Below are 72,089 nucleotides of genomic sequence, written 5' to 3' on the forward strand. Positions count from 1 at the left end.
TTTGGCGATTTTGAATATTTCTTGATTTTATTTATTTCTTTGACTTTCTTTGACCGATTTTCCACCAAAAATCAATATTTGACAGTGGACCTTGACCTCGACCAAAAAGTCAACTTTCCTGATTTTTCAATTCTAGATGAATTTCTCGATTAATTAGTTTCCAATCCAATTCTCAATCAGTTTTCAGCCCAGGAACTTCAATGAATACTTCCTCAAGACAACCACGTTTTCACACTAAAAAATCATCTTCTGATTAAATGTTGACCAAAAAGTCAACTGTGTTGACTTTGGTCAAAACCTTGATTTGGGAAGACCAGATGAATTTCAAGCCTATATTCTCCAATCAATGCCTTGAGGTGAAGATTGCGAAACCCTAATTTCAGGAGGACTTCAAATGGGGATGATGCCATACAATCAGACTTCAAATCTTCTCTTTTTTGATCAAGAATTTCTTCAACAAAAGTTTTTTCCTTTATCAATTTATGCGTAGTAACCATGATATGAATGAATGTAATGGATGAAGGACCTAGATGAGGTATGCACATGAATGTGAGGTGAGGGCTAATTGGGGAATAAATAAGTGGGCAAATTTTTGGGTGCAACAGTGGGGTACCATAGTACAGGAGCATACAAGCTCTATTGTCCAGAGACTAACAAAGTTGAAGTCAGCAGAGACGTCATTGTGAAAGAATCGGAAGTTTGGGATTGGAGAGAGTCTCAACCAACTTCTGATGTAGAGATAACTTTTGAAGAAGAGTTAGAGTCGGAAGATGAAGAATCTTCTGAAGATGAGTCAGATGGTGAATCTGATTCTGATCTAGATTCTGATGATGATCAAGAATTTGGTGGTAGTCATGATTCTGGAAGGGAAAACTCTGAAGACGTAGAGTTTTAAGGACAAGCTTCTGGAGATGATCATGAAGGTGGTGACTCTGGAGGTGGTGACTCTAGAGTAGCTGACTCTGAAGTAGCTCAGCGACCACAAAGAGTCAAAACTATACCTAGAAGGTTTGTAGATTTTGACATGTTGCAAGACACAGAAGTCGACTCAGAAGGAGGTGTCATTCAGTGTGCCATGTTAGTAGATTCTGAACCAGTGGGTATTGAAGAAGCGCTCAAGAAGAAAGTTTGGCTGAATGCCATGAAAGAAGAGCTTGCGGCTATAGAAAGAAACAAGACTTGGAAGCTGACAGAACTTCCAAAGAAGAAGAAAGCCATCAGCGTCAGATGGGTTTTCAAGGTAAAGCTGAAGCTAGATGGATCAGTTGGTAAACACAAAGAGAGGCTAGTGGCAGGAGGTTTTCTTCAGAAACCTGGACTAGATTACTTTGAGGTGTTTGCTCATGTAGCTAGACATGAAACAATCAGACTAGTGATTACGTTAGCTGCAAATAGAGGTTGGTCCTTGATGCATCTGGGTGTAAAGTCTGCATTTCAGGAAGGGATGGTGTACAAATTACACAAAGCTCTGTATGGATTGAAGCAAGCGCCCAGAGCTTGGAATTTGAAAATTGATTCATTTTTCAAGAAGCAAGGGTTTCAAAAGTGTGAGATGGAATATGGAGTTTATGTGCAACATTCTGGAAGCAACATGATTCTGTTATGTCTTTATGTTGATGACATATTGCTTACAGGGAGTTGTACAGAAGATCTGATGAAGTTTAAGAAGGTGTTGATGAATGAGTTTGAGATTACAGACCTTGGGAAAATGTCATATTTTCTAGGGATGGAGATTCAGTACTCAGAAGATGGTATCATTCTGCATCAACTGAAGTATGAGTTAGAACTTCTGAAGAAGTTCAAGCTGGAGAATTGCAAAGCTGCTGTTACACCGTCAGAAACCAATCAGAAGTTGGATTCTGACTCTGAAGGTGAAGATGTTAATGCTATATTTTCAAACAGCTAGTGGGTTCTCTGAGGTATTTGTGTAATACCAGGCCTGATATATGCTATGCAGTTGGATTGGTTAGTAGGTTCATGAGTAAACCTAAGTGGTCCCATTATCAAGCTGCTGTCAGAATCTTGAGATATATCAAGGGAACTCTGAAGTTTGGCATATTGTTTCCTTCTGGGAGAAAGGAAGAATCAGAGTTATTGAGTTACTCTGACTCTAATTGGTGTGGAGACAGAGTTGATAGAAGGAGTACCTCTAGATATTTGTTTATGTTTCTAGGAGGTCCTATTTCTTGGAGTTCCAAGAAGCAAGCTGTTGTTGCTCTATCAACTTGTGAAGCTGAGTACATTGCAGGCGCTGTAGCTGCATGTCAAGCTGTGTGGCTTCTGAACTTATTAGAAGATCTGAAGATTAAAGTGAAGAAGCCTCTAAAGCTGATGATTGATAACAAGTCTGCAATCAATCTTGCCAAGAATCCAGTGTTACACGGAAGAAGCAAGCATATTGAGACTAAGTATCATTTCTTGAGAAGCCAAGTCCAGAATGGAACATTAGAAGTTGTGCACTGTAGCACCCAGAAGCAGATGGCAGATGTTCTAACGAAGGCGATCAAGACGGATCAATTTCTGCTTTTAAGGAATGGAATTGGCGTTGTCAGCTTTGATTGAAGAATATGAATTAAGGGATGGTATTGAAGAGTAATTCAATATTCAGAAGATGAGCATCAAAAGTTCTGATGTGGGCTGATCTTCTGATGGTTATTCAGAAGATAGTGTTGACCAGAAGTTCTACCTTATGAGTCCAGATAGCGTAGCTGTTTAGTTTAAAGGGTACTTTAGTATTTTGTAGTATTGTATTGTTTGTACTTTAAACTTGTTTACTAAGTTTAGTCTGTTAGGGCTTAGGTGACAATTTTCTTTTGTATAAATAGCCTTGTAGTAGCTATCCTTTATTAACATAACGCAAGTAGAATATACAACTTTATTCTCTCATTAATCTTTGCGCCGTTATTCTCTTTGTCATCATCTTTATTAATTGTACACCAACAAAGATAGAGTGTTATTTTAATATCATAATCAATACTTCATAACCTCCTAAATAGATATATATTTTTGTAATCCTAAATGATCATAATCATTATATATATATATATATATATATATATATATATATATATATATATATACACGGTGATAGGAATATAGATGATATTGAGATAAAACTACACATTCTTAGTATGAAAGAAATCGATAGGATATAGATAGCGATAGATTTTTGATACAATAATATAGAGTCTTTTGTTTTCTTTTAAATTTTAACTGTGAATATAATATATAGCATATTTTTTATTTTAATATTACTATCTAGTTTGTAACTAATACCATCGGTCACTAATTTTTAATTTTATTGTCAACTAGTGTCTTACCCGTGCGTTCGCACGGGTACCCGTCTGTCTCGCGCATTGGGTTTTAGGGCACGTTAATAAAATAGGGAAAATGAATATATATGTGTAAGTTCATATAATAAGTTAAAATATTTTAAATAGGTTAAAAATACATGTTGGACCCTATAGTTGACATTAAAGTTTATTGGGTCTTAGAATTATAGCCTTGGTGCAGAAAACCTATTTTGTTGTTAGACCCAATATGTTAATAGGCCCACAAAAGAATCCTATTATTGGTATTGTTACATATAGATGGCATTTAAATTGAAAGTAACGTTGGATTCATAACTCTTCAAACTGTTGGGAATCAAAGAGGCTGTCTTTTGGTATTGTTGGTGTAAGAAACGCAGGGTTGGGTAATAAGTGTGAAGAACAAAATGTCGCAGGCAAGAAGGTATGTGCATGTGTTACTGTTTATGTTGTTTGCAGAGTTTATCATAAGATATTCATCCATTTAGAGGTCGCAATGTTGTTTTGATTCCAGTTCACCCGATCGGTTGGAGTTGCAAACTCCATGGAAGCAGCTCACAGTTGAGAGGATACTGAGTGGGTCACATGAGAATGATTATGTTATGGAGAAATGGAAGAAACAACATGAAAGATTGAATCGTGTCGATGATGGCGGTGTAGTTTCTGTAGAGGCTGCCAGGATTGTTGAAAATAAAGGGTAATCTTATAGTCTATTTTTTTTTTGTATTGAATTCCATTTAACCTCCACAAAATTGAATTGGTTTCTGGAATAATGAGTTACAACTTAGTTTAATAAGTAGTTTGTATGTTATTGTGTTGAAGGGATGATGGAGATGGGAATGAATACATAATGATATCTTCTGATAGTGAGAGGTAAAGTTTATTTATAAGTGATAGGGAATAATATTATAGTTATAAGTATATTCATGCTGTTGTGTTGGCATTGTGCTGTAAATGTGGTCTTAATTTCAGGGAAATGAGTCCTATACAGGAAGAGTACGAAGAAGCGTACTGGACTCGTGAAGTTCATGATGTAAAGAAGTTTTGCTCAAATGTTATGGTAAGCATTGTTCAAAGTATATAGTTGTTGGAACACTGGTGTTATAGAGAGAAGTAATGTAACTGATATTGTATGTCAATGAGTGCAGCATATTCCTGCAGAAATAGTAGAGAAATGTGGGCTAGCTGGAATGTCAGAGATTACCCTCAATGATGTGGACAACGGGTACCCATATGAGTGCAATGTGAAGAAGAGGCCCAAAAAAAATGAAACATATTTGTATGGAGAATGGTTTGACTATGTAAGGGCAGCGGAATTGAAAGAAGGTGATAAAGTGCACTTTGTGATTTATTACCCGCCAGTGTTAGATATTATGGTAACAGTGGAGCGCAGTGGTGATCATTCGTAGAGCTGTTGGTTAGGCAATTGGTGGATGTATAGGGCCTTTTTTTAGCAGTTTGGTTTGTATTGGATTTCTGGTTTTGTTGTTTTTTGTAATGGTGGATGTGAACCAAGTTTAACAATTATGCCATTATGTATGGTTTAAAATTGAATATTAACAATGTTGGTTGTGAGTTTCATGGAATGAGCCTAATCTGCCCTGGTTTTTATTCAAAATTGATTACCATTCTGTTTTTAAATTAAGTATTGTTTATTATAAGTATTGAACAGGATATGTATCAAACTTGATCAGAATAGGGTACCTAATTTCATTATTGTTAGTATAAGTTCGTGTATGGCTCCTTTAAATGGTATGCTATTAAATCTAATTGGTAAACACACAACAATGGACATATGAATAGTTGAAAATTCAATTTAATAGTATATCTTAAAGAGTAGTACGATAATATTAAATGGTTATAAAATAGTTGTAATGTGTTATATTATATTGGAATGTGAAAGATCAATTGGGTTATGGGTAGTTAATGTTTTTCGTGAGGAATATAAATAAAACGAAAACTGTTTTGAAGTGATGTAAATGCAAAGAAGAGTAATTGAACAATTGCATTGAATTCTATTGGACGGTGGAAAAGTAGCAGGTATGTGAAGAGTCCATTTAGAGTGTTATATAAGTAATGTGCAGATAGTTTGATAGCACTAAACACTGAAGCATTCATCATTACTCTGCAATCAACAGTGTAAGCTGCTATTTTCTGAAAAGATGGAAGGAATAGTTGATCAAGCAATGAGAGGTAAAGGCAAACACATCATTTGAAAGTTTGCTCTGTTACATATTGTATTTAAAAGTTATATATGGTTGCATGCAGGTGAAGAAAACTCGGTCAACCAAATGGCTGTGGGGAAAGCTGGCACCTCTGATAACTCTGTGTATGTTTGAATTAGCTTATGTTGAGTATACGTTTTATGTTTTAATTTAGAATGTTTGATAACACATTTATTTATTGACCATGTTGTCTGTTTGTATAATGTTCCAGATGCCATGAACCTGTTGTTGATGATTTTAGTTGCCATGTAGAACAGCCTGCAAAGTTACAATATTGTATCTGGAAGCAAGATGTGTCCAACGGGAAGATGGCTCAGTCATGTCTTCTTGTAAGTTATTATTCGTTTTAAGCTTATTGTCTTTCCCTAACAGTTAATGGGATTATCTAATGTTGTTTTATACCAATATTGCAGGAAATTCCTGAGCATGTTGTGGCAAGTCGCTGGCTCCATGGAGCAAGGTTCGTAGATTTGATTGACTGGGAAAGGGAAGTCAGGTATGAATGTGAAGTTCATCATACCGAAAAGGGTCAGATGTTCTTAGGGCGTGGTTGGTACAAATTTGCCAAAGAAAGGTGCCTGCTTGATGGAGACTCTATGGGCTTCAGCGTTAAGGATCCCATCAGCAAGGAGATACTTGTAACAATGCTGAAATATTGAAAATGATGTCATAGTTTGTTATAAGTATCTAAGTATTTAACTTTTTGTAATTTTCTGGTGGACTTAGGTCCACCTTTATATTAATATATAAGATTTTGGTATTTAGATGTTATGCTATTTATATATTATTTCTGTTAGTTGCATTGGTAATATGCTGTTAGTAATATATATTACAACAGTTACTTGCAATACTCATATGTTGTTATTAATATAGATTACCACTGTTACAGATTTACTCTGATGAATTCTAAAAACTTAGACATTGTTAAAAACTTCTTTATACACAACATTTGTAGTTTTCTCCCTGAATTTCTTTTCTTCATCATGTATCAGTATTTTGATTCCCTTTTTGGTTGTTACTCTTGACAATGCGACATAAATCTGGCCATGTGTGAATACATCTTTTGGTAAGTACAAACCAACGTTATCCAATGACTGTCCCTGTGATTTGTTAATTGTCATAGAATAGGAAACTATAATAGGGAACTGTCTCCTATTCAGTTTGAATGGCCATGGTGATTGGGATGGTGACATGTCCATTCGAGGTATGTAAACCAAATTTCCCAAACCTTTACCACCCATTATTGAAGCCTCCAGTACATGGGCTGCCATCTTTGTTATACACAGCCTTGTGCCGTTACATAAACCTTCAGCCTGATCTATATTTCTCATGAGCATTATAGGTGTCCCAACCTTTAGTTTTAAGTGATGGTTTGGCAATCCTGATGTTCGGAGGGAACTTAGAAATTCTGGCGTGAGGATATCAACTACTGCTGGGTCATGAATCTCAGACTTGTCAACTGAATTTGCGCTGTAGTAGTCACGAATCTCTCCTGCATTGTTGACCGAACAGAATTAGTAAAAGCAAAAATTAGATTAGTATAATCCATTAAATTATATATTTTTGTTGCTTAACCTGGCATCAATTTAAGTATATGGTCATTAATCTGATCAACAATCTCCAGTGTAGAGGCAAGTATCGCTCGACTTTTAAGGTAATCAACACATTGGAAATTATTTATGAAATCAGGGTATGTGCTATTGACAATGGCCACAATTGGATCATCAAATTCTGTTATCAGAATATCAGGTGGTATGTTGATTTCGGCGGTGCCGTCATTAGGCTCAGATATCCGGCCCTCTCCTATTCTTAAAAGCCAATCTGAAAACTGTGCTATCTCATTTTTGTCAGTCTGGGTTGATCCTGTTCGTAGCCGCATGTTTTTTGTCAATGTTAATACCTCAACTGAATGCCATATGTAAGATGCATTTATGGCACAGTGTACAATATCGGAACGACTGCCTCTGGGGACGACAGGTAAAATCTGTCTGAAATCACCCCCGAAAACAACAACCTTTCCACCGAATACATCAGTTGAATTTTTGTCTGCACTCATAACATCTTTCAAAGTTCTGTCAAGCGATTCTATTGCATACTTATGCGCCATTGGTGCCTCATCCCATATTATAAGCTTTGTCTGTCGTAACATGTCTGCGACATCATCGTTGAATTCAACCTTGCAAGTAGAATTGTCCATAGTTGGCACCGGTATCCTGAACTTTGAATGTGCGGTTCTACCTCCTGGAAGTAACAATGATGCTATACCGCTAGTTGCAACAGTTAAACATATATCGTGTTTTGATCTTAATGCAGCTGCGAGTGTTCTCCACATATATGTTTTTCCGGTACCACCATAACCATGAAGGAAGAAAACCGCAGGTTTTTGAGACTCCACAGCGTGGATTATTTTTTCATAAATACTTCTTTGCTCATCTTAGGAACATAATATTGATTGTAGAACGGTGTTAGAATAATTGATTCATAGAATTTCAAAGCGTAAAATAAAATGAATTTAATTGACGCAATAGTTACCTGTAAGAGCAGCAAACAGATTTTCAAATTCTGAGTTCATTGATGCTGTATCATAATTACGCTCATCATATATGAGCCTGTTTCCCAACTGTTCAAGAACATAAGCATCCGGATATGGAATAGGACTAAAATCCTTTAGTGTCCTTCTATTTGCCTGAAGCAGTTTCTCAATTTCTATTAAAGTCAAATTTTGTAACTCTTCTTGTGTTAGGTCCAATTCTGCATTGATATGAGAAATTGAGTTATAATACGGTTGGTAGGTCATCTGTAGGTTGTTATTAACAAATTGTTTTGTTTGGTATTTTATTAGGTCTAACAAACCTGGATTAGCAGCCAATGCTCTTTGTGTATGTAAGACACCATCAGATAATAGGAGCCAAGTTTGTTCCCAAACATGTGCAGGGCGATTAACAGCACCAGACAAAAGCATGATAACAAACAATTTTCGAAGAAAATGACCAGTCCCCCAATGACTTGCCTCCTTTATAGCAGCTATGTATTCTTTGTCGTCTTCAAGAAATCCCATTGCAAAGCATGCATCTCTGAATGTATCATACTGAATGTTATCCACGGTCCTGATTTCCTCATATGTTGTTGGTCCTTTTGCCACTGTCAACATCATGTGCAGGTAAAACAGTTCACCAGTTGTTGGCGGAACCCATATGAGACGTCCAATGGTGAAACCTTTTTTCCGCGGTTTCCATTCTCTCTGTTTTTTGTGATAAACAAACTTTGAGACAAATTGACCATAAGTTAATGTTTGTGCCTCTTCATATTTAGCATTTGCTACCAGCCATGCAGTAAACATTGATTCAGTCACACTTGCAGTTTCCAGCACATTTTCCATGCGTGCATAATCTGTATAGTATATAGGTTTTTCCCCAACCAAATGATAGAACATACGTTCCACAGCCGGTTTTCTGCCATGAATATTGTAAGAGTAAATGCGCCAGCATGCTTCACTGGGAGAGACATACCTGCAGTCCAGATATTGTTGGATCTCATCAACAGGTTGATTGCTATTTGTTGAAACTGCTGCTGTTATTTTGTCATAGCCTTTATTGATATATTTGAAAAGATATTTTATGGAAGTACTCTGATTACACCATTCCATGTTTATATGTGCCTGGTATTTCATAAGAAATCTGGTATTATATGGAACAACATGTCTGTTGTCCAAGGTGATACCATTTTTTTCAATAGTGAAGGTTTTTGATCTTCTCCTATACAGCGGATATCCCTCTGCATCAACAATAGTGTGTTCAATAAACTTTTTGGGATAGTATTTAGAACATCGTCCATTCTTCATACATTGTGAGGTCACGCGAGCAAGCCCACAGGGTCCATGCATCATATGTGCCCTAACCAATTTGTATAAATTGGGATGAACAGTCGGGTCGGGAATTTCAGCAGAAATGATCTTGTCTATGTCAGATGGTGTTGGGTATTTGCTCTTAGGGTGTAGGAATATCAAGATGTGAGCATGTGGTAATCCGCGCTTTTGGAATTCAATGGTGTACATATCTATTAAAATGAAAGTTAGTTCGATGTAATATTTTGGTACTACACAGACACATGATTGAAAAGTAGTATAATTAAATGAAACAACTTACATGCAATCACTTTTCCAACGACATGGTGTTTTGTAATATCATCCATGAGGGTATCGAACTTGATTTTGAAAACTTTTGAAATGATATCTGGCCTATCATGGGGTTGTAGACCTGTGCCTGACAATGCTCTTTTAATTTCAGGCCAATTTGGGTTGCAGGTAAAAGTAACAAATAAATCAGGGAATCCCAATTGACTTGAAATGGCCATACCGTCAAAATATAGTTGATCCATATATCTCTTGCTACCAACAAATGTTGATGGAAGAACAACTCGTTTTCCTCGCTTTTGGTGTTCATTTCTTGTATCGCCATCAGTTTGAGCAGCCAAATTATTATATTTGCCCACTCTTAATTTCGATTGATTATCTCTCAACCAATTCAGTCGTTCGGATTCCATCATAGCATAGCCGTCGACTAAGAATTGTTGAAATAGGCGTCTTGAGTAAAGTAGTGTTTTTGCCTCTTTGCGACGTTGTTGTAACCGGTAAGAAAACCAATCCTTAATGCTTTGACGGTTTCTCTTAGTGACCTCAGTTTCATGGCGATATCTGTGCATTATATTTTTCCTGTAACCATCTTCCCCATAAGGAAATATAAGAGGATACTGATAAGCCAAATATGCTGGGTGAAACTCATCTATTCGCTGCAAACCACCATTGCGGCGCTGAATTAAGATGTCCCTTTTATCAGCAGAATCAATGTCTCCCACAATGAGAGCAGCCACTTCTGAGACCGTAGGTTTGTTGTAAACACGGCCATCTTCGGATCTATCAGAAATAAGCCTGAGTTTTAAATATGTGAAAGAATTTGTCCTTAAAACATCCCTTGCCATTCTAAAAGCTTTGGCATGAACATTGTTCTCATCTAACATCATCTTGAGCTTTTTGACAACCGGTCGCTCGATGCCTTTATTGTCCCTGTTTATTTTTCGCAGCCATGAATAAATAGTTTAACAAAATATTTTTATAAAACAATTGTGTAATTATGTCTGAGCATGCTTACTTGAAACATTTTATTCTGTGTTCAACTTCATTGTCCGTGTCATAGATGTATAATTGAGCATATTGCGGAGGTTGCCCTCTTTCTGGCAGCAGTGTACCAATTCGATGACAGGTCTGACCCTGCAGTCTCAAAGTAGGGGGTCCTCCTCTTTTAGAGTATGTTGTGTCGAACTTCATTCCAGGGGAAGTGAATGAGAACATTGCGTTGTATGTTCGTATGTTAGCCTGGTAGTTTTTACTATCTGGATATGTTTTATTAAATAGAAGATGTTGCAACACCTGTGGAGGTTGTTCAAGGAACGGAAGAACAATTTTTCCTCCACGGCAACAACGATAAAAGCGAGGAGTTGCTGTAATTTTGTGTCTATTGACTTTTTCCTTGTACCACATACATGCTTGGCAGTGTGCGCATTCATAACTTTGGTCGCCAATATCGTAATATTCTGAAAGAAGAAACCACAATACTGAATATGTCTATTAACAGAAGAAGTGTACATCATTTGGTTATCAGTGTATGATATGGAAATACCTTGAAGATGGGCCTCCTGTAATTGTGCCGGGTCTGAATCTTCGTCAGAGTCGGTACTATTAGAAGATTCTAAATTATTCTCAGAGTTGGAGTCATTATTGTCCTCATAATGAGATTCAACAGACATATTATGATTCGAGGTAGATGGATGATCCATGGACTGACTTGACATATTATAATTTGAAGTAGATGCATGATCCATGTTCTGACTTTGACTAACAATGTTGTTTGTATTTTGAACCCTACTAACTTCAGTATTGAACAAATTTCTCAATCTTTTTCTGTTATCCAAGATTATTTTCCTTCTCTTTCTAGCCATAGCTGTTTCAATAGTGGTTTCATATGTTACAGAAGATGTAAAATTATGATTTAGATGGGAAGTGAGGTTGCTTGATCTGACACGGTTTCGATAATCCCTCTTTGCTTTAAGAATAAGCTTTCTCCTCTTTCTTGCAATGGATGTTTGAGGAGCAGTGTTTTTAACAACATCTGTTTCCATCACAAACACAAAAGTAGGATGAATATTAATACTACAAATAAGATTGATTTGTATAGATTTATGCACACAATATGAGAGGTATAGCATTCTACTTCATGCTTTTGAATACTAAAAGTTTACAGTTTCTAATTGAAGGGGTATTGGTGGGTTCAAATGTCATGAATGTAGTATTGATTTTAATTTTTCTTTCATACTTGAATATATATGAAGTTGGAACTGAATATGAATAGAATGATGGTTATAGATTTAAATTACTACTTATCCCTCCCTTATAACTGTTGTGTGTGTTAAATGTATTTAATTTAATCTATACAGGTTATTTATTATATTTTATTTGATGGATGTGTTACTCTTTTAAAAAGACTTTAAGTCAAAACTAATATTATAAGTAAATAGAAACTGAACAGTTAACCCACTTTCTGCATGTACCAAGTACTTGTTTCCTATTGCACTGAATAGAAGTTTAGCATTGCAACTGCCTGCGCTTAGGGTTCCGACAATGGCATCTTCACATGGTGGTCCTTCTGTGCGTATTCCCTCTGATGATGAAAATGATTTCAGGTATGAGTAGATAATTTTATTTCACCTTTGCTTTGCCGTACAAAATAGGGTATACCGGTATACAAAACATGGTAGTGTGGTAATAACACTTAACAACATTTAGTGATGGGTGTAGTATCAGTATAGCGCAATGTTGTATTATGTGTGGTATTTGTCAAGAAATCAAATGTGACTGAATGACTATTGTTGGTTTTTATTGTTGGATTTCATATCCCGTCGTTGATCGCCATATGACTATTGCTTAGTAAAGAATGCTTTATATGCGGTTTGTTTTTAATCCATATTTGTTGTTGGAACAGCAATGATCAGGCAATGGAAATTATAGAAGATTTGGTAAAGGAAACAGGGTACGATCCTAAGGTGGAACGAAAACGCAGGAATAAACAGCGCAATGTCACCGCTGATCGTGTTGTGACGAATGTTGATGTTGTCGCACAAAATATCGCAAGGGTTATAAGCAATCCCAATGCAGGACCTGTAAAGATAAAAGAGGAATCAACAGACATTGACACAAATGAAATCAAAGTTTCTGAAGTTGGTGAACCAAGTGGATCAAAAGAGGGTAAGAAACAAAAGGGTAAAGTGGTGAAAAAACCAAAGGTGGGTACAGACATTACTGTAGACAGTTCTACAGGGGCTCAAAAATTTTTCTGGAACACCCATGTTACAAATGCTAAATCTACACAGCAGAATGTAATGGTAAGGAGATATTTGAATATGAGCAGCATGTTATTGAAAATGTAAATAGTATATATTGTTAATAGTTACCTTATTTCTTGTATGCAGCATTTCCCTAAGGAAATCGCCAAAAGATGCCTCCGTCGCTTTCAAGATGAAATCAACCTGCTGGATGTGAGGACGAAGAACATTGTTACCTGTCAGGTTCACAAAGCTAACAGAAAAGGAATACCCCAGCCATATGAAAAGTACATGGCCCTGGGATGGTACGACTTCGCCAAATCTCTTAACCTGCGTAATGGGGATACAATAGCGTGGAGTATGCTGCGATTCTCTCCATATATCTATGTGAAGGTTGAAAGACAATGAAGAAACTACTGCTATTTGCAAACCGTGTACTATACCCGAATTTTAATGGTTACATTATATGTTGGGAATGTTATTTTGGTACTTTGTGTTATATATATTCTGCTACATGTTATTTTGTAAGCACTTTATCCAAAATGGGAACACAGTAATATTGTGACCACTGGAAGATCTAATCTATAATCGTTTTCGGGACAAATTTTTTAAGTTCTCCTATTATATTCTATTAGGTAATTCTTTACTGTTATATTTCTCATGAGTTTATATCGTTAGAATCCATGGTTTGCAAGGATGATATGCATTTCTATTTCTATTATTATTTGTTGTTTATATAATCCGATTTTATTAAGTTATGCACGTTCGGTTTAGTAAGTAGGTCGATTCGTTTTTTTTGAATTCATGCATAGCTGCTGCATTTATTCTTGATTCTGGACTACTGTCTAATTGTTCCTCAATGAATGACACCGATCTTGATTGGTATGAGTCAGGAGTTTAGTCAATCTGTTGAGCATTTGCTTAATTTTTGTTGTTCTTTCAGGAAGAAGTAAAGCTGCAGAATTCTTAAGAACTAATGTTAAAATGAAATCTGTGCCATAATATTGTATCAACATTATAGTAAGATCAGTCATAAAATTATTTATTGATAGTTAACATAGTCAAATGTTAAAAGTCCTGGTGTTTGTTAGGGAGACACAATCCATGTTTTAGTTTTCAATGTAATGACAGAAAACTTAAATTCTGCTAATCCAAACAAACGGTTCTTTGCGACATCATTATTGTAAGTAACATTAAAAATAATAAAAAAGGAGCACCCCGTTATAAGAGGTATAGTTAAAATGGAATGTTTGCTATATGATCAAAAAGAATCAAAATAATTAATAATAGTATATATAATATGTAGTTCATTTTGAATCATTTGAATATAATAAGCGAAAGAAACCATTGATAATTCTTAAATCAAAGTGAACATAACAGAAGCACATAGCCAGTATTCATGCACTAATTATTACAGAAAATGAAATCACACACATGATTAAAAGCAAAGGAAACTAACATTCAGTTTTTATAACAAACACCTAAGCAAAACACACAGAAAATAAAAATATTCCTAATCAATCTTCTCCATTTTAATTATCTTCTTCAGCTTGTTTGATGACAGTTCCCCATCATGTAATCCGTCCAAATCAATAGATTCACTTGATGCAGCAGAAAAATGTCTCTTACCACCAGGTGTGACAGCAGCAGGCTTGTGTTCAGATGTAATTTCCAGGTCCTGCAATGCCACGATGAAGACTATTAGTTAGGAATATTGATATAAATGTAAGTCGGTAAGTGTTAGTAATATTGATATAAATGTAAGTAGGTAAGTGTGTTGCAGTGAGACTTACTGTAACCAATTCACAGTCTTCATTGGCATCTGTTTTAGCTTCATCAACACTCTCTTTAATCTATATATTGTTAAACACAGTTTTCAATATAACATAATCAAAGGAAAAGCAAAAAAATGCATACAGAGTTTAAAATTTCTACCTCCAGAGTATCAGGTAAGACAGTTTGGATTGGATTAGGTTCCTTGAGAATTTACCAAAGAAAAGCAAAATCAGGCCAAAAATTGTTATAATATGAAGTCCTCTTTTATAAAACAAATGTCAGTTTATTAGAGCTGACCTCATCTGTTCCCCATTTTTCCTTAAGTTGCTGGATAATAGGATCATTTTTTATAATCATAACGACGGAACAGTTCTTCCAGCGTGGATGCCACTTAACCTTCATAGCCATTTCCAACTTCAACAACTGATCAAGTGCTAACGGAAAGTCCAATGGATCAGTAATTCCAGCCTATTAAAACAACTGGCCATATTAGTGTACACAGAGCATTGAAAAGTACATTCTAATTCGTCTGCATAATATAAATATAACCTGAATCATAGTGTTACGAAGTTGCGATGCAGATAAACCCAACAGCATTTCACATTCTCTGTTCCAGAAGACAAAATTGCAGCTTTGGCCCCCGTGAGTAACCTCAATTTCAATCTTATACCTGAACATCATAAGAAGTCGTTCGTTAAAAAAGCCAACAACATAGAAACATCAAAAACATGACAGAAACAACATCTATTAGGTGAGAACAACGAAAACCTAAGGACTTCAGCCATGGTTTCATGACCAGCTTCACACTCAAAGGGGGGGCTGTCCCCGCGCGCTATAGATTGACACATATGGCAGGCACGATAGAACCATCCAAACGGAGATGCTACTAATAATTTTGTTGTAGCGACAGTAGCGCAAAATGTAACCTGGACAAATAGCCGCCAAAATTAGAAACATGTGACACACTAAACAATGAGGTTATAATTACGATACTATAGGAAAATAGAAAGACATACATCCGTAAGTTGAATAATCTCAGCAATAGGCAAAACAACAGCCTTTGAGAACAATTTCTGAACAGGAGTGAGCTGTTGATTTTCAGAACTTTGGGAGGAATATTGGGAATTCCCTCCAAGTTGGTCAGACAGGGTTACCTTGCTCTCCTCAGGCATTCTGCAGAGCATGGATCATTATCAAATTCATACATGAAAAAAATAATTGCATAAAATGGATGACACTATCAACATACCTATCAATAAAGTCTTTCATGATCGGAAAATCAGCATCAACACATAAAAGGGTCACATTGTAGGTGTTTGTCACAGACAGAGGATACTTTCCTGCAAATTCAAATTACACCTTGTCAATATATTTATCACAGATTTTGTTGTTTTAGTATTAATTTAAAAAATAAGTCATGGAATAACCTTCTTCCTTCACTTTGGCATATTGAAGCAACACAACTGTAGGTAGTGATGCAGCAACCCTAACTTTGTTAAACTTGATGAACTGATCCGCGTATGATTCCCACAGAGTACAGTTCAACATGTTGTTGCTAAAACATGATCACAACACATTAAGCTATATAACATGATTCATATATGAGGCAGTCTAATGTATAAAAAAACAAACCTGTGATCACGCAACATCATGCTAATTTGCTGCTTCTTTGCACCTGACTCAGTCTGTGCATAACCAATACTATCCACCATTCCAACGACATCTGAAATAAATTTATTAATTTCACACGGCTATAATGCATCAAAACATGAGACAATAAAAAAACCAAACACCATACTCACGAATCAGAACATGTTTGTCAAACCTCCCTGTTATGATGTCTGAAAAACTTGTAAATAAAATCGATTTCGGGGGTATCTCATGTTTGTCTTCATCAAGAACAGACGTTCCAGCAGTAAACTTTATCATATATCTGTGCCCCGATGCCCTGAAGGCCAGAACATAAGGCACCACCTTAAAATTAGATACAGTATAAGTATGGCCTAATAAGCATTTTTCGGTGAAAACCAACACATGCGGTGCTGGAACAACAGCATGAATATCATCTCCCTGCAGCAGAAACCAAAAAATGATTCAAACTATACAAACATAGGTAAATGATAAACACACTGAAACATAAACAGGGTAATCACCAATTTGTCAACAAAGATCATTTCAAAATGTTCCTTGCTGTTGGACACAACTTTCCATCGGTGGTGAATCCTAACAACAATCTTTCAAAGCTCTTTTCCATCATTGATCTCTGCTATTCTCTCAACAGGCCTTGACATGATAATGCAAATTCACACTGCACTGAATGATTAGCACAGAAGTTAGCAAGCATGGAAAGAGAAGAATGAAATCACTGATAAATAGGCAAGCCATTTAAACACATAATAACTACAATGGTGCAGTTTGGAACGTGGAGAGGCAGAGAGTAATGGTCCTTACATAACTGCAGCAACATGAGAAGCTGGGAGGGTGAAACTTCCACAGCCATTAACTGCCGCAGCCCACCATGAAGTTGAAGCAACAAAAATTCTGTAGTAACCACCAAAGCTGATGTGGATCATTGAGAGAAGAGTTGCTGATGTGGATAGCCTAAGAAAGTCTCAAATGGTAGACTTTTCTTATATGATAGATAATCGATATTATTAATATTAAAATAAAAAATATGCTATATATTATATTCACAGTTAAAATTTAAAAGAAAACAAAAGACTCTATATTATTGTATCAAAAATCTATCGCTATCTATATCCTATCGATTTCTTTCATACTAAGAATGTGTAGTTTTATCTCAATATCATCTATATTCCTATCACCATACTATCCTATCCTATCTGATAAGTATATTATTGATTGACTTAAAATTGAAATGGTGATGTTGAAACAACGTGTGGAAAAATGGGAGACACGGAAAGTTCTTAGATATTCTCGAAACGCGCAAACAATATAACGTGGCAGATCCAAGTTGTGTCCAACATACAAAATATAATTGTAAGTGAGTGCCAATGTAAATACTCAACAATAAAGTTAAACCAAAAACGTTGTAACTTAAATATTACTAGCACTTCACTTATGAATGTTTAGTAACCGCTTTCACTATTAGAATGTTATAAGATTTATTAGAAGGTTATAAAAATACACTAATTCAAAGTGTTCTAATGGTTAATACGACATGTAATTGGTTACCGTTAGAAGAAATCACTTATAAACAGCATAAAAAAGAAATCATCACATGTGTAATCGTTTAATGTAATCGGTTACATAATCAATTAACACTGTATTGAATTAATTAATGTAACAGTTATAACTAGTTAACGCGTTGTCACAATCGATTATATGTCTGAGTTCTTTATTTTTCTGTTATTTAGATGATGTGTTTTGTTTCTTAATCATTTTGTAACACTTGTATAAATGTCTTTGCGGCATCTTATAGTAATGAAAATTATCATTCACTCTCTCTCTCTCTCTCATTCTCTTCTCTCTAACCACCTCTTCCTCCACACACTGTATGGATGTTCAAAACCAAATTAACTCAATAGAAAACCGCAAACCAAACTAAACCAAACCGAAACCGCAAAAAACCACATTTGGTTCGGATTTGTTTGAGTAATCTTTTAACAAAACCGCACAGCTCGGTTCGGTTTGCGGTTTATATTTTGTAAATCGAACCAAACAGAATCAAACCGCATTATGTTACAACCTAACTTTTACTTAACTCACATCCAACCCAACTTAAATCTATTATACCGTAGCCTTATGATTACGAACAATTTTCTCATCCTTACACATGATTTCAATCCTGATCTTCTCAAATCTCTAATAGCATTATCGCACCTTCTTTGCCACATACATCTTCCATCTTCTTCTATAATCTCTACTCTCTTATATTCTTTCTTTTTCACCTTCTCATTTTTATGCAAATGTTCCCTATTTCAGTTTCGTATTTATCGCACATCTTTTTCTCTAATCTCTTGACTCTTTTATTTTTTTCTTTTTCACCTTCACTAATCTCTCGTCTCTTTTATTTTTTTTGTTTCATTATAATAATTTTTATATTGTTTTATGCCATTATTTTATGTTTATTATTCCACTTTTGTCTAATTTAATTTTTTACATATTAAATGGAAAGTTGTTGTCAAAATATGACGAATTTTGTTGTTATTTGATAGTGTATGAATATCAAAATTCAAAGTTATGTTGTCATCTATATGTGTATGTATGACTCAATAAAATATTTGTAAAAAACCGAACCGAACCAAACCGCATTGATTTGGTTCGGTTTTTTTTAAAAGCCAACCGAACCAAACCAAACCGCACGATTTTTTCTCTTGTGGTTCAGATGATTTTTTCGTCAAAACCGCCCAAACCGCACCGCGAACACCCCTAACACACTCCATTGTTTATCAATTGTGTGATTGTATATTTCAATATTTGGCATCAATAGCCTAATTCTGATCCATAACACCTAGTGTGCAACATAAATTTTGTCTCCAATGATAGAGTCTCTACAAACCTACCAACCCTTGATGCGAAGAATTACGACTAATGGTGCAAGCAAATGATGGTGTCGTTTGGCTACCAAGATGGTCTTTAAGTGATCATGAATGGGTGAATCCCCTTGTCGAAGATGCAACAGATGCACAACAAGCAGGGCACAAGGAAGAGAAGAAGAAAGACTTCAAAGCACTGTTCTTGATCCATCAATGTGTGGATAGTGACAACTTAAAAAAGGTCAGTGATTGCGAATCGTCGAAGCAAACATGTGAAATCTTGGAAAAGGCATATACTGGAGCAGGTAAAGAAAATGTGGTGAGGTTACAAACTCACAAACGTCAACTTGAATTGATTCAAATGGAGGAAAAGAAGACAATCAAAGATTACCTGACGTGAATTACTCGATTAGTGAACCAAATCAAGGCGTGTGGAGAGACAGTTTCTGAGCAGAATGTTGTGTCGAGGATCTTGCTTTCTTTGACAACAAGATTTGATAATATTGTGGTGGTGATAGAGGAATCGAAGGATCTTGCGACATTGAGAAAAAAAGAGTTTCAAAGCTCTCTTAAGGATCACGAGCAAAGGACGTGGGAGAGAAATAATGACAAAGCAAAGGCGGAGATCACTTTGCAAGCATGGTTCAATGAGAAAAATAAGAAGTCGAAAGGAAAATGGCCCATGAAGAGTAAATGGATTTTTCAGAATTTTGGTAAAAAAAAGTCTCAAAGTTCAAAGAATTCGACTAGTCAAAAGAGTGAGAGCATCTGCAACAAAAAATGGTGGTCAAGACAACTTTAGAGGCGAAAGAGGAAAGTATGACAAGAGAAAGGCACATTGTTACAATTGCCAAAAGTTCGGTCATTTTGAAAGAGATTGCAACGCGAACAAGATGGGAATCTCAAGGAGATGGTGCCAAGGTTGCAAGATAAGAGGTTGATGAAGATAATACACTCTTGGTCTTGATCACGAATGGTGAATGCAGCAACTACAACAGTTCCGAGAATGCTGCAGAAACGTATGCAGAAGAAAACATTATGGTGACTGTGAGAGAAGGAGTTCAGTGTAGCAAAAAATGGCACATGGATTCTGGTTGTTCTACGCATATGACGGGGATGAGGGATTAGTTTGTCAAAATCAATCAAGCCACGAAGAATAAAGTGAAATTCGCGGATGACACCACTTTAGCGGTCGATAGGATCAATGATGTTTTGATCATGAAGAGGGATATGGACAATCCTTGATCAAAGATGTAGCGTACATTCTAGGAATCAAATGTAACTTTCTAAGTATTGATCAATTACTTGATAAAGGTTCCAAGATTCGCATGGAACACAAGACGTTGCATGTTATGGATGCAAATGGGGTTTTGGTCCTTAAAGCTCCTATGACTGTTAATATAACTTTTAAGAATGAGTTGAAGGTTATGGAGCATAAGTGTCTTAGTACAGCGACAAGTCTAAAAGAGTGGTTGTGGAACTTTCGTCTTGGGCATTTCAGTTTTCGAGATCTCAATGCATTGCAAAAGAACATAATAGTAACCGAGTTGCCAACCATCAACATACAGGCTAAAATTTGTGAAGAGAGTGTGAAAGCAAAGCAACACAAGGGTAAATTCAGCAAGGATGTAGGTTGTAGAACCAAGCATCCCCTTGAGGTGGTGTATTTTGATGTGTGTGGGCCGATGCAAGTATATTTGGTTGGTGGCAATAGATACTTTCCCACTTTCATCAAAAGCTATGGATATATCTAATCAAAAGAAAAAAATGAGGTATTTGAAGTGTTTAAGAAGTTCAAGTTCATGGTTGAGCGGCAAAGTAATCACAAGCTCAAAGTTCTCAAAATGGATGGTGGAGGCGAGTATGTCTCATATGACTTTGAGGAGTTTTGTGATTAAGAGAGGATAGTGCATAAGGCGGTACCACCATATACACCACAACAAAATGATGTTGCCGAAAGAAAGAATCGATCAATTATGAACATGGTGAGAAGCATGTTAAAGGGGAAAAACTTGGCAAAAGATTTGTGGGGAGAACCGATATCCATAATTTCCTATTTTTTGAATAGGTGTCATACAAATAAGCTTGATAAGATTACACCGAAAGAGGCATGGTATATATTCAAACCAAATCTGAAGCATTTGAGAGTTTTTGGTTTTGTGGCGTATCGACATGTTTTGGGCCAACTTAGAAAGAAGTTGGATGACAAAGGGGAAATAATGATACTTGTAGGGTATCACTCCACTGGAGGTTACAAACTGTTTGATGTTGAAAACATGAGGATTCTGATCAACCGGGACGGTGTAGTCGATGAGTTGAAGCAAGTGGGATATCTTGTAATCGGTTATAGACAATCGTTAACTAGTTACATGTTGTTAACGGGTTACTAAAAAGGTGTAAGTGTAACACCCCATTTTACCTAGCGAATATTATTAAAATCAGAGTTACAAAATTTCAACACATAAATAGGATGCTACATTTTCCTCTCAAAACAACGACATTTAATCGCATGTAAAACATATACATAACACATAAATTCAGATGAACCGATAACATTATAATTTAGTCTTTTAAAAATAAAACAAATTTTAAATTAAGCAGCGGAATTACAAATTCAACTCTAATGTCATAACATCTTTGTCCAACTGAAAACTACTTCAAAGCAATAAAGTACCTAATAAAATCTACTTAAGATTCAACAACTGAAGTAATAACAACAATAAAGTAACAAACGTTCATCTCCCCAGAGTGTTACATATTAGAGCGACGACACCGACTCGAACTCTTGAACTTAAACAACCTTCATTATGGATTACCTGCACGTTACCAACATATGGGTAACATATAATCGGATGTATGATAAATACTATATTAGAATAAGTTCATACAAAATCACCACTTCACAGCTTTCTAATAACATTTATCGCAATAATATCATCAACACAATATAACAATTATTTCATAATCACAACAACTCCACATAAAGGTGAAACATGAAATGCGACTTGTTACAATGCACATGCATGTGGTACCAATAGGGCATAAGCCCCCAACTTATTATTGACAATTAATAAAGGCATCAACAAGGCATAAGCCTTCAACTTTAAACTTTTGCCAATTCAGGCCAACTTACAGAGTATAAGCTCCTAACCTTTATGCTATGTATGCGACAACATTATGAAATGCAACAACAACAACAACAATTCAAGACTAGTATAAGCCTACAACAAACAACAACAACAACAACAACAGTTCAACACTTACATAAGCCTACAACAAACAACAACAACAACAATAGTTCAACATTGGCATAAGCCTACAACAAACAACAACAACAACAACAACAACAACAACAACAGTTCAAAACTAGTATAAACCTACAACAAACCCAAATACAGGCCATCACTTCATCACCATAAAAACATAAATTCATCATATTCATCATAATAACAACAAGCATCATAGTACACAGGTCAAGTAACAACATAAAACAGTAAATTCAACTTATGAATAAAAGCATATTTATTTGTTAATTCATCACAAGGCATCATTATCTGATCATAAGGAAAATACACATCATCATATCGATAACATCGTATTGTCATAAGGATAAGACAATTCAAATTGCACTATGACATGGTTACGTCAAATCGTAACACAGGGCATACTTCCTATGTTAATACTACATAGTTAATCACTTAATCCTAATACAAGAACTAGGAAATTACATCCTATGAATCATTTTATTCTATCATGGGATAATCCATTACATTAGCTTTCCAACACTTCGAACGACAATTAAATCGAAGTGACGTTCACGGAGATATGCCCAAAACAATTTAAAAATATTTTTTAGTTTTGTAATAGTATGTGTCGAAGTGAAACCTCATGTGTCGACTCATAATTCAAAATTTTGATTTTTCAACACAGCATATATCCACACATGTGTGTGTATCAACACATACCCTATTCCATAATCTATTTTCATGAAATTACACATTATGTATTGACGCATGCGTGTATGTATCAACACATACACTATTCCAGATTCTGTTTTCATGAAATTACACAGTATGTATTGACACAAAACCTCAAGTAACAACACATGATTCACAAATTTGATTTTTCTAAACAGCATGTGTTCATAAAATCACACAACATGTGTTGACACAAGACTGCATGTAACAATACATACACTTCTTAAACCTCTGTTTTTATAAAACTACATAATATGTATCGATACATACCAACACGTATCAATCCATGTTACGTAAAGATGCCTAAAATCAGTCCAAAAATCAGTTCAGTCTATATCATCTCCATCAATCATCAACATCAACCCATACAACTCCATACACGTTATTTAGCATATAATTTCACATCATATAGTGCAACAACATAAAAAATTCATCAATTACAACAAACATCATTCGATCTATTACAACACCATAACACATTCATGAACAACATTTGACAAAGAAAACTATGGCAATTTAAACCCCATTCCTACATAATATTCATCATAAACCCCATTATAGAGTCAGAACCCTATCCTTACCTTAGAGTTCTTGCAAAAGTGATCGGAAAATTAGCAAGTGTACTAATTCAATCGATGTAGTAATAATGAGCAATACCCAAAAATCGATCTCGAGGAGTGCATTGCAACATAGAGTTTAATGATAAATTCAATTGAACAAAAATAATAGGTTTGTTTGTTTTAAGAGAATAATTGCAAGAAATAACAACACAAAGTAAATTGACTTTTCTTTTGAATAATTAAAACATGCTAGGGGAAATGGTCATCTTGGCTTGCAATGAGTAGATTTCCATGATCATCAAAAGATTATCTCTATGTTCTCAATTATCAACTTATGCTAGTTTTTCCTAAGTCCTTAGCAAAAACCCTTTAAACCTTCATGTTATACCCCATTACCCATGAAGATACAACAAGAATTTAAGCAATAGTTATAATCAAGTTATTCATGATGTTTATTGGTGCCTTAGTCCTAGGTACATCCACTATAAACCAATTGTGCACAAACCCTAACTATTATATTCCTATAATTGTTAGTCGTAGATCATTCTCAATTTGACCGAAAGAGAAAGCATATAAACATTGCACAATTGAATTGAAAACATATAATTCAAACTTAGATAATCATGGATATCCCAAATTCATTACAAAAGCCAAATCAGGACCACCCCTAGCATTGGTTTAGCCTCTCATACTAATATTCAAGAATAACAAATCAAAGAGTTTAGACATTACAAAGATGAATGGAAAGTGAGATTGATTGTTCATTGTTCATTGTGATTCACTCATGAGCTTTTAAGAAAGAGTGTAATATCTTTATTTAGAATTGTGTTCTTTTGTTTTTGGTCTTTTGTTATTATCGCTGAGGTGATTGTGGAAAGTGAGAGAGGGTTCTCATATCTAGGAGAGTCCTAGGATGAAATTGCATAAGGTAGTGATTTGGTGATAAGTTGTAAACTATGGCTGTTTAGCTTTGAGCTAATACTATTATAGTGAATTTCCTTCCTGCCTGGGATGCCCTAGAGTAGGTGAAGTTGCACAAAACTAGGTTAACAATTGGTTGTGTCTTTTACCTTCTGCAATTTACTTCTGCATCATTTATTGTTTAGTAAAATTATTTTGTCAGTCAGATGATTTCTTGACATTTGTCCTGACATTGTGTTTTGGTGTTGTAACATCAATCTCAACATCTATTTTAAAGTGCCAGAATTTCGATTGGTTGGTGTCTGAGAGATGGTTGGATATGTTTCGTGGGTAGCCACGTTTGAGAAAGTTTGGTTTGACTTTGTATGCTGCATGATCTGAGGTAACGGGAGGAGTGACATCATCACGTGTGAAGTGAGTTTCATAATCTTGAAGGAGATCATGAAGTTCTTCAAACCCGATAGAATTTTCACGAGTATGAAGAGTAGCCGATATTTCTTTGTACTCCGGACCAAGGCCGTTGAGTGTGCGAATAACTAGATCAATATCATCTAGTAGTGAATTGAAGACAACAAGTTCATCCGAAAGTGCCTTGATACAGTGTAGGTATTCTGTAACATATTGAGTTTGACGAAAAAAAATCCACTTAACTAAATCTAGATTCGAGTTTGGTTTTTTTTTTCTTCTAATTCAAAAATTTGGTTTATGTTGTTAATTGAAATACTATATTTTCATATGACCATGTATATTACTTTGTTGAAAAAAATAAAAGGTAATACTATATTACTTTGTTAAGAGGTAAATGTAAAAAAAAATTATTAGAAATTATACATTATTTTTATAAAAAATTTATAATTAATATATTTATTACATTTTCCAATACAAATTTATTTTATTTAGATTTCTTAACATGCGTCAATCATATGTTAGTTTTATCAAAAATAAAAACAATAGAAAATAGTTAGTTGAAGCATGTGCTTTGGAGTGGATGCGTTGAATTTTATAAGCAATGGAGTTCACGGGCGAGCAGTGCGTCGGTCTTGAACAATGAAAATTTGAAAACAGACACTTATAATAAAACTGGTTTAATTTAATTTATTTATAAAATTTCATAATTGTGCATTTTTTTAAATAAAAAAAAAACTATAGCTTTGGCCTTTGCCGACACTAACTTAATTAAGATAGAACATGTTTTCAACGCTACCTTAAAGGTTTTGTCAAAAAAACCCTATCTTATAAGCTAAGCCAGCCTTTACATTATTTTTCAATATTTGATTGGTGTAGTTGTTAGGGTTTGTTCTGTCTTTTACTCACCCACGCGATATTCATGACTTTTTCTGTTTTAATTTCTTATGCGTGTGATGTTCATGAACACGGAAGCTTCCCCTTTAAGAAACATACCTACATCTTCTTCAAACAATTGCCATAGGTTTACAATGTCATTTCACCCACTTTTATTCCTTAGTGCTTTTCAATCCTATTTTTCATCATTTAAGTTTGGTATGAGTATGACATATGTAGAGTAAAATGAGTTTTAATAGTTGTGTTAACAAAAATTTATAGTGTAAGTAAAATTATCGAATTTATAAATTTTTTTCGTTAATTCAATAAAATTTGAGGTGATTGTACTTGTTATTATAAACATGAGAATTAAAATTTTAATGGAGTGGGCAAAGTGAGATTGATTAAGCTGTAAACTAATTATAAAATTAAAAAAAAACATGCTAATAATGAAGTAATATAGTGATATCAACGGGTAAGTCTCTCTTTCAAAATTTTTATCTTTTTTATGTGATTAATGCGAGTTTGAATATATAATAAAACTATCTGAATTATAACTAAGGTTCTTTGTATGTTGGGCCGATTTTGGGTCATTACAACTAAATTCACGGCATAGGATCTCACAAAATTAGAAACCTTAAATTGAGTTCATTTTAACTCATTAATTAATTTTAAATTTCAAAAAAATGATAAATCGCTTTTAATTGATTGACCATAAGTTTTACCAAATTTTATTTGTTTTTAGTTGGTTTTTTTGGTCAATATAGCGGTTTTATACACGATAGTTTATTTGTTCAACCGACCCATTGAAGTGTTCGGCTTGCAGTTCAGCCGGCTCTTGATTGCAGTGCTACCTTGGTGGTAATAGGCGTGTATTGGAACATTATGGTTGTGGGTTTGAGTCAAAACCTAAGCAATTTTTACAATTTTCACTTCTCTCCTCTAAACTTTTCTCTCTTTTCATTCTTCTATCGTAGGGATGGTTTTTGGCCATTTTTTTGCTAGAAATCACCCCTCAACACCGTTTTTCTTCCTTTATTATTTAAATAAGTGGTTATCCATATAGATTTGTATTTTCTTTTGTGTGTTTTTAAGTTTTCATCGTCTTGTGCGGTGTTTGTTGGTTTTCCCATCTTAGTATGGTATTTGTTGGTTTTTCCGTCTTAGTACGTTGTTTGTTGGTTCAGATTGACACATTTACTTCAAAACATTGCAGATCTGAGGAAGACTTGAGCGTCAATGTTGCAGATCCAGAAGTATGAATATTCTGGTGACTTTTATTTTGTCATATTTGTAGGCACTTTCATGTTGCCGTTGTATGCTATTAACCTAGGTGTTGCAAGACTGTTTGCAGATTCATCTTTTTCAGTTTTTAGCGATCTTGAATTTGTAATGATCGATGTATTTTTCAATTTGAATGAATGAATATCTTTTTAGTAAAAAAAACAACTTGTATTAATATAAATAAAAAAGTATATATATGCATCATATAACAAATAAATTTTCACACACACATGCACACGCACGCGCGCGCGCACACACACACACACACACATATATATATATATATATATATATATATATATATATATATATATATATATATATATATATATATATATATATATATATATATATATATATATATATATATATATATATAAAGGTAACTTTTCGGTTTATATTATAACAAATAATTAATATAAGTAAAAAGGCAACCTTTCAAGTTTTTAAAAATAAATTTTGAATAATATATATAAATTATATTTACTTGCTCTTTATGTTTATATATCAATTCTAATAAAATTTTGAGATTCTTATATCTTAAAATTTTGAGGCACTAATGAAATACTAAAAATTTTATTTTAGTTTTTAATATTGTTTATAGTTTAAATATAAGAAAATATTTTTAAATTTGTTTCTTTTATATTTGAAGACAATTTTTTAAAATTCGAAAAGAGTCTCTAATTTGTTTGAGACGATCTTGAAAAAGAATGAAAGGGTATCATTCTAACCATGTGTGTTTCATATATATATTGTTTGGATAAATTAACAGAGAGATAAAGACTAGATAAATTTGACAAAAACATCAAAACCAAGAGAAAAACTTAATTGACAAAGCCATTTGTGTGATTGCTAATTTTATTTCGTATACTTTTAGCTTTTTCTTCATTTTATATCTTCAATTACAAATAATTTTTTTAAATAATTTTTTGAAATTCATAATGAGCTCTCAAGATTCATGATGGACTCTTAAGTCAAGTTTTGTTCTTGACGGTTTATATTATCATTTTATAATTTTATAAAATTTAATGTATTTATATTGATGCCAATATAAAATTCACATCTTCTTCTTCAATACGTTTTCACATTTTTACATATTTATCTCCCTTTTAACTCTTCACCGTCGAACCTTTGTCTCTCATGCGTCAGCCACTGCCCCGCCGCCACCTTTGGTGACAACCATAGTCATTTATCTTCCCTTTGAGTCAGACATAGTGATCTTCTCATCTCTCTGAAATAAAAGGGAAAAAACAAAATCCAAAAAAGAAAAATAAAAAATCCAAGGTTAATTCAAGAATTTCAACCACCGACACAATCTCGCACCCTTGTGTAGTCTTGATTGTATCAACAAATCTTTGACTTAAATTTTCCAGAAGTCAAAAAAATTCTTCCATCAATTTTCTCTAGCCCAAACTGTACTTATGACTACAGCTCAACAACTCTTTCATAACACCATCCTTCTTTTCTGATGTGGAATGTCAGACAAAGCTCCAATCATAGAGCATACTAAGAACTCATATCCCCAGATCGAACCAAAAGCTCTAATACCAGTTGCTAGAAAAAAACAAACAAAGCATAGAGAAAAAAGAGGAACAAAATCACAACACAAGAATATAACATGAAAACTCCACACCAGAGAAAAAACCACGGTCGTTGTCAATAGACAATCAGCGAATATATATCATATGCGAATGTGAGAATGATCTGAACCATTAGATTTTAAAATAAATGGTGGGGATTATGTGTGAATTTTTTTTCTCTCTCCTACATCATTTATCATTTATTTTAATAATGTAGGAGAGAGAAAAAAAGATTCACACATAATATCCACAATTTATTTTAAAATCTAATGGTTCAATTTCATTATCACATTCTAAGAATGCATTCTTATATGATATATATATATATATATATATATATATATATATATATATATATATATATATATATATATATATATATATATATATATATATATATATATATATATATATATATATATATATATAAAAGGTGTTTTCGGAAATGTATCTCCGAAAAGGTGTTTTTTTATTATAAAATATTGATTTCGGAGATGCATCTCTGAAATAAAGTTGTTTTTCAAAAAATTGGTGTATTCGGAAGTTCATCTCCGAATTCACCCCCCTTGGAGACATTCGGAAATGTACTTCCGAAATAAGGTATGGACAGAAGAAAAATAACAAACAACAACGATTCGCTTTATTTAATCGGATGAAGATTACATCGATCACATTACATAAGATTAAAGTTACATATTGTTAAACACGGGTAGGTGGGGATGAGTCAACATTTTGATAACGTCGTCCGCCGATCTTTGAAGTTTCGCGTCCAACTCGATCGGGCCCTTCGAAGAAAATCGGTCGAATGTTGTCCACAAAACCGCTAAATCTTCGTCGTTCTTGATCTCAAAAGGTGTGAACTTAATGTCTCCCTCGTCGTTGAGCGATGGCGAGCGGTACTCGAGCTTGACAACCTTTCGATTCTCGGGATAGTGCAAAAGCGTGTTGAGCGACGTTATCAACTCCGCAAACGGCGTGTCGCGCGAGAAGCAAAATTGGAACGGCATCGGGTAACCGGTTTCAAAGTAGACGAATGCTAGGTGGGGGTAGGTTTGTGTCATTTGTGTTTTGTGGTGTGAAGAGGATGAAGAAGAGTGTGTTGTATTTATAGACTTATTGGAGCAATGATGGCCCAACAAATCTTATCCTGCCTCAGTGGACTTTTCGGAAATGAACTTCCGAAAATTGGAGGCAGACTAGCATATTTCGGAAGTTCATTTCCGAATTATGCAGAAAACAGAACTAAATTTTGCATTTTGTTGATTGCTTAGTGTTTTGTGTAAAAAATACAAAAGGAATTCAAAATACACATAAATTAGCTAATGATGACATAAAACATACTTATATTATATATGTATTGAATCGGTCCAATTTTACATGATAATCAACAATACATACAAAAATGGTCATTACAAACAAAAAACGATCCGGAACAAACTAAAATTCACCGAACCAATCGGTGGATCCTAAGTCCAAAATAGGTACGTTCTTCGACCGCTCTCTATTTTGCTCGCGCTCTTGGCGCATCATTTCTTCAAACTCCGCCATTCTTGAAACGAAAGGATCCGACCAAGTCTCCGCCTCATTTGAACGATGCGCCGTCCATTGACAAGAAGTAGCCGGTATAGGACACCCCGGTTTCAAAAACACTTGGACGAAGTGCCGCGATCGTAGATACCCGATGCATATGATCCGGCTCGACGCGTCCAACGGCGGTCGACTATGAAGTGGAAAGTGTAACACCCCAAATCTACCCAACAGTTAAAATAAAATCAGAGTGCCAAAATTTCAAACAAAATTTGAGGTATTACACTTCGACGTAAAAATAGACAGCATAAACATTCATTTTAACAGATACATAACACTCATGCAATCAAATGAACCTATAATTGACGAATAAAATCTTCAAAACAATTCAACTTTATTTAAATAAATTTGCAGCGGATTCGACTTTAAAACTCCAAACAAAACATAGCATCTTTGCTCAACAACTTAAACCAAATAAAACATAAGCCAAACCAAACTTCTCAAAATATCAACTGAGTTCCAAAAATAACAACAAAATCAAATAAGTGTTCATTCCCCCCCGAGTGCTACGTATCAGAGCAAATGACACCCACTCGAACTATTAGCGATAACAACTACTCTCCTTGGATACCTGCACGTTACCAACAGAGGGTAACATTCAAACAGAAGGGGTGAGATATCGAATAATATAAACAAAAGTATGATATTTGATATATTAGACTAAGATCGTACAATTTTCACCGTTTCTCAACAACATATAACAACAATTCGACAAAACACCATAATAGTAACAACAACTTCAAAATGCAACTCAAATGTGACTCGACTGTGCAAATGCATGTGGTACCATCGGAGTAAAACTCCCAACTTAAAATATGCCAGGTTATCGAGGCATCAACAAGGCATAAGCCTTCAACTTTCAACTTTTGCCAATCCAGGCCAACTTGATTCAGCATTCGCTCCAACTTAGAGAATGCAATGTATGCGACTACTATGAATGGCACACAACGACAACCTAAAATATACATCAGCTGCAACAACTTAAATCAACATTGGTCATACGACCTACAACTCAAATATGCCCATATATCAGGACAAAATCAACTTATTCAATTGTACCTGCAAAATAATGCATTCGACATAATTTCAACAAAATGAACCAACCAAAAATACCTACTAGTATATACTAATTACCCCGACAAATTTCGCCTAATTCCGAGCAACTAATTTTTCTGCTTAAATCGGCTATTTCGGCCAAACGGTACTGTTTTAATAGACTACTATCACTGAAAATTAATCTCACTATTTTAATTAATTGATTTACTAATGCAACTGATTTACTACTTCTTAGTCTACACTGTTATTGAAATTATACTGATATAGAAATGGAACTGCATTTTTATGTTGTTCGGCTACTGTTATTAAATATTAATCCAACCTACTACTAATAATTTCTCCACTCTTCTACTAGTTTCTGTTACTATTCCTAACATATATAATTCAACTAAATTATATTATTTTCCTACTACTAAACAAGTGCCTTCATTTCTATTATCACTTTAATTAATTATGAGTAATTAACTTAAGACTACCTAAACTACCTAATATAATTAAGGGTGATACAGGTAGTAATGGTATAAGTGGAGACCACCTTCCCTAAGTGACTCACACATCATATCTTCACACAGCATACTGCCGTTGGACAGACAACTCCCCGTCCGGCAGATTTTAATATTTTTTTCCAGTGTCGCTTTGACATAAACACACCACAATACCAAATAATTTTCATTCACGATATAAATTTTCATATTTTCAACACAAATTCAACCACAACCAAACATAAATTTAACAGTATCAAATCACAATTAACACTACAAAAGAAGCAATACTTGCACAACCGAAAATCATAAAAATCCCCAATCCAACAAACCAACTATCATACTCTCAGTTATAAGATTCGAACCCCACCCTTACCTTTGGATTGAAGAGAGTTCGAAAAATTGATCGAAAATCCGCGACTTTCGGACTGAAATTTGACACTGCCAGCAACCCTTGTTCCCAATTTAATTTCTCCTCTTCTCTACTGCTACGTGAATGTTCTTTTCTTTTTGTTTTCTAAAAGTGCTACTTTTCTTATATCACTACTTATATTTTGTTTTTATTTAAAATATAACTATTACTAATATTCTATTGGGCTTAGACCTCACACACCCCTTATTACTACTATCAACTTCAATATAGGCCCATTAGTAATATTTCTCACAAAATTAATCTACTAAAATACAATATAAATTCTAATATTAATTTCTCTACTAATTTTACCCGACTATCAACTTAACGACATAAACCACAATTTCGACATAACTAAGAATTAATCGGAAAATACTCAATAATATTTAATTAAAGTATTTAATTAAATACGGGTGTTACAACTCTCCCCCACTTAGAATATTTTCGTCCTCGAAAATTTACCTGCTTCAAACAACTCGGGATAAGAGTCTCGCATCTTGCTTTCCAATTCCCATGTCATGTTTTCTCCAGCAGCTCCTAACCAGACAACTTTGACCAATGCAATCTCTTTTCCTCGTAGAATCTTCATCTCGCGATCAACAATACGTACCGGCTTGGTTTCTACGGTTAGATTATCCCGTACTTGCACATCATCCATACGGATCTCATGAGATGAATCTGGAATGTACTTTTGAAGTTGTGACACGTGGAATACATCATGCAAATTCGAAAGATTTGGCGGCAACGCCACCCTATAAGCAACATTTCCTACTCTGCCCGATATCTAATACGGACCAATAAATCGAGGAGTAAGTTTCTTCGACTTCAACGCTCGTCCAACACCGGTTACCGGCGTGACTCTCAAGAATACATGATCACCTTCCTGAAATTCCAAAAATTTCCTCCGCTTATCATGATAGCTCTTTTGTCTACTCTGGGAAGCCTTCATCTTTTCACGGATAAGCTTCACCTTTTCGGTAGTCTCTCGAACAAGTTCAGGTCCAAGTACTACACTTTCTCCTGTCTCATGCCAACACAACGGAGTCCTACATCTCCGACCGTACAACGCTTCAAAAGGTTCCATTCCGATACTAGAATGGTAACTATTATTATAGGTGAATTCTATCAATGGAAGACAAGTGTCCCACGAACCTCTCTCTTCAAGAACGCATGCTCGCAGCAAATCTTCCAATGATTGATTCGTCCTTTCAGTCTGACCATCTGTTTGAGGGTGATACGCCGAACTCAATCTTAACTTAGAGCCCAACGCTTTTTGCAAACTCTGCCAAAAATCGGATGTGAATCTTGGATCTCTATCCGACACAATACATAATGGAACACCATGCAGCTTAACAATCATATTAGTATAAATTTCCGCAAGCTTCGACACAGGAAAACTGATGTCAATAGGTATAAAATGAGCTGACTTCGTAAGCCTATCAACAATCACCCAAATAGAATTATGTCCTCGTACAGTGTTAGGTAATCCTGTTATGAAATCCATCGAAATACTATCCCACTTCCATTCTGGAATTTCTAACGGTTGCATCAACCCTGCAGGCTTCTGATGCTCAACTTTCGACTTTTGACAAGTTAAGCATGCATACACAAACTGCGCAACATCATGTTTCATCCCAGGCCACCAAAACAATTTCTTCAAATCCTGATACATTTTAGTAGCTCCCGGATGAATGCTCAGTTTACTTCTATGACCTTCTTCAAGAATGAGTCTTTTCAGCTCCGCATCATCAAGAATACAAATTCGATCACGGAATCTCAACATACCGTGTGCATTCAAATTAAAATCACTATTCTCAGACTGATTAATTCCAACCATTGAATCTACCAGATTCGCATCTAACTTCTGCGCTGCCTTGATCTGATCCAGGAATTCATTATTAATCTTCAACATCCCTAGCATAACACTCTGCGGCGTCGTTTCACAAACAAGACTCATATCTCTGAATTGTTCAATTAATTCCAATTCTCTAACCATCATTGCTGACATATGCAAGGTTTTCCGACTCAACGCATCTGCCACTACATTAGCCTTACCTGGGTGATAATTCAGACCAAAATCATAATCCTTCAATAGTTCTAACCATCTTCGTTGTCTCATATTTAACTCTTTCTGATCGAACAAATACTTTAAGCTCTTGTGGTCACTAAACACTTCAAAACGAGACCCATACAAATAATGTCTCCAAATTTTCAGCACAAACACCACAGCAGCGAGTTCCAAATCATGCGTAGGATAGTTCTTTTCATGTACCCGCAACTGCCTAGAAGCATAAGCAACCACCTTATTATTCTGCATGAGTACACCACCTAACCCCATCAGACAAGCATCGCAAAACACAACAAAAGGTTCTCCTGGATTAGGTAATGTCAAGACTGGAGCCGTCGTCAATCTCTTCTTCAGCTCTACAAAACTTTCTTCGCATTGCGTATCCCATACAAAAGCTCTACCCTTACAAGTCAACCTGGTCAACGGAAGTGCCAACTTAGAGAAACATTCGATAAATCGTCTGTAGTAACCGGCCAAACCCAAGAAACTTCTAATCTCGGTAGCTGACTTCGGAGATTCCCATTGCAACACAGCATCTACTTTAGAAGGATCTACAGCAATGCCACTACCAGATATGACATGACCAAGAAAATTAACCTCTTTCAACCAAAATTCGCACTTGGACAATTTTGCATACAACTTTCTTTCTTTCAGCACTTGCAACACCGTCCTCAAATGATCCTCATGATCCTCTTCTGACTTAGAATATATTAAGATGTCATCTATGAACACTACGACAAACTGATCCAAGTAATCACGGAAGATACGGTTCATATACTCCATAAATACTCCCGGCGCATTAGTAACACCGAAAGGCATCACAGAATATTCATAATGTCCATACCTTGTTCTAAATGCTGTCTTCTGAATGTCTTCATCCTTCACTTTAATCTGATGATAACCCGATCGCAAATCAATTTTACTAAACACGCTAGCACCCACCAATTGATCCATCAAGTCGTCAATTCTTGGAAGCGGATACTTGTTCTTAATCGTCACTTTATTCAGCTGCCGGTAATCAACACAAAGTCTCATGCTTCCATCCTTTTTCTTTACTAATAGCACTGGAGCTCCCCACGGCGATACACTTGGTCTGACAAACTTCTTCTCGAGTAGCTCTTCTAACTGCTTCTTTAATTCCGCCAACTCCGATGCAGACATCCTGTACGGTGCCATAGATACAGGTCTGGTACCAGGTACAAGATCAATCCCGAATTCAACTTCTCTTTCCGGAGGTACGTCTGGAATTTCGTCAGGGAAAACTTCAGGAAACTCACGCACTACCAGCAACTCATCAATTATAGCTTGATTCTCCATTGATAACGTTGCCATCAATGAGAACATCTTAACTTCTTCCTTCAGCAATTGTCGCAACTGCTTAGGCGACACTAAACTAGCTTCTTCCTCTTCAGCGGTTGAAAACCTCACAGACTTGTTATAACAGTTAATATGAACATAGTTATACTCTAACCAGTTCATACCCAAAATTACATCCAACCCACTTAACGGCAGACAAACTAAGTCAACAGCAAAGTCCCTTCCGAAGATCGACAAAGGACATCTCAAACATACTAGGGAAGTAGTCACTGTCCCCTTAGCTGGAACCTCAACTACCATTTCCCCATTCATAGAAGACAACACAAGACCCAATCTTTCAACACAATCAGCAGCAATAAAACAGTGAGTAGCACCAGTATCAATAATAGTAATTAAAGGAGTACTATTTATGAAACATGTACCTCTGATAAGTCTGTCCTCATTTCCTGACGGATCACCAGCCAAAGCAAACACTTTTCCACTAGATTGTGCCTTCTTTGGTTTCTGACACTGACTCCCAATGTGTCCCTCTTCACCACAATTAAAACAGATCATCTCCTTGTGCCTGCAATCAGATATTGCATGCCCAGTCTTGCCACAACGGAAGCACCTTTTAACATCATTAGTACAACCATTACTTTTGTGACCGGCTTGCCCTCATTTAAAACAAACAATACCAGCAGGAGCACCTCCCCCACTAGTTCTCTGACCCGGAGCAGCTCTCTGTCTACCTCTACCAGCTGGAGCATCATATGGCTTACCACGATTCTGTTGTTGCTTGCCTCTCCTGTCAGTAACAACCTTATAATGAGCATTGTTATCTTCTTCAAAGATCCTGCAATGGTCAACCAATTCTGGAAAAATACGAATTTTCTGATACCCAACAGCCTTCTTGATCTCAGAGCGCAACCCGCTCTCAAATTTGACGCACTTAGAGAACTCAGCATCCGCTCCTTCATAGTATGGATAGAACTTAGCCAACTCAGTGAACTTTGCAGCATATTCAGTCACTGACATATTCCCTTGTTTCAGCTCGAGAAACTCAATCTCTTTCTTACCCCGAACATCTTCAGGATAATACTTTCTCAGAAATTCCCTGCGGAACACAACCCAAGTGATCTCTTCACCTGCCACCTCTAATCTCTGGCGAGTCTCTAGCCACCAGTCATCAGCTTCGACTGCTAGCATGTGAGTACCATAACGAACCTTCTGCACTGGAGTGCAATCCATCACACGGAAGATCCTCTCAATCTCCTTCAACCATTCCAATGCGCCATCAGGGTCATGTTTTCCTTTGAAGACCGGCGGATTCTCCCTCTGGAAGGTCGCCAAACTACGAGATCCAGCATTCTCATCGGCATTTGGTTGATTTGCCAGAACCTGAGCCACAGCCTCCAAAGCAGCAGCAATCGCAGCATCGTTCCTTCCAGCCATTTCAACTAAGCACTACAACATAAACATCAGTCAGATAAAAGTAATTAACAATACTCGATTGTTAATGACACAAAAACTTGGTCGGACGGACCGACCTGCTCTGATACCACTAATGTAACACCCCAAATCTACCCAACAGTTAAAATAAAATCAGAGTGCCAAAATTTCAAACAAAATTTGAGGTATTACACTTCGACGTAAAAATAGACAGCATAAACATTCATTTTAACAGATACATAACACTCATGCAATCAAATGAACCTATAATTGACGAATAAAATCTTCAAAACAATTCAACTTTATTTAAATAAATTTGCAGCGGATTCGACTTTAAAACTCCAAACAAAACATAGCATCTTTGCTCAACAACTTAAACCAAATAAAACATAAGCCAAACCAAACTTCTCAAAATATCAACTGAGTTCCAAAAATAACAACAAAATCAAATAAGTGTTCATTCCCCCCCGAGTGCTACGTATCAGAGCAAATGACACCCACTCGAACTATTAGCGATAACAACTACTCTCCTTGGTTACCTGCACGTTACCAACAGAGGGTAACATTCAAACAGAAGGGGTGAGATATCGAATAATATAAACAAAAGTATGATATTTGATATATTAGACTAAGATCGTACAATTTTCACCGTTTCTCAACAACATATAACAACAATCCGACAAAACACCATAATAGTAACAACAACTTCAAAATGCAACTCAAATGTGACTCGACTGTGCAAATGCATGTGGTACCATCGGAGTAAAACTCCCAACTTAAAATATGCCAGGTTATCGAGGCATCAACAAGGCATAAGCCTTCAACTTTCAACTTTTGCCAATCCAGGCCAACTTGATTGAGCATTCGCTCCAACTTAGAGAATGCAATGTATGCGACTACTATGAATGGCACACAACGACAACCTAAAATATACATCAGCTGCAACAACTTAAATCAACATTGGTCATACGACCTACAACTCAAATATGCCCATATATCAGGACAAAATCAACTTATTCAATTGTACCTGCAAAATAATGCATTCGACATAATTTCAACAAAATGAACCAACCAAAAATACCTACTAGTATATACTAATTACCCCGACAAATTTCGCCTAATTCCGAGCAACTAATTTTTCTGCTTAAATCGGCTATTTCGGCCAAACGGTACTGTTTTAATAGACTACTATCACTGAAAATTAATCTCACTATTTTAATTAATTGATTTACTAATGCAACTGATTTACTACTTCTTAGTCTACACTGTTATTGAAATTATACTGATATAGAAATGGAACTGCATTTTTATGTTGTTCGGCTACTGTTATTAAATATTAATCCAACCTACTACTAATAATTTCTCCACTCTTCTACTAGTTTCTGTTACTATTCCTAACATATATAATTCAACTAAATTATATTATTTTCCTACTACTAAACAAGTGCCTTCATTTCTATTATCACTTTAATTAATTATGAGTAATTAACTTAAGACTACCTAAACTACCTAATATAATTAAGGGTGATACAGGTAGTAATGGTATAAGTGGAGACCACCTTCCCTAAGTGACTCACACATCATATCTTCACACAGCATACTGCCGTTGGACAGACAACCCCCCGTCAGGCAGATTTTAATATTTCTTTCCAGTGTCGCTTTGACATAAAGACACCACAATACCAAATAATTTTCATTCACGATATAAATTTTCATATTTTCAACACAAATTCAACCACAACCAAACATAAATTTAACAGTATCAAATCACAATTAACACTACAAAAGAAGCAATACTTGCACAACCGAAAATCATAAAAATCCCCAATCCAACAAACCAACTATCATACTCTCAGTTATAAGATTCGAACCCCACCCTTACCTTTGGATTGAAGAGAGTTCGAAAAATTGATCGAAAATCCGCGACTTTCAGACTAAAATTTGACACTGCCAGCAACCCTTGTTCCCAATTTAATTTCTCCTCTTCTCTACTGCTACGTGAATGTTCTTTTCTTTTTGTTTTCTAAAAGTGCTACTTTTCTTATATCACTACTTATATTTTGTTTTTATTTAAAATATAACTATTACTAATATTCTATTGGGCTTAGACCTCACACACCCCTTATTACTACTATCAACTTCAATATAGGCCCATTAGTAATATTTCTCACAAAATTAATCTACTAAAATACAATATAAATTCTAATATTAATTTCTCTACTAATTTTACCCGACTATCAACTTAACGACATAAACCACAATTTCGACATAACTAAGAATTAATCGGAAAATACTCAATAATATTTAATTAAAGTATTTAATTAAATACGGGTGTTACAGAAAGAAAGTCTCACTTAGTCCAAACCTCGTCAAATCGACACACACCATATCATATGCACTTGCTATTAGATGACCCATATGGGGGAATGACATCCACTTCGAAACCGGAGCGATACCGGTAAGTGATGGAACAAGTGAATCATGAATTTTCGCAAACTTTTCTTGATTTTCATATAGTCGGCCGTAGATGTCCCGATACGAAGTCAACTCCGCAATAAGTTCCCGTCGGACTAAAGTGTGATTATTTTCCCCTTTACCGAGCAAACCCGCAACGGCCCGATATCCACAATTGTCGTCGCCTCCAACATCAACGATGTTATCGATATATTTGTGCATTAAAAGTGGCATTTCATCAATGTAGACAATGGGTGATTTTTTGATCGGTGGTGTGCGAGGTGGCTTCGAAATACGGGCTCCTTTGTTACCACTACACTTGGACTTCGGCGTCGGTGAATCCGGGAACGATGCATCAACATGTTCAAAGTAGAAAGGAGATCGTTTTGTTGACGTGTCATCTTGTGTAATTTTGGACTTTTTCGGTGCACCTTTTGTTTTAACCGGTTGAGATGGCGGTTTCAAGTCGGTGGTCTCCGAAAATGCAATTTTTCGTAATTGTTCTTTAATGCGCATTTCGTTGTGTCATCCGCATTAGCAAACTTCTCCATTATCACTTCCAACTCGTCGGAGATGGTGATTTTGGAGTCATTTTCTTTCGGCGGGTCAAAATCATCAAAACGAAGCTTCTTCCAATGGTCGGCTACCTCATCCATGCGTATTGGTGAATTCAACTTCTTCTTTTTTGCAAGTATACAAGCACATGAAAGGCTGTATGTATTTCTAATGGTACACCCACATAAAGAACTATCCGGCCCCGTGGACTCCGACCGCTTCGCTCCATGAAACAAAAAATTCAAACCCGATCGGGATATGTTGTAAATCAATTGGGAGAATAAAATTTGCCCCTTATCCGGTGTTCCATAACCGTCTTGCTCCGACCGAACGACGTTTGAATTTCATTGTGTTGATTTTCAAGCATTTGGTTCACGGCGTCCCATCCCCGACACAAATCTCCCTTGCTATCACCCAACCACCTCTTGAAGACCGCATGTGCGGATTCAACTCGGTTAGTCGTGGTGCAACCAAGATGTCTAACTCGATTTGTCCAAGCGCACACGACTTTTTCTCTAACTTTGTCAAGAATGGTGGATTCGACATACTGACAAAAAGTCTTAATGGAATCACACAAAGACCTAAAGTGTAGCAATTTCTCGGTATACACTTCTTCGGAGTATGCATCCAAAATTTCCCTCCATGCCGCCATTATCCTATCAACCACAACACCGGCTTTGATTACTTTACCATTTTCATCCGGCCTATCTTTTGTCCCAACCGCGGGTTTCAACTTACTTCTCACGTTGCAAGTTATGTGATACCGGCAAAGTAACGCGGTCGATGTCGGGAAGACGGTATCGACCGCATTCATCAAAGCATTGTCCCGGTCGGTGACAATGACGTTTGGCATACACTTTTGATCAACTAACAAAGACTTGCATATGCCTAAAGCCCATGTAAAGTTTTCTTCTTTTTCACACTCCAAAAAAGCAAACCCGACTGAATAAGTCTTGTCCGTCGAGGTCACACCCACTATCTCTAGAGGAGGAAGCCTATATTTGTTTGTCTTGTACGTCGAATCCATGATAAGAACGGTTGGAAATGTGTTGAATAATTTGATACTTTCGGGATGAGTCCAAAAAATATCACGCACCGTAACTTTGTCCTCGGACGTTTGGAAGCTTGACACATATTTGTTATCACCCAATAGTTTCAAAATTTGTTGCATTTCCGACCGAGGGCCCATTTTCAAAACTTTGAGATTGTGTCGTTCATTGTAAACTTGCTTGATATTTGAAACGCTATCCGGTTTTTTACGCTTCAAATCGGAGAGCATGTTGCGAGGCGCCACTTTGACTATCGTTAAATCCGAAATCACATTCTTCTCTTCGCGGAACAAACGACACGCCATTGGATGTCCGTGTAACTTGGCCTCCAAGGCATGATTATGAATTCCACAAATTACGGTTAAACGCCACAAATCATCGACCCTCCGAGTCACGCGCAACTTAAACGAACACCCACACTTTCTCGATCCCGTGTCTTCGTGTTTTAGAACCCGGTTTGATTGTGCATAACTCCCACCCCGTTCGCAATTCAAAATAACGAAAGATTTCCGCCTACTATTTCCATTGTCGGACCTTAAAATAACAATACCAAATCCAAGTTTACTAGCTTCGTTCCGAACCCAATCAATCAATTGTTCGCGACTACCGAAGCTCCGATCATTTGTAAATTGTTGCCGAACATCGACCGCATTGATCATAGGATTAACGTCGATAACCGGATCGTTATTAACGTTGACAACTGCCGGAACTACTGCGTCATTGTCTTGCACATTGTTGTCCGGATGCACCATACCTAAAATATGCAAAAACTATCAAAATTGCCCAAAACTGTTTTTTTTAACTGCCAGGGCATATTTCGGAAGTTCATTTCCGAAATTTGTTAGGTAATATATTTCGGAAATGAACTTCCGAACCATCGCAGGTTTCAGCATAAAGTTCATCAATCAATGTAGTGAAATAGGGGATGAAATGAGAGATGTTTACCTGAAATTGTAGCTTTCTATGCTCCCTTTAACGTGATCAACGGTTTGAAACTTGATTTTAGAACGAAAAATGGATGGAGATTGATTGGGTTTTGGAGAGGGGTTGGAGAAGTTTTGGAGAAAAATGATGAAATAGTAAAGGAGGGAAAATTGTATATGCAGGAATATTTTCGGAAATGAACTTCCGAAATATTCACGGTTTTGAATTTTTTTAATTCGGAAATGCATCTCCGAAAACACCACTTTTTTGGTGTTTTTGGAGATGCATTTCCGAAGTCAAAAAAAAAAAAAACTTCGGAGATGCATCTCCGAAGCAGGGGTAGTTTTGGGATTTCACTGAGGGTGACCCCCATAGGGAGGTGGGTAAAGAAATTTTCTATATTCTTGGACTCCCTCTTTATTAATAAAACTAAACAATGTGAGACTTCTTCAATGTGTATATTTTTAACCAACCCCAACATCATCAACATAATCACTAAATTAAAATAAAAAACAATTAAAGAAAATCAACTTATATTAATAATAAAGAAAATACATAAACTAGAAAATAAAAATAAAATGCCAAATCTTATTTTGAGAAGTTGCCTCCCAATCCCATCTAGTGCTCATCTAACATTATTATGTTGGCGTCTCACCTCCCATGTTAGAGAAGATACTTCCTAGTTGCAGTAACATACACTTTAGCTTTCATTATCATGAACGTGTTTCACAACTTCTCTTTTTGTTGTAACATAATATGACAACTTGATCTAAGATGGTATGCTTGAATTTTCATTAAAAACTTAGTTCGTAAAATATATTACATGAATAGTTTTGAAAATTTCTTTACCCACCTCCCTATGGGGTCACCCCAGCGAAAAACCAAAATTGCCCCTGCTTCGGAGATTCATCTCCAAAGTTATTTTTTTTTTGAATTTTTTTTATCTTCGGAAATGCATCTCCGAAAATACCAAAAAAGTGGTGTTTTCGGAGATGCATCTCCGAAGTTAAAAAAATTTAAAAACGTGAATATTTTCGGAAGTTCATTTCCGAAAATATTCCTGCATATACAAATTTCCCTCCTTCACTATTTCATCATTTTTCTCCAAAACATCTCAAAACCCTCTCCAAAACCCAATCAATCTCCATCCATTTTTTGCCCTAAAATCAAGTTTCAAACCGTTGATCACGTTAAAGGGAGCATAGAAAGCTACAATTTCAGGTAAACATCACTCATTTCATCCCCTATTTCACTACATTGATTGATAAATTTTATGCTGAAACTGATATGGTTCGGAAGTTCATTTCCGAAATATATTACCTAATAAATTTCGGAAATGAACTTCCGAAATATGCCCTGGCAGTTAAAAAAACAGTTTTGGCCAATTTTGCTAATTTATTCATTTGTTAGGTATGGTGCATCCGGGCAACATTGTGCGAGACGATGGAGTATTAGTTCCGGAAATTGTCAACGTTAATAACGATCCGGTTATTGACGTTACTCCTATGATCAATGCGGTCGATGTTCGGCAACATTTTACAAATGATCGGAGCTTCAGTAGTCGCGAACAATTGATTGATTGGGTTCGGAAGGAAGCTAACAAACATGGAGTTGGAATTGTTATTTTAAGGTCGGACAACGGAAATAGTAGGCGGAAAGCTTTCGTTGTTTTGAATTGCGAACGGGGTGGTAGTTATGTACAATCAAACCGGGTGCTAAAACAGGAGGACACGGGATCGAGAAAGTGCGGGTGTCCGTTTAAGTTGCGTGCTACTCGGAGGATTGATGATTTGTGGCGGTTAACCGTAATTTGTGGAATTCATAATCATGCCTTGGATGTCAAGTTACACGGACATCCAATGGCGTGTCGTTTGTCCCGCGAAGAGAGGAATGTGATATCGGACCTAACGATAGTCAAAGTGGCGCCTCGCAACATACTTGCCGATTTGAAGCGTAAGAATCCAGATAGCGTTTCAAATATCAAGCAAGTTTACAATGAACGGCACAATCTCAAAGTATTGAATATGGGCCCTCGGTCGGAAATGCAACAACTTTTGAAACTACTAGGCGATAACAAATATGTTTCAAGCTTCCGAACCTCCGAGGATAAATTTACGGTGCGTGATATTTTTTGGAGTCATCCCGAAAGTATCAAATTATTCAACACATTTCCAACCGTTCTAGTCATGGATTCGACGTACAAGACAAACAAATATAGGCTTCCGCTTCTAGAGATAGTCGGTGTGACCTCGACGGACAAGACTTATTCGGTGGGGTTTGCTTTTTTGGAGTGTGAAAAAGAAGACAACTTTACGTGGGCCTTAGGAATTTGCAAGTCTTTGTTAGTTGATCAAGAGGTTATGCCAAACGTCATTGTCACCGATCGGGACAATGCTTTGATGAATGCGGTCGATACCGTCTTCCCGACATCTACCGCTTTACTTTGTCGGTATCACATAACTTGCAACGTGAGAAGCAAGTTGAAACCCGCGGTTGGGACAAAAGATAGGCCGGATGAAAATGGTAAAGTTGTCAAAGCCGGTGTTGTGGTTGATAGGATAATGGCGGCATGGAGGGAAATTTTGGATGCATACCCCGAAGAGGTGTATACCGAGAAATTGGTACACTTTAGGTCTTTGTGTGGTTCCATTAAGACTTTTTGTCATTACGTCGAATCCACCATTCTTGACAAAGTTAGAGAAAAAGTCGTGTGCGCTTGGACAAATCGGGTTAGACATCTTGGTTGCACCACGACTAACCGAATTGAATCCGCACATGCGGTCTTCAAGAGGTGGTTGGGTGATAGCAAGGGAAATTTGTGTCGGGGATGGGACACCGTCAACCAAATGCTCCAAAATCAACACAATGAAATTCAAACATCGTTCGTTCGGAGCAAGACGGTTATGGAACACCAATTGATTTACAACATATCTCGAACGGGTTTGAATTTTTTGTTTCATGAAGCTAAGCGGTCGGAGACCACGGGGACGGATAGTTCATTATGTGGGTGCACCATTAGAAAGACATACGGCCTTCCATGTGCTTGTATACTTGCAAAAAAGAAAAAGTTGAATTCACCCATACGCATGGATGAGGTAGCCGAAAGAAAATGACTCCAAAATCACCATCCTTGACGAGTTGGAAGTGATAATGGAGAAGTTTGCTAAAGCGGACGACACAACAAAAATGCATATAAAAGAACAATTGCGAAAGATCGCTCAACACGCTTTTGCATTATCCCGAGAATCGAAAGGTTATCAAGCTCGAGTACCGCTCGCCATCGCTTAACGACGAGGGAAGCATTGAGTTCACACCTTTTGAGATCAAGAACGACGAAGATTTAGCGGTTTTGTGGACAATGTTCGACCGATTTTCTTCGAAAGGCCCGATCGAGTTGGACGCGAAACTTCAAAGATCGGCGGACGACGTTATCAAAATGTTGACTCATCCCCACCTACCCGTGTTCAACAATATGTAACTTTAATTTTCAGTAATATTATCGTTGTAATCTTCACCCGATTAAATAAAGCGAATCGTTGTTGTTTTTCATTTTTCTTCTGTCCAGACATAAATTCGGAGGTTCATCTCCGAGTTCCCTCAAGGGGGTGCGTTCGGAGATGAACTTCCGAAAACACCACATTTTCTAGAAAGTAACTTTATTTCGGAGATGCATCTCCGAAACCAATATTTTATATTAAAAAAAACATGTTTGCAGAGATACATTTCCGAAAACACCTTTTTTTACAAAAAAGTACCTTTTCAGAAATGAACTTCCGAAACAAGGGGTAATGTGATAAATTCACCAGGGGTGGACAAGAAGGTTAGGAGGTAGGTGAAGAAATTTTCATAGTTTTTGCGTTCTTTTGACCAAGTATAGCTCAAGTAGCATAATCATTAGAATCACACATCAACTCAACTCAAAGAGGAATTCCTAGTTTTAGGCTCTGATTACCGTTTTGTGACCAACTTTTTCTTTATCATCCATTGAAATGTGACGCGGCGTTGCATAGGTTGAACGACATTCTCGTATAAGCCAAGATTCCCAGCGGGCATGTTAAAGATGTCTTGAATTAGTTACCTAGATCTAAAACAATTTCATTATACCATGAATATCCATAAAAAGAACGGTTAAAGGCTTTACTTGATAATGTTTCAATCATATGATCCTTGAATGATAATTAGAAGTGGTCCTTTATATTAACCAAATTTAGCCTTCTATATTTAATACGCATTTTCCACGTAGTAGTTATACATGTTAGCCTTGGAATGTGAATCCTCTAATAGGAGTTATTCCTACCAAAACTATGTAATTGAAAAGGGGAAGAACAATACAAAACTATCTAAGAGATTAAAATAAAGATAACATTTTCTTTTCATTGATAATTTTGACATCTCTCAATGAGTACATATATAGTGGTAGTGCAGAGTAATTAAAGGCCCAATAACTAATTAAGACCCACCTCACTAATATTTTAAGATCCTAAGAACATTCTAAAAAGCATTACAAATTAAATAACAATAATATCAATTCTACTTCTAATTAATCATAATCTTTACTCTATCATTGCCGCCGGGTTCACTTGTACCTTGTCCTCAGGGTTCTAAAATCAATGAGAATAGAGATATTGTTCCTGGATCCCATTGTTTGAATAACAAATTGTCACTAATTATTTGCAACACAAACTTTAGAATTTAAAAAGTCAATTTTCTCATGTAAGGTGATTCCACTGCATCCAAAATTGCAACATGTTTTGATATTTGAGTTCGGAACATGGTAAAGATTTCGAGTGCACCTGCCTTAAGCATTGGATAACCATTTGCATCCTGACTTTGCAGCTCAGGGACAACCAAAGATTCAAAAAAACTTTGAACATTTACAAGTTCTGGACTTAAAATCCGGCAAAACTTGGTCACTTTCCCAGCAGCTGATATGCGTACTTCAGCCTCATTATCTTGAAGCAATCGAACATAGGCAGGGACCAACTCCGATCCGGTGGGTTCAGGGCCTACAGCTTCACAGAACTCATACAATTGATTTGCAACCATGTAACAGACACGCCACAGTTTATCCTGAGAGAAATTAACAATAACTGGGAGTATATGTGCAACACAATCTTGTGGCTCCAATAATTTTACAAGAGCATCACATCCCTCCACGGTTAATAATCTGACAGAGTATTGATCGTCTTGAGTAAGATCGTAAAAAATTGACATGGTGTCAGCCTTCAAATGAGTATACTCAACAGTTGTAGTGAATTTCCCAAGATTTGTTGCAGCAGATCCATCTGGGGCCGAAAGAGCTAAACAGGTGTAGTGGTCTTTCCCGGTCCTGACAACGCTACACTGCTTGCACTCCCTTCAATAAGTTGGGTCATGCTGATATATTGCCTGGCCATTCCTTGATTATACATACCATTCAACAATAAAGGATCTAGCCCACTACCTAAATCCGCTTTGTTCCTTGATAACTTGCTGGTTGTCTCTACGAGTGCCAATTCCCAATCAGTTTGCCATGTTCTGTAGCAGGGGTTTGCCAAGCTGAAGTTACTTCTGGCTGTCAATTTGATGGAAAGGCTTCACACGATCCATTAGCATTATTATCCGGTGCACCAGCAAAGAGTGCCAAAGCAAATCTATTACCATGGTCATCTGCAGTGACTGCATCCTCTCTCAGATTCATCAAGTCTTCCGTAAACTATGGCTTTGGTTCAGGCTCTGGTACAAGCGAAGGAAGCGGGGTATAATTCTCAGATGCAGGCAGTGCCTTGATTTCATTCATATCTAGTATCGGCTCCTCCTCTTGTACTTCCACTTTGGAATAATGGAAATACATTTGTCATTACTCTATCATCCTCCTTCTCCTTAACTCTATAGTTTGAATTCACTCTTCGTTTTCCTTACCATCCTTAAGAGTGCTGAATTTTTCTGGTAAAAAATTCAAAAAATATTTTAAATTCTCCTCGAGAGTGAGAAGCTTCCCTGGTTCGTAGAGTTGATATTTTTTTGTTCGCTTCAAGATGAAGGAGTGTAATAATTTGAAAGTATACTATTTCTCATGTGAGGACATAAAGTCATTTGTTTTGTAGAAAATGTCAATGCATTAGAAATCACTGATTTCTATGATAAAGAGAATATTAAGCATAATTTACTAAATATGTATCAACTTATTTTAGTACATGAGTCTCTTATATATAGAGAACTCATATTGTTGTTTATGCATCATCCTATAATAATTCAACTGTGTTTCTTCTCATTTCTATACTCTTCTCTTATATTTTAGTTGTGTTATAATTATTTCATGTTATTCTGATACCAAACAGTGGTATCAAAGCATTTGGTTTTGGTCCATATTTTGTTGCAAATATTATTCACGGTGAAATTGTGCAAGCCAGTTTAATTGAAATTACCATGACGGAAAAATTTGAGATTGAGAAGTTCAATGGGAGAAATTTCTCCCTGTGGAAATTGAAGATAAAGGAAATCCTAAAGAAGGGTAATTGCTTAGCAGGAATTGAAGATAGAACTGAAGGAATATATGATGAGAAGTAGAATGAGATGGATAACAACGATGTTGCCAACTTGCACTTAGCATTGGCGGATTCAGTTTTGTCTAGCATTGCCCAAAAGAAAACTGCAAAGGAGATTTTGGATGTTCTCATCAAATTGTACGAGGTTAAGTCACTTCACAACATAATTTTCTTAAAGAGAAGACCCTAAACTCTTAGAATGAGTGAATATACATCCGTGACAAATCACATCAACACTCTTAATACGATGTTTGCTCAACTTACATCGACAAATTTTACCATAGTAGAAAATGAACGTGCATAACTTCTACTTTAGAGCTTACCAGATTCATATGATCCACTTGTCGTCAACTAAACAAATAATAATGTTACAGACCGTCTATACTTTGATGATGTTGTCGGAGCTATTCTTGAGGAAGATTCCAGGCGTATAAATAAGGAAGACCGTCAATAAAACTCAAAACAAGTAGAAGCTTTGACAATGACAAGAGGCAGATCAGTGGAACATGGCCCCAGTGGGAGCCAAAATCATGGTAGATCAAAATCTTGAAGTAAGATGAATGTGAGATGCTACAATTGTGGCAAGAAAGGGCACTTGAAAAGAGATTGTTAGTTTAAGAAGAATGGTGAGAAGTCTTCTGAGGCAAGTTCATCTCAAGGATGTATTGCCAATACCTATGATGATGGAGAGATTCTATATAGCAGAGCAACAACTAATTCCGAAGGTAGTAAACAACTCACTGATGTTTGGATAGTTGATTCTGGAGCAACATGGCACATGACTCCTCGACAAGATTGGTTTTACACTTATCAACCTATCTCAGAAGGATCAGTGTTCATGGGAAATGATTACACCTTAGAAATTGCTGGTGTTGGTACTGTCAAAATAAAAATGTATGATGGTACAATTCGCACAATTTAAAAGGTACGACATGTGAAAGGTTTGAAGAAAAATTTATTGTCTATTGGACAGTTAGATGATCTCGGGTGCAAGACCCATGTTGAAGGTGGTGAGAGGTTCTCTAGTAGTGATGAAGGCGGATAAGCTATCTGCAAATCTATACATTCTTATGGGAGAGACTTTGCAAGAAGGTGATGTGTCAATTGCATCAACTAGTCAAGAAAACTTAACGACAATGTGGCATCGCAGACTGGGCCACATATCAGAACGAGGCTTGAAAGTTATTGTTGAATGTGGTCTCTTACCCGGGCTAAAATCAGTAAGTTTACCTTTCTGTGAGCATTGTGTAGTAAGGAAACAAAATAGGTTGAAGTTTGATAGATCAACTACTAAGAGCAAACACATACTTGACTTGATTCATTCTGATGTGTGAGAGTCGCCGCAAATGTCCATAGGAGGAGCTGATCAGTGGTTTTTACACATTTATTTACCGTTGATTTTAGTCGTATTTGCTTTATATTGTCAAGTGTTTTACTTTATTCTTCTACATTTTATGCTTTGATTGTGTATTTTACTGTTTGTAGGCTTAAAGGAATAAATCGAGACAAATCAATGCCAAAAAGTACAAAAAGGGGAGTTTCGAAGGAAGTGAAAAATCAAGCTACATGAGATCTGACACGACCACCTGTGTCACCTAAAACTGGTTGTGTTAGGATGAAGCGTGGCAAAGAAAATGCAAAAGAGATGAAAGTCACGGGGCTGACACGGCTCGTGTTAGCAAGTGTGAGATCTGGAAATTTTCATCATGTTTCTCATCGTGATATGCGTGTAGTATTTTGATCATAACTAGACCTTCGTAACTCGGAATGACGCGGTTTCAGGAAATAAAAAGGGGGACTTTCTGGTGAATGCAAGGAAGCTGCAGTTAGAGTTGCACTACCCTCTGTGAGTCACCCCTCTCGAGCTTGTTCTGAAACATTGGGGCCAATGTTTAGTTCAAGTTTGGGGGAGGATTTACTCTTGCATTTTTCTTTATATGTTTTTGTTATGATATGTAAAACCAAACATTGAGTTCTTCCCAAATTTTGACCAAAATTTTTATTTTTGTTGAAGAGTTTTGATCTTAAAGAGCGACCGGGAATAATATATAGAGATGAAGGGAGGATTGTTTGAGGACAGAAAGTTCCGAATAATGTGACAAGAAGAGGTTTGTTTAAACACCCTTCATTCCCTAAAAGAAATACGAGTCTAACGTGTAGATTTGCACCATAGTACTTGTCTCCTGAGAAGTACTCCTTGAGTAGTTTATTTATACAGTCTAGCAAAATTCAGATTCACATGCATGATGACTGGTTGAGAAAAAAATTTGATAAAGTTGGCACCAGATGATGAAAAGGCGGTAAAAGGCAATCGGCTCGCTAAGTTGGGTAACCCTTACCCGGTTATTCAGCCCAAGGGAGGTTGATCCCCAAACGTCGTCCAAAAAGGACAATATATAACTGCAAATTTTGGAAATTTCATCGGTAATTAAAAGTAGCAAATGTTTCTCGTTTGGTGCCAGAAAAAGAAAATAAAAAGCCTTGATTCGTCTCATGCATGTGATGATCATTATAAGAAATGTAGTACCTTAATTTGACTGTCCGAATGAAAGAGGAGGAAAATCGGAAAGAGACTTAAGTGCAAAGCATAGTTGGAGAGGTATCCGAAAGGGGAGCTTAAGGTTTAATGTTCGAGCTGAAACTCATCGGGTCATGTTAATACCGGACCAACTGTTTCTTGATCAATACAAACAATTATCTCACGTATGAACACCGGTGTGCCTGGAAGGTCATTTTCTCTTGTAATTGTCGCTTCAGGCCAAGCAACAGTTTAAGTTTGGGAGAGTTTGATCAGTGGTTTTTACACATTTAGTTACCGTTGATTTTAGTCGTCTTTGCTTTAAATTGTCAAGTGTTTTACTTTATTCTTCTACATTTTATGCTTTGGTAGTGTATTTTACTGTTTGTAGGCTTAAAGGAATAAATCGAGACAAATCAATGCCAAAAAGTACAAAAAGGGGAGTTTCGAAGGAAGTGAAAAATCAAGCTACATGAGGTCTGACACGACCACCTGTGTCACCTGAAACTGGCTGTGTTAGGATGAAGCGTGGCAAAGAAAATGCAAAAGAGATGAAAGTCACGGGGCTGACACGGCTCGTGTTAGCAAGTGTGAGATCTGGAAATTTTCAGCATGTTTCTCATCGTGATATGCGTGTAGCATTTTGATCATAACTAGAGCTTCGTAACTCGGAATGACGCGGTACCGGTGGCAAAATTTCGCTAACAAAAAGGGCTACAACTTTGATGAAGAACGCAAAGCAAAATTCTGAAGTTAAGGGCTTACACGGCCCGTGTTAATTAACACGGCCACCTGTGTTGATAGGTCTGGGCAGATTTTCAAAATTACGTCAGTTAGTGAATCAACACGGGCACCCGTGTTAATCAACACGGCCCGTGTAGATGGATGCGGACAGAAACTTCACTTTTTGATCTGTTTCAATATGTCCTGTCATTAAGCATACTTTGGACTTTTTGTGGACACTGAGACTGATACTAATACTATTTAAACAAAGTTTGTGTAAGGAGAAAAAGACTTTTTGGCCGAGAGGAGAAGCACGATTGAAGATGGGAGAAAACAAGGGTTTGGGAGAGAAGAAGGTATTCATGAACGGAAGCGATTGAAGATCAACTATCATCTCAATTCTTGTAACGTCTCTATTTTATATTTTGTTTTCTTTGAATGATATGAGTAGATAATCCCCAATGCTAGGGGGTGTTTCTGATTGAATCATGTAATGACTTTGAATTCTTTATTTCCTCAATTGCATGTTTTATTATTCAATCTGATTATACAATGTTTTTATGCTTTCTTTGTCGGACAAACAAGGAATGATTTACGGTTAACGATTTGCTGGACCGCGGTTGTTAAGGTTTTTGTACGATTAGACTATAGTAGATATCACCTAGGACTAGGGATACCCTATAGTTACCGGTTAACTCTTGATAAAACAATTGCTTGATTTCATGATAAATCTCTACGGACTTAGGATTTAGGATGAATGTTCAAAGGTTTTTCCGCTAAGGACTTAGGGGAAAATAATCTAAAGGGCTGGTAATTGAATAGTATGAACTTGTTGAGGAGATCTAAATCCAAGGTTATTATAGAAATAGTCACACACTTTACCCTAGCATAATACTCATATTTGTCAAAAAGCCAATTTACTTTTCTACTTATTTAAATTATTGTTTAGTCACAATTTGCAAACACAACCTAAACATTAGTTTTTGTTTAATTAAACTACAATTTGAACTCGATATTACTACGCAGTCCTTGAGATCGACATTCGGGGAATTTCCCTATTATTACTACAGAGGCAAAATAGTAGTACACTTGCTATTTTACCGACCAAGTTTTTGGCGCCGTTGTCGGGGACTGCCAAAATATAGAGTTTTGATTTTAGTTCAATTAAAATTTTGTTGCTCGTCAACTAAAATTTTGTTGCTCGTCAACTAAAATTTTGTTTTCAGTTTTTGTTTATTTGAATTTGATGTTATTATAAAAAAAAAAGAAAAAAAAGGCTGATTATTTTTGCTTCATGAATTCTTCTATACTTTGCTACTAACAAATTGTCTGAGTTTTGTAGCTATGTATTGTTTTGATACATTGCCTCATGTATCTCCTGCATGTTGGTCGCCTGATTCAGGAGTCACCTTGGAAAAGGCGACTAAAATTTTTAAAGCATTTAAGAGAGAGGTAAGAATCCTTATGAATGAATGTAAGGAAGCTAACTTTTATCCAGATAGGTTTATTTGGAGAAAGTTAGAGTTGGAAGAAGAATATGTGGAACCAGAAGAAAAATGCATAATATCAGATAAAGAGGATGCAGTAAGAATAGAAGAATTTGAGGTAAAAAAGAAATATGGGGAAGAAGAAATAAGGAAACTTGAAGATGATCGAGTTTTGGATAAAACCACAAATTTAACAATTTGTGAAGATGTGGTCACCCAACAAGAAAATCTTCAACAAGAGAGTATCCCCAAAAACTATTTTTACAACAAGGAAGATGAAAGACAAGAAATTGACAAAGTACTGGAAGACATTTATGCCTTGTTCAATAAAATCAAGCTAAAAGGGATTTGGCAGCAACATCATCAATACTTTAAGTTCATGGGATTGCTACCAAACAAAAGAAAGAAAAAAGATGATGTGTTCTTTGTGTCATATATATCACCCTAACAAGGGGAACAGATCGTCGAGCCATGCGACGTTAAACGAAGCGCTTCGTGGGAGGAAACCCATGCTTTTAACAACTTAGTTTTCTTTTTGTGTTTGCTTGTTTTTTTGTTTCAGGAAATAAAAAGGGGGACTTTCTGGTGAATGCAAGGAAGATGCAGTTAGAGTTGCACTACCCTCTGTGAGTCACCCCTCTCGAGCTTGTTCTGAAACATTGGGGCCAATGTTTAGTTCAAGTTTGGGGGAGGATTTACTCTTGCATTTTTCTTTTTATGTTTTTGTTATGATATGTAAAACCAAACATTGAGTTCTTCCCAAATTTTGACCGAAATTTTTATTTTTGTTGAAGAGTTTTGATCTTAAAGAGCGACCGGGAATAATATATAGAGATGAAGGGAGGATTGTTTGAGGACAGGAAGTTCGGAATAATGTGACAAGAAGAGGTTTGTTTAAACACCCTTCATTCCCTAAAAGAAATACGAGTCTAACGTGTAGATTTGCACCATAGTACTTGTCTCCTGAGAAGTACTCCTTGAGTAGTTTATTGATACAGTCTGGCATAATTCAGATTCACATGCATGATGACTGGTTGAGAAAAAAAATTTGATAAAGTTGGCACCAGATGATGAAAAGTACTTGTCTCCTGAGAAGTACTCCTCGAGTAGTTTATTGATACAGTCTGGCATAATTCAGATTCACATGCATGATGACTGGTTGAGAAAAAAATTTGATAAAGTTGGCACCAGATGATGAAAAGGCAGTAAAAGGCAATCGGCTCGCTAAGTTGGGTAACCCTCACCCAGTTATTCAGCCCAAAGGAGATGGATCCCCAAACGTCGTCCAAAAAGGACAATATATAACTGCAAAGTTTGAAAATTTCATCGGTAATTAAAAGTAGCAAATGTTTCTCGTTTGGTGCCAGAGAAAGAAAATAAAAAGCCTTGATTCGTATCATGCATGTGATGATCATTATAAGAAATGTAGTACCTTAATTTGACTATCCGAATGAAAGAGGAGGAAAATCGGAAAGAGACTTAAGTGCAAAGCATAGTTGGAGAGGTATCCGAAAGGGGAGCTTAAGGTTTAATGTTCGAGCATAAACTCATCGCGTCATGTGAATACCGGACCAACTATTTCTTGATCAATACAAACAATTATCTCACGTATGAACAACGGTGTGCCTGGAAGGTCATTTTCTCTTGTAATTGTCGCTTGAGGCCAAGCAACAGTTTAAGTTTGGGGGAGTTTGATCAGTGGTTTTTACACGTTTATTTACCGTTGATTTTAGTCGTCATTGCTTTATATTGTCAAGTGTTTTACTTTATTCTTCTACATTTTATGCTTTGGTTGTGTATTTTACTGTTTGTAGGCTTAAAGGAATAAATCGAGACAAATCAATGCCAAAAAGTACAAAAAGGGGAGTTTCGATGGAAGTGAAAAATCAAGCTACATGAGGTCTGACACGACCACCTGTGTCACCTGAAACTGGCTGTGTTTAGATGAAGCGTGGCAAAGAAAATGCAAAAGAGATGAAAGTCACGGGACTGACACGGCTCGTGTTAGCAAGTGTGAGATCTGGAAATTTTCAGCATGTTTCTCATCGTGATATGCGTGTTGTATTTTGATCATAACTAGAGCTTCGTAACTCGGAATGACGCGGTTCCGGTGGCAAAATTTCGCTAACGAAAAGGGCAACAACTTTGATGGAGAACACAAAGCCAAATTCTAAAGTTAAGGGCTTACACGGCCCGTGTTAATTAACACGGCCACCCGTGTTGTTAGGTCTGGGCAGATTTTCAAAATTACGTCAGTCAGTGAATCAACACGGGCACTTGTAACGCCCCAGACTGCTTTCGGGATGATCGACTAACCCCACAAACCAACACGAGTCTTTTCAGCATGCTTTGACCTCACTCGCACGCTTTCCGAAAAACTTCCCAGAAGGTCACCCATCCCAATACTACTCCAAGTCAAGCACGCTTAACTGTGGAGTTCTTATGGAATGAGCTACCGAAAAGAAGATGCATCTTGTTGGTATAGGTAGTACCTATCAATCCTTATAAGCTTTCCTTCAACCATGCAGTCCCATACCCGCATAGCCTCAGGATTCCTCTCATTCCAATGTGGCGACCACCCTTGTCATCTTAGGCCTCAGGTTTTACATGCGGTGCAACCACCCCTCGCCTTCTTCGGCCTCGGGTGTTACATGCCCACCAGCTCCGCATGGTTCGTCCTCGAACCACATCGTACTGGGAGATGTATGGCTCTGATACCATTTGTAACACCCCAGACTGCTTTCGGGATGATCGACTAACCCCACAAACCAACACGAGTCTTTTCAGCATGCTTTGACCTCACTCGCACGCTTTCCGGAAAACTTCCCAGAAGGTCACCCATCCCAATACTACTCCAAGTCAGGCATGCTTAACTGTGGAGTTCTTATGGAATGAGCTACCGAAAAGAAGATGCATCTTGTTGGTATAGGTAGTACCTATCAATCCTTATAAGCTTTCCTTCAACCATGTAGTCCCATACCTGCATAGCCTCAGGATTCCTCTCATTCCGATGTGGCAACCACCCTTGCCATCTTAGGCCTCAGGTTTTACATGCGGTGCAACCACCCCTCGCCTTCTTCGGCCTCGGGTGTTACAGCACCCGTGTTAATTAACACGGCCCGTGTAGATGGATGCGGACAGAAACTTCACTTTTTGATCTGTTTCAATATGTCCTGTCATTAAGGGTACTTTGGACTTTTTGTGGACACTGAGACTGATACTAATACTATTTAAACGAAGTTTGTGTAAGGAGAAAAGGACTTTTTGGCCGAGAGGAGAAGCACGATTGAAGATGGGAGAAAACAAGGGTTTGGGAGAGAAGAAGGTATTCATGAATGGAAGCGATTGAAGATCAACTATCATCTCAATTCTTGTAACGTCTCTATTTTATATTTTGTTTTCTTTGAATGATATGAGTAGATAATCCCCAATGCTAGGGTGTGTTCCTGATTGGATCATGTAATGACTTTGAATTCTTGATTTCCTCAATTGCATGTTTTATTATTCAATTTGATTATACAATGTTTTTATGCTTTCTTTGTCGGACAAACAAGGAATGATTTACGGTTAACGATTTGCTGGACCGCGGTTGTTAAGGTTTTTGTACGATTAGACTATAGTAGATTTCACCTAGGACTAGGGATACCCTATAGTTACCGGTTAACTTTTGATAAAACAATTGCTTGATTTCATAATAAATCTCTAAGGACTTAGGATTTAGGATGAATGTTCAAAGGTTTTCCCGCTAAGGACTTAGGGGAAAATAATCTAAAGGGCTGGTAATTGAATAGTATGAACTTGTTGTGGAGATCTAAATCCAAGGTTATTATAGAAATAGTCACACACTTTACCCTAGCATAATACTCATATTTGTCAAAAAGCCAATTTACTTTTCTGCTTATTTTAATTATTGTTTAGTCACAATCTGCAAACACAACCCAAACATTAGTTTTTATTTAATTAAACTACAATTTGAACTCGATATTACTACGCAGTCCTTGAGATCGACATTCGGGGAATTTCCCTATTATTACTACAGAGGCAAAATAGTACACTTGCTATTTTACCGACCGGGAGTAAAATATTTTGTATCATTCATTGATGATTACTCCAGGAGATTGTGGGTATACCCAATCAAGAAGAAGTCAGATGTGTTTTCAATATTCAAGCAATTCAAAGCACTAATTGAGCTTGAAATTGGAAAGAAGATTAATTGCTTGAGAACAGACAATGGATGAGAATATAAAGGCGGTGATTTTTTGGCATTTTGAAAGGAAGAGGGTATAATGAGATAATTTACAGTTGCTCATACGCCTCAGCAGAATGGTGTAGCAGAGCGGATGAATAAAATTCTCCTAGAAAGGACTAGAGCTATGTTGTGAACTGCAGGATTAGCTAAGTCATTCTGGGCAGAAGTCGTGAAAACTTCCTGCTATGTGATAAATAGATCGCCATCAAGTGCAATTGGTTTAAATACTCCAATGGAGATGTGGAAAGGAAAGTCAACAAAGTATTCTACTCTACATGTGGTTGGATGTCCTGTGTACGTGATGTAGAACTCCCAAGAAAGAACTAAGCTGGATCCAAAATCCAGGAAATGCATATTCTTGGGCTATGATGACGGTGTCAAGGGGTATTTCCTATGGGATCCCAATTCTCACAAGGTTATTGTTAGCAGGGATGTAATCTTTATAGAGAATGAACTGCAAAGGGAACAAGAAAATGATAGTACTTCTAAAGATATCACTACTTTTCATATAGATGGAAAGTCTGTAGAAGATGATTCTTTTGAAGCAAAACCAGAGCATGAGATACAAGAACTAGAGGAACCTGATGGTGTTGAAGTTCGACGACCAACACATCACAAAAGGAAACCAAATTGGCAGTCAGACTATGTTATGGCAAGCCATGATGCATATTGTCTTCTAACAGAAGATGGAGATCCATCAACCTTTCAAGAGGTTATGAGTTGCTCAAGCGATTCTCTGTGGATGGCAGCAATGCAGGAAGAAATTGAAGCCTTACATAGAAACAAGACATGGGATCTTGTTGTACTTCCAGAGGGTCGGAAAGCCATCGGCAACAAATGGGTCTATAAGATTAAGCGTGATGGTAATGATCAAGTAGAAAGATATCGTGCAAGACTTGTGGTTAAAGGATATGCTCAAAAGGAAGGAATTGATTTCAATGAAATATTTTCTCCGGTGGTTAGACTTACCACTATCAGGGTAGTGTTAGCTATGTGTGGTGCTTATGATTTACATCTTGAACAATTGGATGTAAATACTGCTTTTCTTCATGGAGAACTTGAAGAAGAAATATATATGCTACAACCAGAAGGTTTTGAAGAAAAAGGAAAAGAAAACTTGGTTTGCAGGTTGACCAAATCTTTGTACGGTTTAAAGCAGGCGCCGAGGTGTTGATATAAGAGATTTGATTCTTTCATTATTAGCCTTGGATCCTTGTACATATTACAAGAGGTTTGAGGAAAATGTTTTCATCATTTTGTTGTTGTATGTGGATGACATGTTGGTGGTAGGCCCCAACAAAGATCAAGTCCAAGAATTGAAGGCACAATTGGCTAGGGAGTTCGATATCAAAGACTTGGGGCCAGCAAACAAGATTTTAGGGATGCAAATTCACCGAGATAGAAAAGATAGGAAGATTTGGCTTTCTAAAAGAAATTATCTACGAAAAGTTTTGCGGCGCTTCAACATGCAAGACTGTAAGCCAATATCTACCCCACTTCCTATCAATTATAAATTATCCTCAAGTATGAATCCTAGCAATGAAGCGGAGAGGATGGAAATGTCTCGAGTACCCTATGCATCAGCGGTGGGAAGCCTTATGTATGCCATGATATGTACAAGGCCAGACATTGCACAAGCAGTGGGAGCGGTCAGTCGGTTTATGGCAGATCCTGGTAAAGAGCATTGGAATGTTGTGAAGAGGATCCTGAGATATATTAAAGGAACCTCGGATGTTGCATTATGTTTTGGAGGATTGGAGCTTGGTGTTAGAGGATATGTTGATTCATATTATGCAGGTGATCTTGACAAAAGAATATCTACTACAGGCTATGTGTTTACAATTGCAGGAGGAGCGGTAAGTTGGTTATCCAAATTGTAGAGTTTTGTAGCTCTATCTGTAACACCCTTCTAAAACCCCGCGACAATTAAATAGATTATTTCAGAGTACATGAAAACAAGGGTGCCACAATTCAATAATTAATGAAACATCATACGTCTATGTCATGCATTCACTGAGGAAATCATCATAAAATTAGAACACTTCATGTTAACACAGCGGAAATTAAGTCACACGGATAAGTTTAACATCTCTAAAACTTTATCCTTTAAACATCAAATAACAACTAGAGTTATAAAACATAAACTCAAAAACATTGAGTCCCCAGTGTTACATTATCAGAGCATGACACTTACGCTAAACTAAACGCATTGACTCATGAGCTAATCCTCACAAGTCGAAAAGCCGCTATCCTTAATCTGAAAATGACAACATGTAAGGGTGAGTCTCGTCATAATTAACAAATGTTATAGAGTTATAAACAATAACACATCATAGTCGCATTATTCACCCAATTGTATCATAAAACAGATATTCAGACAAGTTTCATCGTCACAAACAACCAACATACCATCAATATTTATAACACTGAAAAACATCCAATCATGTTATAAAAAGCATGCATATGATTGAACTGACACTATACACGTGGTACCAACATCATCAATGGGAATAACCCACATACCGATCCAACATCATCAAGATACGGCCCTGCCAGCACAGATTCCACACAATGGGAATCATGTCCTTCACTGATACAACACATCATCATGGATACAACCTCAACAAATGATTATGAATGAATGCAAACATATACGAAACATACTTATACCATCGTCAAGTCTATGAGTAATATCATCTAATACTCAATCCATCATCATCATCATCAAAGCATGTTTATATATATATATATATATATATATATATATATATATGCATCATCCAAGTACAATCACATCATCAATCATCATAAAGATTATTTCACAAGGTTCTCCCTACTCGAAACGGCACACAAAACAGGCCAACGGTTCAAAAGTTATGAGTTTTATAAGATTTTTCATTTTTCAAAAACCATCAGTGGTAATCAGTTACCCAAAGGCCAGTAACCGGTTACCGTATTTCACGAAACTCATAATTCTGTTTTTTGTATGGGTAATCGGTTACCCTCCTTTCGATAACCGATTACTGCCTCCCAGGCAGCAATACTTACCCTTTTTCACACAGTGGTAACCGGTTACTCTAATCCTAATAATCGGTTACTTCGTACCTGCAACCCCAAAACTCAGATTTACAGCATTCCACACCTCTATTTTCACCCAATTCATACCAATACGAATTCAAGCAACCAAATTCCACACACAACACATAGCACATACACATATAGCATATAGTAGGCATCAATTAACATCATAACAATACTAACATCTTAGATTTCATCAAAATGAACAATTATCATCCAAACATCCCAAATCCCTAAATCTATTGTATGACCCAATCGATACGAATTATACACCTATTCTGTACTATCATCCTATAACTCGATAATAGAAGTTAAACAGATAAGTTCCCCCTTACCTTAGCCAAGTTCTTGATTTGGTCCTCTTCCTCTTTGGTTCCTCTTTCACGTTCTTCAGTTCTCTCCTTCAGCTTCTCTTCTTTTCACGTTCTAACTCTTTTTCTTATTTTCCTTTATTTTATAAAAACATAAAATAAATTAGTAATGGGCTCACTCACTTAGCACCCCCACATTACTAACACCACCATTTGGCCCAATGACTAACATTTTATAATTTCCCAATAATTCCAATAAAACGCTAATTTCGAATAATTAATTTAAAACTTAATTAAATTAATAAATAAGAATTTACGGGGTGTTACACTATCTACTACAGAAGCTGAGTATATAGCAGCTACCCAAGCATGCAAGGAAGTTATATAGATTCAAAGGTTATTGGAAGAGCTCGGATACAAACAACCAATAATTATTGTTTATTGTGACAATCAAAGTGCCTTGCACATTGCAAGAAATCCAGCTTTTCATTCCAAGACAAAGCACATAGGAGTTCAATACCATTTCGTTCGTGAAGTAGTAGAGGAAGGGAGTGTGGACATGCAGAAGATTCACACAAAAGACAACCTAGCAGATGTTATGACAAAGCCGATCAACCCTGACAAGTTTTATTGGTGCAATTCTTCTTATGGCCTATCTAAAACGTAGCAACATGGAATTAACAAGGGATATAAATTTTGGAAACAAACAAAATGACTTTAAGTGGGAGATTGTGAGGTCATAAAGTCATTTGTTTTGTAGAAAATGTCAATGCATTAGAAATCACTGATTTCTATGATAAAGAGGAGATTAAGCATAATTTACTAAATATGTATCAACTTATTTTAGTACATGAGTCTCTTATATAGAGAACTCATATTGTTGTTTATGCATCATCCTATAATCATGCAATTGTGTTTCTTCTCATTTATATACTCTTCTCTTATATTTTAGCTGTGTTATAATTATTTCATGTTATTCTGATACCCTACATCTCAGATATCCACCCCATGTAATTTACATATTCTTCTAAGAATCATTTAGAATGGCACTGATCATTCTCATGACTACTGCTCCAAAAATCATATATTTGATCTTGTTCATGCTGATACGCGGCATGCATCCAATTAAATTGGTTTGACATCTTCAAGCCTGTGTTGAACAAAAATCAAAACAACAAATATCTTCAGTAGTATCTAGTAAAGTAAAAATATTGAAAATAAAATAAAATAGAAGAAATAAAAATAAAATCTAGCTTAAAAAATAAAATAAAATATAATTTTTAAATAAAATAAAATACAAATAACTTGATTGTTGCACCCCAAAATTTGCCCACATATTTATTTCTAACTGGCTTAGATTTTGCATTCATGTACATACTTCGTTAGGTCATTGACATAACATACATCATTAATCAATAAGCTTTGCAAGGGATCGAGGTTGTAAATAGAGTTGAGGTTTCACATGGCTTGAAGTTCATACTTTGTGCAGGCTTGTTTCTATTGAGATTTTCAACTAATCATGGATTAAGGTTTGTTTCGCTGTGATTGTGTCAACGGGTGGATTTTCAGGGTTGTTCCTATGATCATCTTATTGTTAGGGTGTCATCTGGTTTATTCTCCAATTCAAAGTTTGGTTCATTTGATTACTTGGAATACAAGCTATTCGTTTGAAGCTTCGCCAAAAGAGTGTGTATTCATTCGTGTGAAGAAGGTATTGGGCCACTTTCAATTGTTAAAGACATTTGGCAAAATTTCAACTCTTAGTCAAAGTCAACCATGGACGGTCAACTTTGTTACTGAAGTTCATAAGTCAACCATGGACGGTCAACTTTGTTACTGAAGTTCATAATGAATCATCTTGGGCTCTTGTTTTATGACTCTTGTTCAAGTTGCAAATTGAAAGAAATATATGAGGATTCATTTGAATATTTAGGAGGGAAATGCAATTTTGAATCCAAAGTCATAGCTTGTCATATGTTGCTTCAAAATCAATATGGGAATCGTTTCAATACAAGGTCACCAAATGAAAATGGAAGATCTACAAGAAAATGTACAAAATAAGAATAGTTGGCTTTTTGACCAGAACTTTTGACCTTTGACCAAAGACTTGGATTACAATTCAAAGCAAAGAGAAAAGAAATTTCAAAGTTTGAATTGGAAGAGAATTATTACAAAGGGGGCAAATTTCATTACAAGACAATACAAGCCAATTACAAGCTACATTCAAAAGCCAATGCGAAGTAAAGTTTGAAATCCATGTCCGATTTATTGCAAGTACAAAGAAAAATTACACCGAAAAATATACAACACTTCCTAAAACCTATCCTTCTCTTTCTCCATTTCTTCCAAGCTGTTTCATTTGCTTTCACTTTGATAGATCTTGCTTCAAATTTGTTTTGCTTTGCATTATGCTTACAAGTTCTTTCTCCAATCTTCATGCTATATTTCTCAAAACCTACAAATTCAAGTTAAGTCATGAGAGAGCCTCACGTGCTGCCACCATGATTCATGTCAAAGAAAAAAAAACAAAATAGATTCGCCACTTGCTAATTGAATCAGTCTAATATTCTATTAATTGTCCCAATAACTATCCCAACAGCATTCAATAAACCAAAATCAGCATCTAACTCAAAGAAATACTCAATATTAAACTATCCAAAGTTCAGACATTTCATAACAGATAATCCAGCAATGTACAAAGGATCATTTCATAGCTGCCGTCATTCAGTGCATACTAAACCAGTCCCTATACATCACTCATTCACAAGACATCTACATCATCAAGGTTCATATAGTTGTAAGACATTTAAGTTATTTCAATCGTCCGGGTCGTAACGCACATTTGATACATCAGTTCAAGGTATTCAATAATTCAATTCAAGTTCAGCATAGTTTATCAAGGCAACAAGTCAGTTTGCAAAGGACACTCCGACCCAAATCTAATTACCAGCTAAAGCATCAACAATTGACAGTATACCAGTCACATTCAATGAAAAAAAACATATGTAGCAAACTGTGATAACAGAACCAGCTCAGCAATTTCCCAACTGTCACTAACCTCTCCTAACTGTTATAACAAACCTTATTCCAAACCAACTTTTAACAGAAAACAAACCCTCAAACTACCCCCAACAAAATTCAGTTACTAACTAACTAACAACTTCTAAAAAACCAGTTGGTAACTAACTTTCTGTTACTAACCACACTTCTAACCTTCAATCACCCTAACTTCCAGTTTCACATCAATTCATAACAGTCATAACTAACCTTTAACTAACAGAGTTTCAATCCTAACTAACTTCAAAACCTAACAGAATCAGCTTCTAACTTTCCTAACAGCTCTAACAGAATGCAACCGATTCCTAACTGAAAACTAACAGAAATTCAGAGAATAGAAAAAAGGAAGCAGAGTGGTGAGGGATAACAGAAAATCAGAATAAAACTCACCTCTATAAATCAGAATCGTTTCACCATTTTTGTTCTTCTTCACTTCTTCACAGCTTCAATCTTCACATTAACCATTCTTCATTTCTTCATTCATCATCACCCACGCCTTCACTCTGCTTCCATTCATCACACACCACCTCTTCATCAAACATCTTCTTCCACTCTTCACAAACGTCATCTCCTCCAATCTTCTGAATTCACCATCTCCATGACCTTCAACTGTATCGCAGAATCATAACCAGGATCTGAGCTTCTTCACATTCATCATCAACCGTCAAAAATTTCAAGAAACTCTTCAATCTTCCTGCATCAATGTAACGAAGATCACATTCAAATTCGCAGAAGAGGAAGTTGATAACAATAAAGCAAAAATCGCAGCACGAAAAGAAAAAAGAAACTCACCGCTATTCATTCAATCGTAACAGAAGGCAACAAACTCCCTCCGATCGGATTCACCTGATTCGTGCTTCATCAATTCCCTTCGCCTCTTCGATTTTCATCATAGCCTGCTTCAATAATCGTCAACAGTCTGCAAGCAATTTCAATCGACAAATCACAAGAGAAAGAGAGCGTCGGGGAAGCATCAGAGAGGGAACTGTAATTGATTCGAAACGGAGAAGAAGAAGAGAGTGGATCGGAGAAGAAGGAGCACCGCCGCTTGCACCGTTTTGGTCACGAGTGAGAAGAAGAGGAACGTAGACTTCAAAGGTCACAAGAACAAGTAACCCTAATCCCCTTTCTATTTTAATTTTATAATTTTATTTTTATCCTATAGTTTTAATTGAATTAATTTGAATATTAATTGAGATATGGGCATTAAGTGGACATTGATTGATCCTAAAGTCTGAATAATCAAAAATCATGCCAAAAATCTGAGAATTGAATCAATCACTCCTTGGGCCTCACCGAATCCTATCCTCCTCTTGGCCCATGTTATTTTTGGCTGGAAATGATAACAAAAAGAAGCTGTTGGGCTAGACTCAGTGGGCCTGCGCCCTTACTCCCTTTACACCATCAATTTTAACATTCACCCCCTGACTCGATTATTCCATGTGTAGGCTTAGTTTTTGTACATAGTTCTTTTTCCTATTATTTTTAGATAATAAAAACATAATAAAATTCACCATTTTTTCTAAATAGATTTTAGGTGTTTTGTTTAGAATTAATTGTTAGATTTTAGTCATAGTTTCTCCCATTAAAAACTCATAAAAAATACTTTGATTTTCTTAACTAGATTTAGGTTAGTTTAATTTTGACATTCAAATGGTAAACTTCCCACTTCAAAAACTCATAAAAATAGTAGTATTTTTAGGTTAATTTTGCACTAATACTTGAACCGCTTTCTTTATGTTTTTGTATCATTTTCATGCTATTTTTGTATAATTGTTGTGCGATTTTGTTACTTGTTTTTGGCCTCGTTTTAGGCCTACTTTGTTAATACCATTTTAATGCTCCCTTTAGAATTAGAAGTAGGAATTAGAATAACTTAGATTAGAGAATAGGTTAGTTCCCCTTTGTTCATTCTTTTTCTTTTTCAACTTTAAAACATTAACAAATAAAGATACGAATCACATTAAGAAAGTGATAGAGAAATGAGTGGGATTCATTCCCTAATCTGTTTCTCAATCACTTAGTGACATAGAAATGAGTGGGATTCATTCCCTAATCTGTTTCTCGGTCACTACTTAATGGGAGAGAAATGAGTGGGATTCATTCCCTAATCTGTTTCTCGAACATTAATTAATGGGATAGAAATGAGTGGGATTCATTCCCTAATCTGTTTCTTGAACATTATATAATGGGATAGAAGTGAGTGGGATTCATTCCCTAATCTGCTTCTCGATCATTATACATCTTTATGTGATTCTAATCGCAAAGTAATTTCCCTTAAAAAATACTCAACCAAAAACACTTAAAACACTTAATAAAGGCTCAAATTAAAACAAAGTGACGAAGTGGTGCGAAACCTTGTATTGGGTTTTGTTCATCATGTAGTTACATAAAAAACACAAACCCAAGTTCATTCTTTTGCCTTGTTAGGCGCTTAAGAACAAGTTAAGTCCTTTCCAAAAGTAGGCGTATAAGTCTCCAAAGGTCGAGCATCGTGGATTGTGACCTTAACCGCTGTTCAACTAAAAAACACAAAACAAATGGGAACTATGGAGCCGAACTACGGTCGCTCTGATTCCTTGTAAGGGATACGTAGGCATTGGGTCGCGGGGCCTAAGCGAGCACACTTGTAAATAATTCCTTCTTTTCCCCGTATTTCTTTTGCATGCACTCGCATTTAGGTTTAGACATAGTATACACCCTTTAGATAGAAACAAACATAGGTGGATACCATCGAGTACGATGGGCGTGAGGGGTGCTAACACCTTCCCCTTGCGTAACCGACTCCCGTACCCCGTTCTCTGGTCGAAAGACCTTGTTTTATCCTGAGTTAGGTTTCTGATATTCCTTTCCCGCGATGGGATGAATATATTAGTGGCGACTCTGATCCATTTTTCGCGGTAGCGACAGCTGGCGACTCTGCTGGGGACGTTGCTAGACCTGTGCTGGTCCGTTCTTAGCGAGTCGATCCTAGCCTTTGTTTGTTTGTTTATTGGGTGTTTCTTTGTTTGTTTGCTTATATGTTTACATGTTGTATATATGCTTGCACATCATGTTTATTTTCCGCTTGCATATCATGCATCTGGACTATATTATGGGTCCCCGTGGGGACCACATATTTTTCTGCTTTGTTTTGCAGGTTGGGTGGGATGTTCTATGAGGTAAAAGGCCCAATACCCAGGCCAGAGTTGACACATAGGATACCTAGGATAGAGTGGATAGTCATGACGCCAACAGAATGTCAGGTTCTGTTGATTGCGATCATGAGACCCACGACCAGTTGAGATTCGAATGAGATACCATTGTTGGCATGTATTTGCAACAATGATGGTGTTTCAGGAGAGTTGTTAACGCTGGAGACCTTTTGACCTACCTTGACCTAGATTCACCTGTGAGTGGGGTGGGATATACATGACAGGTACCGTTGGTGACTATTCTATTCTGTTGGTGACTATTGGTTCTCCTGGTATTCAAAAAGGTGTCGGACCTTTGATCTCATGACATCCGACCTACATCAGTTATTCAGAGGATTGTATAGTGGTTACTCGGATTATATGGACCTTGATCCCATGCTTTTGCATTGCATAACATCATTACCTTATCCACTTCATTTGTGGGGGATTCTAAAGTCTATTTCAAAAAAATATAGGAAATGAAATGAAAAAAAGTAGAAAAACAGAAAAGATAGAAAAGAAAAAAGAAAAGATATTATATGCAAAAAAAAAAGAGAATAAAAGAAAAATAAAAGTGTGTGAAAAGACTTTAGGATTCTCCATAAATGAAGCATGCATTCATAATATCATGCATTTCATGGTTCTATTAGAAGCTTATGGGGGCCCTTTCGCTTCAGATTCTGACTTCGGCAACAAGTTGACTTCTCACCGCTACGTGCTCAAAGATTAACAATGGAACAACTCCGTGAGGACTTAATTCAAATGAGAACAGAAATGGGGATTAACCTGAATCATTGTATGGAGGCTATTCAAGCCCTTGCTGCTAGACACGAAGAGTTGAGACAGGTTCTTCAGAGACCGGATGCAAATGTTAATCTCAACACAGAAGAAGGTCTTGTGAATCAGAATGTCAGAAATACTGTTGAGATTCCAATTCCTGTTAAGGAGACTTCGCATCATGAGAATAATTCAGAACTTGAAGTCTTCAGGTTCCCGATTGACGAGTTTGACAAAAGGTTCCACATCCTGGATGAAAGGTTGAAAGCCATGGAAGGTCGTGACTCCATTGACCTAGATGCTGCTAGTTTGTGCTTAGTGCCTGGTATTAAGATTCCTGCTAAGTTCAAAGTCCCCAACTTCGAGAAGTACAAGTGTACCACGTGTCCAATAGCTCATGTTAAGGCATTTTGCAACAAAATGGCTCCTTATGCTGAGAATGACAAGCTGTTAATGCATTTCTTTCAACATAGCCTCAGTGGCACATCTCTTGAGTGGTATAATCAACTCGAAAGAACCAATGTCCGAACTTGGAAAGAACTAGCAGAAGCCTTTGTCAAGCGTTACAAGCACAACAGTAACATGGCTCCGACCAGAATGCAACTCCAAGCTTTGACTCAGAAAACTGACGAATCATTCAGAGAATATGCCCGAAGATGGAGAGAATTAGCTGCTAGAGTTCAACCTCCACTCTTAGAGAAAGAGCTCATGGACATGTTTAAGGATGTGATGGAAAGTCCGTACTACCAATGTTTGGCTGCATGTAAAGCTTCTGATTTCGCAGAATTGGTTCTTGTCGGAGAACGAATGGAGCGTGGTATTAGGAATGGTAATGTCCAAGTTGTTGATACTCCTTCTGAAGTCCCTAAGCAAATGGGTGAAGAGACCAATGAAGTGTCTGATTATGAAGAGGAATCTCTTGATTATTCTCCTGATCGTATCTCTTGTCAAGAAGCAGTGGCATTAACTCCTATTCCGAATGACCCACAAATTTGTGTTGCAACTCTCAGTCAGCCTCACACTCAGTTTGGTCAACAGAGGCTTATCCCAAATGATCAATCAGGTCAATATGTGCCACAAAGGCAGAATTATCAGCAGATTCGTCACCAACAAGGTAAACAGAAGCATAGAAGGCCAAAAAGAGTATTTGATCCCATTCCTATGACTCGTGATAAGTTGTTTTCTCACTTGATCAATCTTTCCTTGGTAGAACCAAAGCAGTTGAAGCCTGTTTCTTTCCCGTATCCTGAGGGATTTGACCCTAATGTTAGTTGTGGCTACCATGCTGGGGCACCTGGGCATTCGATTGAAGACTGTCAGCCATTCAAAGACAAGGTTCAAGACCTGATTGATTCCAAGGCTATCGCTTTCACACCTGAGGGCCAAATTTGAAGTTCTCCTTTGACTCAGTGAATCTTCTGAAGTAATAAGTCCATACGGAGTCAAGTCTCCTCAACAATGGCATTCATTTAGTTCTCTATTGCATTTTCATTTGTAATCTTTCTTTGTTTGTTTAAGCATTGCTAGTATGTAAAAACTTGTTAATTTTTGAATGAAAATCATAATACATTGTTCATGTTCGTCTTGAAGTAATCCATTCGTTTTCACTAAAAAAAAAAGTGTTTTGGCATTACGATACCAACTTTTCTAATCGCTTGCTTAGGCAACGAGCGGAGGGAGAATGATGAAAAAAAATGCAAAATCCCTAATCATGTGTTTTTGAATAAAACCCTGCTGATGATGTACAGGCATTGTTTCAAATCCCCAAACACTGGAGATATAAGGGAGATAGACCCTCGTTAACCCCTTTGAGCCTTGAAGTAGGAGTTTCTTTTGTGTTCAGAAAAAACCCTTATTTTTAACCCTAGGGCAGGGTAGTGTTCATTTAACTTGATCAAGTGTTCAAAACTCACCAAATGATATACATTTAAGGATACAACAATGGTTATCCTTCAAGAGGTTGAGGAATGTCAAAATTGCAATGGTTATCCTTCAAGAGGTTGAGGAATGTCAAAATTGCAATGGTTATCCTTCACCTACCAAGAGGACAAGAGAGGACGATACCACAATGGTAATTCTTCATCAATCATGGAATGACGCAGTCGCAATCACTTCCAACGAATCAAAGACAATGAGAGGTCATACGACTTGTTTAAAAAAAAAAAGAGCAAAAAATATGAAAAAAAAATGAAAAGAAAGAGAAAAGTGATGAAAGAAAAGAATATAGCAATAAAAAGAAAAAATGATGATGAAATAAAGCGAGAACAAAGTCGTGTGATAATGAATCAAAAGAATAAAAGGTGAGCGACTGCCATGTCCGAAAAACCTCATTGATTCCTCAACCATCTTAAAATTCCTTGTGAGGGATGAACACTCATGTTGAGTTAATTGAACTTAGGACTGGAGGACATCACGAAGGGGGTGGGCACCAAATAATTTTGAGCCTAAAAATCCTTTGTTTCTGAAAACCATGAACCAGGCCAAGTTACAACCCTTAAAAGTCCTAATTGAAGTAGGGTTTATTTCGAAGACGCACTCCCATGAGATAGTGTTTACTGACTCCCAATGAAGCGTAACACATATCCATGTTGGTATCGTATGCTCGCTTTATCTTTCATTCACAAGAGGTTGCAACCTCATTTCATAAAAGTTTTGTTTAAATTTCAAGACTAGCATAGGCTTTGCATTAGAATTATCATTCTTAGAATTAACATTCTTTTGCATAAAAACATTTGCTTAAACATCAAGGAAATTTCCATGATGAGAATCCATGAAGAGCTTGATCATGTCAAAGTAAAAGAGACTCGAGAACTCCGTAGAGCAAAAGCTTACCATTTCAGAGTTTGACAATCAAGGGGCATGTTGCCTGAATACTCTATTGAGCATGAGCAGTGGATACTCTCTTTGATTGATTACCCTGAAGGTTTTAAAAACTCCATTGAGTGTGATAAAGTTTCTTCCATAGTTTGGTTGACTTAAAGGGAAGTAAAACTTGAGGATTCTGATAAGATGTACATAATCAGAAGTAGTCACGACGAGGAATCTCTCTCGTGAGTTCAGCCCATCTGGGGCAAGCAAATCAAGGTTTGACATCTCAAATTCGACCAATCAGGGTTAATCAAGTCGAGGAATCTCTCTCTTGGTTTCAATCAATCTGAGGTAGGGACGTCGAGGAATCTCTCAAGCTCACTCAATCTGGGACAGTTACGTCGAGATTCAAAAAAATCTCTTCGAGGATCCGTGGATCATGGGAAAGAATATCTCAAATAATTGAATATGCTGGGGCAGAATTACCTCAAGTAAGCATGGTGTAAGGATCCTTTCGAGGCAAACATCTTCGTAGGTCAGGAAGCCTGGGGCATAATCTTTCGGTTTGTATTGAAGAACTGTCATTCACGTGTAAAGTGCAGTTGACCATCACATAATGGAGAAGTATCATAATGCTCTTCCCCAGCAAGTTACTCTCTCCCCGAGCATAGGAGTTTGTTTCTCCCTAAAAATTTCCCCCCGAGTATAGGAGTTTATTTCTCCTGAGAGTTTGTTCCATTCCCCCGAGCATAGGAGTTTATTTCTCCTAGGAGTTGTTCTGCTTCTCCAAACCGTGGTTCCTTATCTGGATTTCTAATCCCCACCATGGTGGAAAGAGGGAATCGCCCCAAGTTGAAAAATTCTCCAAGCAATGGCACAAGGTGAGAAGTCAGAAGTTACGCTTTGCTTCGCAAGTCAATAACCAGAAGGGGTATCTTGAAAGATTGGCATCCCCACAGAGTTTTCAACTCTAAGGGAATTCTCCTTGGTGTTTATCTCTCCCGAGGTCAAAGATGATATTCGATTGAAAAGATAATGGAATATTCCCTGAAGGGACCCCAATGATTTTGCTCTCTATCACACCAACGCCTTTATTTGGCGCTTTGCATATAGTTTCATTGCATTCACATCGCATCTACAAAAATGCGTAGCATTTCCATGAATATGGAGCATTACGCCATGGAAAAATCAAACATGCATCAATGCATAAGCCAAGTTTGTATGTGCTCCAAAAGCACAAGGTAATATATTCCCAGAAGAG

The 72,089-nt window shown here is 36.6% G+C and overlaps 2 protein-coding genes and 1 pseudogene across 2 annotated transcripts; all 3 read right to left on the reverse strand.

Moving 5' to 3' along the window:
- Positions 1-6,447: 6,447 nt before the first annotated feature.
- Positions 6,448-11,707, reverse strand: LOC131630802 (uncharacterized). Its single transcript, XM_058901548.1, has 7 exons — positions 11,209-11,707; positions 10,681-11,122; positions 9,679-10,595; positions 8,387-9,589; positions 8,066-8,284; positions 7,109-7,966; positions 6,448-7,025 (listed from the first exon to the last, which is right to left on the reverse strand). The coding sequence occupies exons 1-7, from the start codon at positions 11,705-11,707 to the stop codon at positions 6,448-6,450; spliced, it is 4,716 nt and encodes a 1,571-aa protein (XP_058757531.1).
- A 3,090-nt stretch (positions 11,708-14,797) lies between these two features.
- On the reverse strand, positions 14,798-17,020 carry LOC131630803 (uncharacterized). Its single transcript, XM_058901549.1, has 10 exons — positions 16,837-17,020; positions 16,486-16,753; positions 16,316-16,406; positions 16,111-16,238; positions 15,933-16,023; positions 15,700-15,856; positions 15,452-15,609; positions 15,233-15,353; positions 14,981-15,151; positions 14,798-14,884 (listed from the first exon to the last, which is right to left on the reverse strand). The coding sequence occupies exons 1-10, from the start codon at positions 16,855-16,857 to the stop codon at positions 14,798-14,800; spliced, it is 1,293 nt and encodes a 430-aa protein (XP_058757532.1). The 5' UTR covers positions 16,858-17,020.
- A 15,621-nt stretch (positions 17,021-32,641) lies between these two features.
- Positions 32,642-37,141, reverse strand: LOC131630804 (uncharacterized; annotated as a pseudogene).
- Between the last annotated feature and the right edge of the window lie 34,948 nt (positions 37,142-72,089).

Source organism: Vicia villosa, unplaced genomic scaffold (assembly GCF_029867415.1).
Source record: "Vicia villosa cultivar HV-30 ecotype Madison, WI unplaced genomic scaffold, Vvil1.0 ctg.000739F_1_1, whole genome shotgun sequence".
Taxonomy (NCBI): domain Eukaryota; kingdom Viridiplantae; phylum Streptophyta; class Magnoliopsida; order Fabales; family Fabaceae; genus Vicia; species Vicia villosa.

Bases quoted from the DNA above. Each gene is read 5' to 3' on its own strand.
- LOC131630802 (XM_058901548.1), bottom strand. From the start codon at position 11,707: ATGGAAACAGATGTTGTTAAAAACACTGCTCCTCAAACATCCATTGCA. The intron at 9,590-9,678 runs GTAAGTTGTTTC...TCATTTTAATAG, and splicing joins CGTTGGAAAAGTGATTGCAT to ATATGTACACCATTGAATTC. The intron at 7,026-7,108 runs GTTAAGCAACAA...TCAACAATGCAG, and splicing joins TATACTTAAATTGATGCCAG to GAGAGATTCGTGACTACTAC.
- LOC131630803 (XM_058901549.1), bottom strand. From the start codon at position 16,857: ATGATCTTTGTTGACAAATTG. The intron at 16,754-16,836 runs GTGATTACCCTG...TTTCTGCTGCAG, and splicing joins TGATCTTTGTTGACAAATTG to GGAGATGATATTCATGCTGT. The intron at 14,885-14,980 runs GTCAGCTCTAAT...TAAATTCTCAAG, and splicing joins AAAAATGGGGAACAGATGAG to GAACCTAATCCAATCCAAAC.